This window comes from Vanellus vanellus (genome assembly GCF_965231255.1).
Source record: "Vanellus vanellus genome assembly, chromosome: Z".
Classification (NCBI taxonomy): domain Eukaryota; kingdom Metazoa; phylum Chordata; class Aves; order Charadriiformes; family Charadriidae; genus Vanellus; species Vanellus vanellus.
Genome location: NC_138908.1, coordinates 20,000,806 through 20,061,753, shown reverse-complemented (window position 1 = coordinate 20,061,753; position 60,948 = coordinate 20,000,806). Strand labels below are relative to the sequence as shown.

General features: G+C 38.7%; 1 protein-coding gene across 2 annotated transcripts; it reads right to left on the bottom strand.

Moving 5' to 3' along the window:
* Positions 1-3,996: 3,996 nt before the first annotated feature.
* SNX2 (sorting nexin 2) lies at positions 3,997-40,444 on the bottom strand. 2 transcript variants are annotated; one of them, XM_082497566.1, is made up of 15 exons: positions 40,306-40,444; positions 31,262-31,379; positions 22,070-22,233; positions 20,711-20,777; positions 20,464-20,507; positions 20,235-20,376; positions 16,837-16,915; positions 13,156-13,231; positions 11,764-11,877; positions 11,443-11,536; positions 9,446-9,651; positions 8,266-8,409; positions 5,469-5,549; positions 5,290-5,361; positions 3,997-4,471 (listed from the first exon to the last, which is right to left on the bottom strand). In XM_082497566.1, exons 1-15 carry the CDS (start codon positions 40,411-40,413, stop codon positions 4,421-4,423), a joined length of 1,560 nt encoding a protein of 519 aa, XP_082353692.1. In that variant the 5' UTR covers positions 40,414-40,444; the 3' UTR covers positions 3,997-4,420. The 2 variants fall into 2 exon arrangements, with proteins under 2 accessions (XP_082353692.1, XP_082353693.1); XM_082497567.1 differs by having other exon boundaries at positions 22,070-22,230.
* Positions 40,445-60,948: the final 20,504 nt, after the last annotated feature.

Sequence of the window (60,948 nt, the reverse complement as noted above, 5' to 3'; positions counted from 1 at the left end):
ACCATCTAAAAATGAAATATTTTTTTGAAAGCAAAACAAAACCACCCCTTTGTTCACCACTTCTGTTTTTTTGTGTGTTTTTTTTTTTTTTTTTTTTTTTCCCAAAGCTGTCACTGTGCATTTCCTCCTATAAGGGGGGATTCAGCATTCATCATGCTAGAATGATTCATGGGAGAGAAAAAGGAACGAACATAGGCAACTCAGAAAGATCAGTTTCCAATAATTCCCACGATTCAAGGACGTTCTGAATGGCTAGTTTCCAGGATAGAAGTAGGCAAAGACATGCGAATAAAAATTCTAATCGAAGTGATAAGTAAAGTACACATCAAAACAAGAGGCCAGATTAAACAGAGATAGTCCTTTATAAGATCACAGCCTCAGTTTGCCGATTTTTCAGTTGCTACCAGAAAGACTGGTTTTAAGTAAACTTGCACCTCCCTGTACTCCTACAAATACTAGTCTCTTAAGTAAATAGCAGCAAAATTCAACATACTTGATAAAACTTTGAGCAAAACAGTATTTGCTTTTGAAGGGGCTCATGTCTTCCTCACTCGTCTAAAGATTTAGTTGCATTTTTTTTTAAAGTGGTGTACTTGTTTCTAAAACATCACAAAGCACTTTCATCAGCCAGTGAGTACAAACAAGACCACCAGGAAAAAAGACAGGCAGAATCGTAACTCCAGAAAGGTCACTCAGTTTTCTACATGAGTTCACAGAATCAAATAAAAACCTCAGTTGCTTCTCCTAACAGCCACAATATCTGGAGCTGGTAAGGAGGTAGTTTTCTGAACACCTGGAGGGTGCGCACACGTGTGTGAGCATGTGGTTGGGTGGGTCAAGGGGGGAGGGGGAAATCAATGCAAGATAACTGCAGGTTTTCATATGGTGCAGTGCTCCTCTACCCTACTGAGACCTCCCCTGGAAGTTCCTCATCAGATGTGAGGCTAAGATAAAGCATTTTCTTTCTCATGATTTGTGCTATCTTCCTTCCTTGTGCTCTTCTTATCTTAATCTCTGTAAACCACAGATACAAGGTTTATCTCAAGGCTTCTCTTGCCCCTCCATTTTCATTGCATATTTCTTTTACTTTGGTTTTCATACAAATATCCTGCTAGAAGGATTTTGCTTAAGCTGCCTTGCATACTCTTCTGAGACCCTCTTTCTTAATGACAGATTTTCTTAATGATAGAAAACATATTTGTGTTATTTTATATCCCTTCCCTATGTTAGTAATTTCCTCACTGATCTGAAAAAAAAAAAGGTAGTGTTTTTGCAGTAAAGTCAAAAGTAATTTTACTTATTAGCAAGCTCACCACCCATTCAATTATGGAAGACAAGAATTTTTTTAAAAAAGGAAGAATCCTCTTAACAGATAACAAGTAACATTTTGAGCTACCTGAAACTTCAGCTCCTTACACGTTTTAGTACTTAATTTTTTTTTTCTCACAGTTATAATGGACTCATATTTTGCCAGAGATTCAAATTATTACACAGCCTGTTGTAATCTAAAGTAGAAGGACAGAAAAAAAAAAAGGTAAGTTTTCTTTTTGCATTTCTTTAAGATAATCATTTCACTATACACATAATTCTAGTGGATGTTGGCTGTTCACTTAAATGCACAGGATATACTAGCCAGCAGCTCATCTCCACCAGACTTTGAAAGAAACTGACATATCTGGGGCATGAACTCAAGAGGTGCTGAAACACAAGCTCCCATATAAGGCCTTCAGAGGGAAAGAGGTAAAAGAAGGAATAAGTGATAGGGAAGCAGAATATTCCATTTTAAAAAGGACAGTGACTAAAGAATTAGAGACTTATTGTAGACTGAATGTCAGTTTAAGAAAGAGGTAACAATGTCTTCAATTTGAGCCACATCATGTCATGTATTTTTAATTCAAAAAGCATCACGGACATGATGGATACAAAAATGGAGATAATTTAAATTTTTTTGTAAACATCTACAAAGTTTATCTTAACCTAAAAAGTATACAAGACAAGGTGCTACTGAAGTCTAGTTTAGAGTATTCCAAACGTAGTTCACCATTTTGCAAATATCAATTTTGTTCATGCTAGTGATTCTTCAGTAGTGTACATTGGGTTGGAGTTTCAGGGAAACAACACTTAAATTTAGCGCAAGATCCTATAGTGAGCTCCGCAGAGAAAATAGTTCAGCAACACCTCCATTCCCTTGGTTTGACAAATATCTGCTAATATGGATGTTTATTGTACTAGGAAAGATGATAAGCAAACCTTTAATCTTCATAATGTAGGGGAATATACGCAAAATGAATTAACAGATTCTTGAAACAAGAAGTTTTATGCTACCCAATTGTGACAGCTGATCTGGGTCTTCTGTTCAAATTACTCTTGTGATGCAAAAAGAGACTACAAATTTTTTTGTATTAAGCAACTGTCTGTGACACTGAACTCCAGAAATGCTATTATCCTTTTGTTCTCCAACAGGCTTCTGGCTTTAAGAAAAAAACCTACACAACTCATTCTCGTTTTCAGTTGTCTAGTATAGATATAGAAAGTCACACTAATGCCTGCTAGGAGACTAATGTGAAAGCCGTGTCTCATTCTCTCATCATGGAGAGAAGAAATCTGACCCATTATCAAAAGCTAAGAAAGTTAGATAAAACACTTAAACACTTTCATGATCTTTTTTTATTTGTTTACCCATTTTGAGCTCTGCTTGTCCAAATCGAGTCTTTAATTCTGGAAGTACCCACTTTCACTCTCACTGGAATAAATCTGAAGTTTAATGTTGAGCTGTTGGTCAATTTTCATTAGCACCGAGCAAGCCAAAGTCAAGTATATCATAGCACTTAGAGTTACACCTAGATCAATTTCTTCCTCTGAAACCTGTTGCATGCTTAAGCTTTTCAAAAAGCAGTTACTAGCTAAATGCCTTAACAAGCACTGATGCACAAGGTATTATAAGCTTAAGGTTTTAGCATTTCACCATTTAAAAAGATGCTTGATAAAGGCTTGATAAATGTTTTTTTTTAAAGTAAGTTTCTGTACTAGTGGCCTTAAAAATTCTGAGAAATACCAAATCAACAGAACTCTGTACAGAAACAATAGGAGACACTAATCTGGAAAGTTTCCACTAATTTCATTGCCTAAATCATTGTATGATCTTCCAGCTAAATTTAGGTTTCCATTCAGTTCAGAAATAATATTGGGTGTTTCTTTAAGCTTGACCAAAACCAAGAAAAATTCATGGACTTATCCTGTAGTCTTATGATTAGCTGAAAGCAACAGCTTCTCTTATATTTTGTATGATTAATATTTGTCTAATTTTTTTTAATATTAATACCTGCCATTAATATTAATACATGCCACTGACAAGCTCAGTATGTCATTAGAATGACAGGGCAGCACATCCTATGTTAATGTTGTGTATTTTAGAAAAATGTTTAGCTGCTCTGATTTCTTACACAAGATATAACCAGTCCCCATAAATATATTTTCTACTCAAGAAAATCCAAGTAGAATGCTAGCCCTTAAACTAGCTTGCACTCAGCTGAATTACCTACTTTTCTTCCTCCCTGATTACTAGAATTATTGCAAGATTTTTTCTTATTGTATGCTGAGACCACTGAAGACAACTGATGAAATTTAGCAGTCCAGTGGGACATCAGTATTTGACCATGCCGGTGATTTTAACCCTCCAGAAGCTTTCTAAAACACTTGGAAGATATTTCAGTTTTTGCCTGTCTGTTACCCAAGCATCAGTCTTTTGACCCTATGAGTATTAATGCATTACAGTTTATCAAGACAGTGATGACTTCAAGTGAAAAGAATACCTGTAACCAAGAGATTCAGAATTAAAAAACAGAATAGTTTACCAGAAATACTTGTTTGTGTATCTTTAATACCATCTCCAGCATTCTTTCCTAAATAGTGTTTCTGCCTATGATGTAATCTCAATTTGTTCTAAATGCTACTTCTAAGAACACAGACACAAAACCAGTGTGTTAATGTTTCACAAGGTACATCCCTTTATTATTGTAATCACAAAAACATGATTTTGTACAGGAATGTTTAAGTGAACATTAATCGATGCAATTAAATTTGTTTCATAAAGATCAGGTAAACGTACTACAGATCATTGTATTGTAAAGAACAAAAATATCAGCTTTCTGGCCTTGCAGTGCACATTTTAGTGCAAGTATTAAGACACAATAGTGTTCAATTCAGCAATGTATTGCAGAACATCATGCCACAGTCCACTTCAAAGAGGGTCAGGACATGCAGCTTATTAATAAAATGCTGTAGTATATAAAAAAAGCCACATGTTAATTCATAAAATATATAGTGGTTTATTTGGATGATTTAAAGTGATTTCACTGTGGAATTTAGCTTTATCCAGGACAAACATCCAGAGTGTCTTGTCATTTGGAATATTCTTCTTTTAGGCAATGGCTTTGGCTTCAGGTAGGAATGCCTCCCAGTATTTTATTAGCTTGAAGAGAAGGGAAAAACACTCATTATTAAGTCCTAAATGTTGGAAAAGAAAACACATATACCTTCCTTCCTCTTGTGGTAAACTTAGCTCCACTGGACAAAGTAAGAACATAGGTGCTTCATATTATCCATTCACATTATTACATAATGCAAGTAAAAATACAAGTAATAAATATACAAATCTGCTCAACAGCAACAGAGTTGTTACCACACATTGAAAACAATGCTATAGAATACAGTTACACAGAATTTATTTGCAAGCTCAGTTTGCTATTCTTACCTCTAAGGCTACCACTTTTTTTTTTTTTTTTATAATTAAAACAAGCCAGAAGGTTATATTCCTGGAATGAACAAAGGAAAGACTCTAGACACTCTTTTAGGAGCAACGTTACTTCTGAGTCACTGGAAACTGTTTTACTGCTTTACAATATTCAGTAATATTTTATACTTTTTAAAAAGAGCAATAAACATTTAAGTATTAAAGTTTCTTCAGTAAGTCTAAGTACATATCAATTACAATTTACTCCAATCTATAAGTGAAAGTATTACTTCAGCTTCAGAAGAAGACAAGACCTTCCTCTCGTGCATATATTCCTAAGGGAGCTTCTCCCTTGCTTCCCTGAATTAAAGCTGTGCAAGGAAGCATAGCAATCCTTGGGAAACTGCAATCACTATGTTATTCTTCAATACAGTACAGACTAGAAGTAGTTCTTTATGTTTTAGAAACTGTTATACTTAAAGCCTGTCTTATTTTTAATTAACCTAATATGGAACGTATTACATATTAACTTGTACAAAACTTAAAATTTATCTTACCTGCTGTTGTGTTTGCACTAACGACTCTAAGTACTTGATAATAACAGTTTTAAAGTCTTTCACTCGTTCCTTCTGTTAACAAATAAATTATGGCATATTAACCTCTTCACCAATTTTACTTGGAATGTCAGTATTATCTAAAGTAAAACTGTCATTTACTTGGACAAAATTATACGTGCCTCAAATCTTCCCACTTCCTTTCGAATGGTTTTGGAGATCTGTTCAAAATCTTTTTCCCCTTGCTGAACTTTTGTCTCCCACTGGCAAAGGAAAGACATGCAGAGATAAGACTTTGTGTTGTCCATTCAGTCTATCAGTATCTGAACTTTTTTTAGTATATTAGAGATAGTCACTCAAAAGCTGAAAGGGCCCTATTTGTTTTTTTTTGGCATACTTAAGAGGAAGTTTTACAATAACATTTTCAAAGTAACAATTTGTGTAATACGGTATCGTCAGATCGGTTAAAACAATGGTATCTCTAAGGTAATGCTATCTGTAGATGAAATGTGAAAATATCTTAGTATTACCATTAAGGAACACTTAGTAACATTTTTTTAAAGATTCTTTAGAAAAGAAAAAGGTTCTCTAAAGTTTTATCTGCTATTCCATTTACGAACACTGCTGAAAAAAGAATCTAAACCTGTAAGTTTTCTGTGACTACCTGTCCAATCAAGTGTGGAAGAGTCTCAAAAGTTAATTCCCTATACCTTCCTAATCCCGGAAGAGATGATTAAACCTTCATCTCTGCCTATGGTCAAGTGTATGATTATCTCTATCATACTTCTGTTGCAGATGACAAGCTATTAAGGACGTGTTTATTGGCTTTCCAGTCAGAATGCATGTTGCTTAAGCAACCCGCAGCACGTGCTTTCTTACTCCGTGGGAACTGTTTTCAGAGAAAGCAGGAGCAGAAAAGTTATTACAGGTAAGAAGAGCACAAAAGGAAAATTCTCAGAAAGTGATGTTACTTGTGGGGTTTTGCCATATTGGGAGTGTAGTGTTCATGTAACAATACATGACAGTAGGTTATGTTTCTCCTTAGTTTATGGGTAAAGACATCCAGCTACACAATAAGAGATCATCATCAACTACATTACCTTATAACTGCTTTTACACACCTCTTATATTGTAAAATTTAAGCTAGCTGTGTATACTCTGAAAAAAGCTATCGGCCTCACACTTCAGATGCATGCAGGCTATCAGATATTTAAAATGCAACTGTATCTGTTCATCTCAACATATTAACTGAGTCATGGGAGCCAATACATCCAGTAACACTTATCTTCCTCAGTAAAAGGCAGTAGGGAGGCAACATACTTCAATATAGCATATTCCTGTTAGCAATCCAGTCATGCTATTTATTCACAAAAGCATTTTGTGGTGCAGTGTCAAGTTACTATTGTAATACGAGATGAACATCATGTATCGTCCAATAAATATCTATGTATTTATATTTTTAGTTTATAATTATTCAGAGTCCTCTTATTGCCTTTTCAGATATACATTAGGAAGCTATGCAATAAGTTATAATAGGATATCCTTCACCAAAGAACAGCCTGAAGAGTTACCTAATAACCGAAACATTACAAAACTCAGCCAAGGAAAAGGTAGGTTAAGACTGCCTATGCCTTCCTACCACAGCAAACAGAGGTGCCTGAGACTTCAGTGAAAGCCTCTGTAGGCCTAATGGATCCAACATCCCAGTTTCACCATGCCCAAATGCCAGGTCCTATATGAATTATCACTGGATAATAGACTGCCATCTTATAGCTTCTGACAAGGAGAAGTTTCTCCTTATTCAATAAGGTATTTCTAGGACCATTCTTTGGCCTTTTATCTGCAAAAAGCAACTGAGCCATAGATGAAGCTTAAGCTACGTAGGCTTCCACTTTGCTATTTCTCTGCCAGAAAGACTACTGTTACAGAATTCAGCAACTCTGAACATATTTCAATGGCAGCATTTTGATCAGCACATTCAAATTGTGGGTTTACTAACAACCTCTAATCATCCAATAAAGGAGGAAAAATAAATCCTTCAGGAACAACATCGTTAATTCTTTTAATACTGGGACTGAGAAAGGATCACTGAGTATTTCCTACTACTTCCAATGCTCAGGAATTATTTTTGACAAGGTGTTCCAGCTCACTTGTATTGTGGATGGATGGGTGACATCAAGAGAGGCAACCAGCAAGAGTGTGGTCACACAAGAGCGACACTAAGTTTTCCCAGTAAACAAAGGCCTTTTTTAAGAAAAAGAAAGCCAAATTAATGAGTAACTTCAACACCAGATGCAAAATGTATTGAAGGGCAGAAAGAACAAAGCAGCATGAGGTTAGTGACCAATGAGGAAGCCAAACAAAGTAACTGCGTAAGATAGCTTGAAATCTGCAATGACGTACTCCCATTATTTAATGGGAGAATAGTGGTGCATAATTAGAACGCAGTAATGTTAAATAATTAAGTTGTCCTACCTCTTCAATTTCCTTAGTGAAGCATGACAGAAAAAGTGTATAAATTATGACACTTCAACATGTTAGATTTATTTTTACTGAAATTACACCATATATACATACATGTATATATGGGTAGATATGCTGCATAATCAAGCAAAACATGGGAACAATTCTCCATTAGTCGTCTTAGCTGGATTTTAGCTTTAGAAGCCAAGAGATGCTCCTCTGCCTACCCAAGTGATCTGTTAACAGTTAAAAGCATTATTTAACTTGTCCATGTTCCCCTCCTCCCACCTCCCAGACTCTGTAGAGACAGTATTAACTGCCTTACAGATCTTACAATAAGTAACAATTGCACACAGTTAATATTTTAAATAAATTTCTTTTAACAATTTCAGTAAATCTGGAAAACAGAAAAATGACTGATTTGTAAATAAAAATGATATAAAGTAGTGCATTAATGTAGAATGAATGAGTTAATGCAGAAAGACTGACCTCCAAAATAATGTTTGATAACATTACCTCTTTTATCTCATCTTTAGCTTGCTGCAATTTATCAGGTTTGTTGGCAAGTTGGAGCTTTGCTTCAGCTTCACGTTTTTTTTGTAAAGTGACCTGAGCATCTTGCCACTTCTGCCAGCATTTCATTCGATGATCAAACACACCCTGAAAGGACAGACAAATTTATTTAACAACTGGAATTGTTAGAGCTATCTAAATTCCTTGTAGGAAAAGGTAATTCTGGATAAAACTGGAACAAGTATACTCAAGGAAACCTCAGTGTGACTACCACGTCTTCTTGCATTTCATTTAACAGCATGCTTGCACAGTTCAATACCTTCCACAAATAACAGGATATTCAAAAAGCCTTTTCAAAGCAGACACCTTAGTGCCCCAAACCATTTTACATTCCTCATTCCATCAAAAGACCGCCAAAAGAACCACTACAAAGTGCTCTATTAAGCAAATACCTCTCTAAATGCAGATTCTAGTGAACTTTTCATGCATATGGATTACCTGCTTATCCAGCAATACATTTTTGCCAGCAATGGACTAAGGTAGCAGAATCAAAGTATACATATTAAAAAAAAAAAAAAAGAAAGAAAGAAAATAAAAAGAAAAATATATACTCCCAACAACCTGGCAAGTTCAAAGATATTGCTGGATAAAATTTGTAGACAACCCTACCCATAGCAAAAACTAATTATGCCGTAGAGCATGACTTACACCAAAATTTAATATTTTCTTTAATGAGACGTAGATCCACAAACTGTATTTGTTTCTTATTTACAGAAACTATTGGCTATCTACCAAATGTGGCTAAATTATGTTCTCGAAAATTTATGAGCATACTGTAAAAAGTAGTAACCTGAAAGAAACAAGTACAGTATGCTTAGACACAGTAGTGCATGGTGTCCCCAAATACTGTGCACAACTAGTACTGTTCAAAGTAGATGATGTTCACCATTTACATTTTGTCTGGATCTTATTAATCCATTCCCATCTTTGATCACAACCATTTGTATCATTGGAATAAATGATCATAGATGCATGAGTTTTACTCAGCTAGAACTTCAAGCAGAAACTTAGTCTTAACTGTGTTACAACATGTGCAAATGCACTCATTCATTTACCCTAAATCTACAAGTTGAGTAATGTGACTTTAAACACCAAAATCAGTGGTTTTCCTAGTAGTACTTACTTTTACTGCAGCAATGAGACGAATGTAATCACCGAGCAGTTCTGAGAACACGTAGAAATCAGCAAAAGCTTGTTCTTGATGCAATTGATCTATCTTCTCCTCAACTTCTGCAAGCTGAGACAAAGCTCTAGACAGAGCAGTGTGGTCCTCAGAGTTACCTAACATGGCAGCACTTTTAGCAAAGGCAGCTGTGTTAGCTGAAAGTTCTGAAATACAGGAGTAATGTTCAGTACAATGTAATTGATTTGTTATATTACTCTGCAGCATACATCAGTGGAGCAGAGACCTCTGCCCTATTTCAAACCTAACTTCACCAACTAAAAAATATAAGCTGTATTTCCTAAAGCTCATGATAAAATACACAAAGAGATCACAATGAAACCACATTTAGGAGAAAAAATCCTGCACAAAAAACCCCTCTCAATCAGTAAGTATTTTGTTGAGCCTGTTAACGTCATGCCTACTCTGTCTAGCAAAATACATGGAAAAAACTTTCACTTTGCTATTATCTAATTGCCTAGTTCAGAGAAAATGCAAGCCCACAAAACAAAAGCCAAGTCACCTACAGAGCATATTCAAAACAATTTTAACAAGTCTATAGCACAGTTGTTCCATGCAGTTGAGACTGGGAAAAAACCCCAACTGTTTCACAAAACCACCACCCCTATGAGTGGAATTTATTTCTGTTGGACTACTTTATTGACTAAAATACCTTTAATTGTGCATACTGTAATGTATTTCCACATTCTGACAAGCCTTCAAAGAAAAAAAAAAAAACCAACAACAACAAAACCCATATACCAGCATGGCTAGCATCTACGAAGGTAAAGTTTTAAGCTTACTTATTAACAAATACTAGGACAATTGACTCATCAAATCCCATGTAAGTCATCCTGTATGAAGTTAAGTCCCATGAAGGACCTTTGAACAAATGTTAATCCAAATTACTTCAGGATTAAAAGAGCAGGTTTGTTTGCAACTCTGCTGCTTCTGAACACCACAAATATTTGTAGAAGCAAAATGTCTTCAGATATTTAAAACCCTTAAAATTTAAAAACAACTCTCAAAAAAATAAACACTTCTTCAAATCTATGAGCAGGTGTCAAATCAACAGTAAACAAATACTTTGATTTTCTGTTACTTCTTAAATTACTCTTTAGTCTTAAGGACATCTGGCCAAAGATTTTTTACTACAAAGAGTAATTCCTGATAGAGTTATGAGAAAGCAACTTAGGACATTTTCACGTACTTTTGAAAGTGTAGAGCTGAAAGGTGACCTCATGTTTTAACATAACACAGTAGTGCCAGAAGGCACATTTATGGTCTTCCTTAACTACAAATCAAAGTTTTGGTGTATTTTTTAAAATAATCTGATGGAAAGCGATCTTTGACATAAGAGTTGCACAGGTGATGAAAATTTAAACTTACAGGCTTTGCTTCTCTCTAAAATAAGTAAACCAAAGTCTGATATTCTGAAACTGCTTATCTTTCCAGAAAAGTTTACCTTAAAAGTAGCTTGGTGATGTTATCATTATGTGAACAAAATTAAGAATAGTAAATTCCTGTTTAAGATCTTAAATTCAATTAACAGAGCAATACTGAACCAAAAGATGTTTAAATGGATTTATGCAGCCACTTTTTGTTCAGAAGCAAATGACTCTTGCCATGAGACCTAGATATTTATGGATGTCTACCGTAGTAGAATCACTGTCTAGGTATGGTACTGAATCTCTGCAAGAAAAAAAATTATGCTAAATCAATATCGTAACTTCAGGAATGATAGATATTTTGGTTAAAATTAAGATTAAAAAAGGTATACAAAAATGCTACAGCAGTTTAAACTAAAAGGTAAAATTAGAAGATTTCTGCATTGAAATGTACTGTATAACTCAATTAGTTAATTAGTTAAGAGCTCTGACATACTAAGCTCTTGTTTCATAACTATATCCTACAGTTCTAAGCACTTCAGTTCATGGACCGCATAAAAGTAAAGTTACCTTTTCTGTGGCAGACTAGTGCTTCAACACTGGTATGAAGTTTCCTAAGTTGCTGATCCAGATTCTCAAATTGCTGCTGTTTTTCTTCAAACCACTGACAAAAGATGAAAGAATCAAGCATTACAAATTAGATTACCAACAACATTTCTGGTTTTAAAGAAGCAAATTATCCACGTACTGCCAGGGTGGTCAACTGATACAGCTAAGAATTCAAGCCAATAGCCAAATTAATAACCCATTTTCTACTTCTACAGCTTTAAAATGCAATTGTTGAGGCTCATTAATTCGTCTCATTATTCAAGCCGAAAAATCAGCTCTTACTGCATCCGATTCATTCATCTTGATTGTCATTTTGTTGACAGCGTCGGCAGCCTTGTTCACCATCCTCAATATTCCTGCTCCACTCAGAGCCTGGGTGTTAACCGCTCTAGGCAGCTGGAATTGAATGACAAATAAGGGCAAACAGACTGGTTAAAAGGATGGAGGTTTAACTGGGCACAAGGGGGAAAGAAAAGGATATAGTGTTTTCTTTACTCCTATGTGTTTCAATATAGTGGAATCTAATTCCTCAGATTTACTACTTTTACATTCTCAAGAGGAAAACTTAAAAATATAGACTATTTACTTTTCTTCTACATCTTTACATTTAAATGGAACAAACAACCCACTTGTCCAAAGTTATTATGAACTAGCCAAAGGTCCTAACTAGCCACCTATACACACTACAGAGAACAAACTGCCACTACAGGAACAGAAAAGCTTGGACTTACAACAAATTAGACAGAAGAAATTCTGTAAAACATGTGATTGTAATGCAAGATTTTCACTCTGTGCTGATCATAAAAAGGTTGATGTCTTTTTGCTTTTCAGTATAGGCCAGATTTCAAAACCTACCTCAAGCATATCAACAGAACTGTGTATTTGCTTACTTAGAAATCCTCAGGGCTAAGTTAACAAACTTCAAATTTAATTGATATTATTCAGGCTAGACTGAATATGTCATACAAGGTGGCCCCTATGTCAGACTATTTACCCTTCATGTGATGTTTTGTCTGTCAGCAGCATTGACAAATCCACTGTAAGTTATCTGTCAATGATGCTTTTGTCAGTAGTGAGTTCTCTGTGACTTATTACTATAACTAAGATATTGACATTGACCAAAAGACAGTTCAATATTACAGGGTATCCACAATGCACATTTATAAAGACATATTATGCACCTTTAACGATATATTTAATACTGTGAAAGGTGCTAGATTGATAGCACGGGTGACTGAAGTCCTCTATTCATGCAATATCTAGCCTGGCCAGCAACACTGCTAGCATTTTCACATTATCCTACCAATACACCTCAAGTTGGACTCCTAGAGGCAAGAGAGCTGCTTGCAAGACAGTTTAATTCTTGATCTTATGTAACAATCAGTAACATTAATTACAAAATTTCACCATGTATGACAAGTTTCACTCAGAACTTGACAGACCAACATGCTTAAGAAGTTGCTGAACAGCAAATAGCTTTTGGTCACTATCACACAGTTTTATCAGAGGCAGAAGCACACCATTACCTAAGTAGCCATTCTGTCCCATTAAGGGTACAATCCAAAGTAATTTCATATGAATTTAGCAGATTAGGTCTCAATACAAAAACAATATATTGCTTTGTAGGTTACCATATCTAGAAACAAATAGGAGAACTTGAAAGAACTTAAATACCTCAGAACTTTCCAAGAACTGTCTTAAATCTGGATCCTGTAACAAGGTTGGGTGTTTTACTGTTCGTTGTAGATACCTATGATTTTAAAAATTAAAATATTAGATAACAAAACAGATTTAATGTGCCTGACAGCATTGAAAAGTGTCCTTCATCTAAAGAATGGGTACAATGCAGCACATAATCTCCCTCATTATCTAATGGGGCTTGAACACTCTACAAAAGTCACCTCTAAAGGGTCAGACGATAGTACAGTCTCCATGCCCCTTCAATCCTTTGCCTCTCTGCTAACTGTTCAAACCAACTGGGGTTGTTTAGCCTGGAGAAAACGAGGCTGAGGGGAGACCTTATCACTCTCTACAACTACCTGAAAGGAGGCTGTAGTGAGGTGGGAGTCGATCTCTTCTCCCAAGGAACAAGTGATAGGACAAGAGCAAATGGCATCAAGTTGTGCCAGGGGAGGTTTAAATTGGATATTAGGAAAAATTTCTCCACAGAAAAAGTTGTCAAGCATTGAAACAGGCTGCCCAGGGCAGTGGTTGAGTCGCCATCCCTGGAGTATTTAAAAGATGGGTAGACGTGGTGCTTAGAGACATGGTTTAGTGGTGGTTTTCGGCAGTGTTGGGTTGATGGTTGAACTTGATGATCTTAAAGGTCCCTTCCAACCGAGGCAATTCTGTATTTGTCCATTCTGTCACCTTCCGCCAACAAACACTTAGGCTAAGTCCGATGCAGAGTTGCAAGCTAGGACCACTAAGCTGTTGAAACATTCACTTACTCCAGAAAGGCTGCCACAAAACCTGGAACTTCTGACCAAAAGTAACTGCAGCCCCATGCACTCCGTATACACCAAAGGTGTGGGCAGTGGTTTCTAACATAGCTTGTTTACACCAGAAACTCCTTAGGGTGGCACCTGCCATAACTGTATGTTACAGAGTGGTAAAATATTATGCTTCATATTTTCAACTGCTGAGTGAAGTCCTCCTCCTGTAATAACAGCAAATTTACGCCAGAAGAAAACAGATGAGCTTGTTTCAACATTCTTGTACAGTGTTGATCAGGCTTTTTGTTACAGATGATTCTGGCTGACTTATTTTAGAATTACAGGAAATCTTGGAAAGCAAGCTGATTATGCTTTAAGTATGAATTATTTATTTGCTAGCTAGACTAAAGCCTTCAACCCATATTAGTTTTAAAGGACTTATCCACACACCCCAGTCCCCCCCAAAAAAAACCCAAACCAACTCAATGCAACTCCTTCCCTTTGCATTTTCTTGTGTTTCTGCTTAGATCTAAAAACTGTTGATTTAACAAATATGGGTTGAAGACAGACATTTCAACAGTATTCTTCCCCTAAAACCAGCTGCCAAGTTTGTCTTCCACTAAAACATGCCGCAAGATTGTCATAATTGATTTTAACACTGCGTATTAACATAAAATGTGATGTTTACATGAGTGGTTTGTAAAAATCTACTACCTCAAAAGATCACAGGAATATATGAAAGCATGTGATATTGCCAATTAAGATGCAGTGACAATGCTGTCAATGGCACACACTACTTTTTGCAAAGCTTTAGTTTTGCTCAAGCCTCAGTTGCGAAGTATTGGTACAGGCCCAGTTACATTCATGAATTGCTTAGAAAATGTCCTAGAAAGTGATGTGAGCAGAGACTTTTAAGTGAAGGTCTGAGTATGTTGATATTTTAAATGTAATTTATTTTTTCCACCCTCTATGGACACCAGATCCTTATTTTTCTTCCTAAAGAAGCAAAGGGTTGCAATGAAACTATTTTATACGTTAGATTGCTCAACTTTTCCTTGCTTGTTCTACACTCAGTAGCATGTACAATCTGAATTTAATGTGGCAAGCTGCCAAAGATATTTTCCTTTAGAAACTTGCTGCTGGAGAACAGCTTTTACTCCAAGGGAGACTTCCAACACTTTCACTGGAGAGAACTGCCAATGTGCTCGAGGACACTTGGCAGGCAAACTTGTAGTAAGCAAGTTCAGTATTCTGTATTTCAGTGAACTCAACTAACAAAGTATATTGCTTTTCTGTCCACTTTACCCATAGTTCTCAGTTCAAAAACGCAAATTTCTTTGGTCTGACTTTCTGGGCAACATTAATATTTTTTCGACAGGTTTAGGCAAGAGCAAATATCTATGCCTCTAAAAATCATTTGAACACCTTGGTAGGTAGGTAACTTTTTGATTCTGAAAGGCAGACAGCTAAAGTTGGCATGACAAAAATGTTGCCCCTTGCCAGATAAGATATTCATAGTCTTTCTGAAAAAAAAAAAAAACAAATGAAATATACTGTGAAGTGTTCCCAAAGTTGTCAAAAGTGCTGAGGAGTGCGTTCCCCAGTGTGGAAGAAGTGCTCAACATCCACTAGAAGTGGTACACTAGAGTAACTCCTTTAACAAATAAATGAAAAAGCAGCCCTTAAAGTATGCACACAAGCTTGTGAATTGAACCTTTTCTAATCCTACTTCCATTGTTCAAGTAAACAACCAAGAGGGAAACTAATCATCTCTATTACAGATACCGGAAATTGTGCAGAAGCACGTGTTCAGTTATCTAAGACCAATTACTCTAATCCCAGCTGTTATTCCAAGTCTTCATATCTCACCACCACCTTTAGTATTAGACTTCTTGTATAACTAGAACACTTTTTACAGTTCCAGTCCAAGTGACAGAAGAATTTCAGTCACTTCTAGGTGCAATTTTAAGTGGCAAATATTAAGCTATATGCCAATTTTCAGTAACAGATAACTAAGACAGAACAACCTACCAGTATTTTGAGGTTCAGTATCATTTCAGATATTCTTCTGTTACTTAGGAAATTGAAAGATATTAGCAATGGGATTCTGAAGAGATTTTTTTGTTTAAGATTGGCTCTGGAGCTCTAGAAGGTCAAAAGCTTCCTACATTATCTGTTAGATAGGTCTTTCAACATACAACCCAAAACCTTTGACTTTTGCTAATTTTCTAGTTTAACTGAAACTGTTATATGGTGTAGTGTTCTCATATCATGCATCACAGCAATGGGCATATTATAAAATCACACCAAAATTAAGGCTGTATACTTGTGTAAATTCTACTAGTTACTTTCTAAAGGCTTTACTGGCCGTGTCAACAGGGGGAAATGATGTAGTTTATCAGTGACAGTACCCTTCCGCAGCAAAGATACTTGAACAATTTTAGCTGTATACCAGTGCTGGGTGACAGAGATCTGATATCTCTTATGCCGAAATTCATCTAGCCACATCAACATATTGTAAGTCATCACAAGGCTATTTTACTTTCAAATAACTGAAGGTCTCTTTCACCCATCTCCCTGCCCAAGAAGTGATTTTCTATGTAACAGATACACTGCTGAAGTGCCTTAATTCTTTAAACCCAAAATGCCTAAGTAAACTGATACAGTTTTACTTAATGTCTGCATTCTCAATTTTAAGCACCAACCAGTTTGGAAAGAGTTAGCTATAATCCTCCTATGAGTAAGGCTACATTTCCCATTATTAATGGTAATTATTACATTTCTACACAAAAATTTGGCAGCTGCATACAGCCTCCAGAATCCATCTAAATATAGATGGCCTAGACACCAGCTAGAGCCCACATAGTATATTACAAGTAATTCTGAGGCTAAACACATTTTAGTTAGATGCATACATTACCTTTCTAGAGCTGCTCTTCTTTTCTCTACAAATTCAGTAGATGAAGAATCTTCCTTGCCTACTTTAACCTTGGTCATGCCTTTAAAGAAAATGGCATCATATTGATTTTATTTTATCATAAATAAATCATTAACATAACTGTGTGATTAGAAGATAAAGCTCACCTAAGTTTATGTATTTAAGTCAAATTACAACGAAAAACGCAACACAGGAACAGAAAAAAACCCACATCAATACTGCATGCTGCATGGTTTTGTGGAAGCAGCTCCATGAAGTATGTAATTTCCTGTAATATATCGTGACTAAAGTTATACAAAACTCATTTAATTTGCATATATGATGACAATATAAATGAAGATCAGAGTCTTACTGGTCACTCATGTTCAGAAGAAGAAAACGGTTACCCAAATAAAGCAGAACAGGAAAGTAAATCTCAGGTTATAAGTCTATTAATTGGTAAGCTTATTACCAATATTTTCATTCTATTATTTTTTTAAGCTCTACAACTAAGAGTTTTTTAGCCAACTAAGGTAAACTAACCAGCTTTGAAAATTCTGAAGCATATCAACAGCTACAAACTGAATGGAGGATAAAATTAGCAGAATAAAATGTATGCAGCTTTACATCACTTCCTCTGCCCAAGTCAAAAGTGGCCAAAAAAATCTGACAGGGGAGCCAGTTATTGATGTATCATGGTATGGGAAAAACATCCAACCTCAGCAACAGAAGAACTCCAAAACTTTCAGACTGAGGTCAGTATTTTTCATGCTAAAGACTCAAACTCAGACAGTTTAGGAACCTGAGTCCTATCAAAAGCACCATGAAACACTGAACTTTCATAATTATTCTTATTTCCTAAAACACAGCTAAGGTATGTTATGATACATTCCAAACATCTTATTTCTACCTCTAGCATATTGCTGCTCTGTTAGTTCTGTGCTCCTCCAGCTAAAAGGTCTAAGTCTGAGATTCTGAATATGTACTCTGTGACCTGCCATGTCAACAGTTCCCAAAGTTGTTCCTCACCCCACCTCCCTTCTGGCTTTAGAATTTTCACACAGTAACCCATGGAGGGCACAGACAGCATCCTAACAGGAACAAGGAGGGACCCTTAACCTCTCATGAAGTCTTAGTTTTTCCCTTCTCTGTAACACGATGAAAATATATCCGATCAGCATTTTTTTCAAAGGTATACTACATAGCGTGACATAACTGTAAATCCACAAATTTATCTGTAAAATTGAATAGGTCTTTAAGTACAAGGATTAAAGTATTCAAACAAAGGTGAGGTAATTCACATACCCCATCTTTTGGCTAATATTAGAGTATTACTATTCATTAATATTTCACTGCAGAAAGCACAAAATGCTGCAGTTTAATATAAAAGATCCTTCACATTTGATAACAACAGAAGTTCATAGGGAAAAAACTGAATATGTAATTAAATGACCAATATGAGGAATTCCTAACTTGTGATATTCACAGTTAGTTCTAGATATCATGACAGGTTTCTTTCTCTGCTAATATAAACCTACTTAAATGCAAGTGTAAAGGCAGTCTCTGTAGCCCAAGCACTCTAATCCTTCACAGGAAAGGATCCATGACTTAATAGATTATTTTCTTAAGTAGTGAGGCAGTTTGGATGAATGACCAACTCTAGCTCACTACTGACTCGGTTTCATCCTGTTGTTCCACAGCCGGTAATTGACCACTTGAATTTGTGGCTAAGGTCTGAAATGACAGCCCCTCCCACCCGTCACCAAAATAAAGTTGGATTTTATAACTCCAGCCATTATCAACAGTGAAACACAATGAACAGACTAAGGAGTTTTGTACAATACACACTGCATGTATGATATTTTGTATTAAGACTTTAAAAATAAACATGTCATGTAAACATAGTATGCCATCTTATTTTCAGCTGTTTTGCCAGCTCTCTGCTTTGAGATGCCTCATTTTGAATCAGTCTAGTATCCCTTCTTTTCTCCAGAATTAGAAATGTATGGACTGCATATTTTTGGACAGAACTAAATACGACCTGTGCACTGAAGTTCAAGTCTAAAGTGGGAATTTCATGCTCTTTGGAAAATGTCCTACAGAGTCTGTGAGTTTTCCGAGCTTATCTGTAGCTTAACAAAGTCTCTATACAAGGATCTGAAGTGACAGCCAGTGCTTGCTTACACTGTGGTTAGTCCCAACATTTTACACGCTTCCTGGTGTATCAGTATTTATGCTGGTTTTGTTCAAGTGGTGCCTCTAATCCAGTCCAAGCTTTATCTTACAGATCAATTTGACTGTGATGCAAGCAATAGATTTTCATGTAATTGCACACTGTCATAAATGCCTTAAATGTTGTATCACCCAAAGGTGTAATGAGGCTTCTAGTCATGTCCTTTATAAGCCCTACTAGAATTTGTAATTAAACTTATTTTTGTTACTTGAAAAATTGGTTATTACAGAATCATACATTACTTTCATGAACTATGAAAAATTCAGATCAAATTTTCAATCCTAGACTGAAAAATGCAGTGCTTTTCGACAGAATTAAATGCATGATTTTCCCAAGCTTTCTGCTGCTTATATCTACTCAGTCTGCCTATTTCTACTTCTAAGAAAAGTTTCTGCTTTGATTAACTTTACAGACTAAAGTACTGAAAAAAAAAAGGTCCTACCTACATATCAAAGAGCATTCTACAGTCCAGTCAAATTATTTATAGGGGTAAGCAAAAAGACTTCAACAAGTTTTACTGCTTTAAATGTTTAGTTAATTTGAAAGAACCTTTACTACTCATAGTTCATAAAACTGAAGGTGCTTCAATGCATCAGGCATGCTTCTTCGTTTATGGAGAAAGGATCTGACCCTTCAAGGCATTCATGAAGACTAGCATCACTTGAAAGTGCTTTCTTAATTAGAACTTTGAAGAATTAACTAGCGGTTTTAGCATTCACCATGACCAAAAGAAACAAACTGAAGTATTAGAGAGGTGGAATACATATGAAGCTCTGTATATTGCAGGCAACTGATAACAGCACAAGTTAAAAATAAACTTTCATTTAACATCTTTGTTTTGATAGACTAATCAGCTCTTGAAGAGCAACAGTGAAGAAAGAATGATAGATAAGAAAGAGAAGGCCACGTATTAAGACAAATGTCCTTCTTATTATCAATGCTGGTCTGAGTTAGGAAGAGACATGTATATATCTTTCCAGTTTAACCTGAACTTTTTAAAAATACAGAACAGGAAGACTATTTCATAGTTTGAACCACCTGATAAGCAGTAAATAATATTTGTGCAGAAAAGTATTTATTTTACAAGCCCAACAGATATTGAAATGCTTTGTTTGTATTACAGTACTTAAATGACACTTAAATTCAACCTTACAGGAATTATACTTACCTACGATACTTTTTTCTGGAGCTGGAGGCACAATGTAACCAATATGCATGTACTTTGTTGCTAATTTGCTGTGCAAGCCAAGGAAATCACTGAATCTTCTTTTAACAGAGAATTCATTTTTGTGGAACATGGAAAGTGATGTCTTAAAAAAAAATAATATTATGAATTACTGATCCATTTACTCCGATATGATACAAAGTTATCTACAAATATTTGTTGCACCAGTTACCTTTGTTGTTACTCTGTATGCCATATAAGCATTCATGCCATCTCCTGTAAGAAAATTAAGATACTTATGCTAGGGCAAGTTATTTTAATTCCTCCACACACTTTTTGTTCTAAAATATACATTAAATAGCTTTCCATTTAAATACTAAAAACTTCCAAAAGATAACTGAATAAGAAATCATGCTAAAAGCTCAGAATAGTCTTCAAGGGATAAGACAATCTACGCTTACTAGGCTCAAGGAACTTACCAACTTTCTCCGGGTCTGATACATTGATTTCTATATCAAACAAATCTCCATTTGCTTCCTCTTCAATCTAGGAAAAAGATATGTCATATTTAACAAGGTAATGTGCATTCATATTACGTATGGTTACAAGGATAAGGGTACAGAGGAAGGAGGAGGAAAAGGCAGTATGTTTGTATAATTAAAAATCCCTTCCAGACCCACCATCCAATGCTAAGTGAGCATAATTTTTAACATTGATTGTCACTGCAACAAAGTTCAAGTGGTTGATTTGGCAGTGTTACATTTACGGTTGGATTTGATGATCTTAAAGGTCTTTTCCAACCTAAATGATTCTATACTTCTATCATTTTACATTTAAGCCTTCCTGCAAAAGGTTTTATTATGGCAGCCTTTTCTCAGGACTTGTTGGCCTCAAAACTTTTAGTAAATACTTATCTCAGGGGTGTGTTCATTATACCTCCTACAATGCCAGCAGATACTACAAAAACCAGTCATTTGCAATGTTTCTAAATGCCTCTAATCAAAGGACAGATACTCCTTTTTATTAACGGTACCTGTGGCAGAAGAACTTGGGAAGGGAAAAGTAACAGAGAAATTTCTGAGACTTGCCTGAGCTCTAATCATGCAGAATTTTGTAATCTTTCATGAAATATACATAAGTTTGATAAAAACAGAGATCTTAAGAAACACCATGGCAGAAGGGACCATGTACTAGGGCCAAAGGGGGGGAAATCAGACTAAAATGCTATCTTGTGGTATCTGGGGAACCAGCCATCGTCAAGTTACAGGCAAGTCTTGCAAATGCATTTAGCAGAGGCACTGTCTAGTAAGAGAACACTCCAGAACAAACAGCATTTCGCAATGCCCAGGCTTTGAATGGAACGCCAAATGTAAATAGCAATGTTAAAAGTACCATTAACAGTACTCAGCTGTTTGTTAGCATGCAGGATAACCCTAACAACTGCTTCCTCCATTTCCCCATTAACAGGTTCAGAAACCCAAGTTGAAACCTGTAACATCATAGTGAGATGTATCATTAACATTTCTCCTGTACCAAGCTGAGGGCTTGCTCCTACATACACTTTTATAACAGCTACTCTGACGGAATGGAGCTTTTTACTCCTCACACTACAGATGTCCAATATAATCACCTAAGTAATGAATTTTCATGGTATTTTCCTAAGTCAAATTCACAATAAACTTTACATGCAAAATAAACAGAGTAGGTTTTCTTTTACATACTTACCCTTAGTAAAGGATGATCCTGTGAGTCAACACTTAGGAACTATCATTGTCAAAGAAGAAAAAACTTCAAAAAACAAACAAGACATTTCCATAATTTAGAATTTTACTGCGTACCTCTTCTCTGGATCTATCAAAAATCACAGGGGCTGTTACGCTTTTTGTTTCCATTCTGGGAGCTACTAATGTAGTAGGTGTTACAGGAGTGATTGCAGGAGTAGGTTCTGGTGAAAGTATTGGATCCCTCTCTGGACTGTCCAATGAAACTTCTTCTGTTGCTTCTAGACAAACATTTTGAGTTAGCAAAGAAGTTTTTGTGCACTAGAGACAGATATGCATCACAAAGAGAACAAACAAACGCACTAAAAAAACGACAATTTACAAGTTTAATAAGATCATCTGTAAATAGCATCCATTTGAGCCAGATAATTTATTTCAATACATTGCTAAAACTAGATGTGATACTTGAGCTTGTAGTGCATAATGGGTTAAATAAGATTAATATTGCAATTACTTTTTTGTAACATACTGTTGGGTAAAGAGTCTTTTAAAGTAGTCACAAGTGATGTTTCTGTAACCTTATCACAAGCAATAAGATTTATTTCTGCATGAGATATTGTGAAAACTAATGAAGTTTTTTTTAACCACACAAGCAGCTCCTTTTTAGCACCTGTACCAATTTTAATTTTTGCTCTCTGACCAACAGCTGATTTAGTCATATAGGCTGATAACTGAGCAGACCAAGCCATGTGATAAATGAAGTTACCCAATCATAATACACCCTCGCCCCTGCCAAAAGCCCACAACCTGTAAAATAGAAATATTAGCAGGTGAGACATTGACTAGTAAAACTATCTTTAGTCTCTATCTATCTATCTTGAGTCTCTTTGCGGCTTAAAACAGTTCACTAGAAACTAAATACTTTCTTCAGACTGTAGACGGTTCATCTATCTTTAAAGGGGATGTAAATCTCTGCTCTACAAATCCCACATGCTTTCCACTACTAACTGGTTTTGACCACTGGCAAACTACACACTTCCTGGGTATAGAGAAGTTCCTGTTCTGGTTCAAATAACTAATGATGTGGTTCTTGCTAAATGTACATTTTCAAGAATTCTAGTTCCTTAAAAGATAACATTGACCACAAAATAGTAATTTGATACCAAAATTGACTTGTTACAAACTAGATTTCCTGTGCCAAGTACTTTACCAAGCAGGTAAAAAGACGCTAAAACAGATCCACTCTGAGTTATACAAAGTTACCAAAAACGTTTACTATGTAATTTGGAAAAAAACTGTGCTTCCAACTTCTGTCTATATGAACTCCTGAATTTTCAAAAGAAAATACACCATCTCTCTTCCAAACTTTTTAACACCTGGTGCATATGATGAATATAACTAGTCCTTACTCAATGGTTAACAAAAGAGGAGTTTTAAAGATCAGCTCTACTTTAAAATTTGTAATATTGTGTGTAAAAAAAGTCTCATTTTTGTCCCGTGTAGAATTGTTTGCTTCTCTAGAACAGCCTGTAATCTGCTAGCAACGTAAAACAGAACTGGAAATAGCATCCAATGAACCATTATTATTTACTGCTGCAAAAAGTAGTATTATGATCTTTTATAATCACTATATCAAAACCACTCAGCTTTATCCCTGCTGCCACTTAGAGATATTCTGTTAGTAAACTGTTTCCCATTCTTCTGTAACCCCTTTTTTGCCAATCCTTGATGTTTTGCCTAAATTAACAAAACCACACTTCTCTTATTTCAGGGACAAAAATGACTGTGTGCCTAAATTTTATTTTATACTGAAGCTGAAAATATATTGAAAAACAAACTTCAAGGTCACTACAGCTTAACCTGGTTTGAAGCAGACGCCCATTCTGGCTTGAGACTGACAAAGTTTGCTGTCATCACTTTGTTTTGGAGTGCATCACTGAATTACTGAGCCTGGAAAGGACCTCTGCAGATCATCTAGTCTAACCCCTCTGCTCAAGCAGGGTCAGCTAGAGCAGGCTGCTCTGGACCACATCCAGATGGGTTTTGAGCCTTTCCAGGGATGGAATCCACCTCCTCCTTGGACAACCTATGCCAGTGCTTGACCACCCTCACTACTGAAAAAACAAAGACACAAACAAAAAAAAAAAAACAAAAACACCCAAACCCAAAGTTTTTTTCTTACGTATTATCTGTATTTCAATTTGTGCCCACTGCCTTTTGTCCTGTCAGTGGGCAGCACTGAAGTCTGGCTCCCTCTTCTCCACCCCTCCCACCAGGTATTTATACACAAAGTAGGATTCCTCCTGAGTCTCCTCTTCTCCAGGCTGAACAGCCCCAGCTCTCTCAGTCTCTACTCATATGTTGTACACGTCATGCCCTTAATCATCTTCACGGCCCTGCACTGGACTTATTCCAGTCTGTCCATATGTCTCCTGTATTGGGTAGCTTAGACCTGGACTCAGCACTCCAGGTGTGGCCTCAGTAGGGCTGAGCAGAGGGGAATGATCACTTCCCTCAACCTGCTGGCAATGCTCTACCTAATTTCAAATTACATAGTTCCATAGTATTTTCAAACTAAACTTAAAAGCAAGCACCTTTTTATGTCCTCCATTTTTAATATTGTCATGGTTTGGGCCAGATTGGCCACTCAGATGGAATGACAGATGCTCTCCACTACCTCTCTTCAGAGAGAGGCAGGAGAAAGAGACTTACGAGTTTAGAATAACTAAAGTACTTTAATGAAATATTAATAATAACATAAAAAGAAAATAATGAAATATATGCAAAACCATATCAAGCTCCCAGGATGACAATCACGACACCAGCTGGCACTGGGGAAGTCCCAGGCTGGACACAGTGACAGATGGGAACTGGATTCCGGATCGGGATCAAAGGCAGATGAACAGAGTCCTCGGACGCCAGCCATCGAAGAAAGAGGGCTGACCCTTTGATCCCTCAGCTTTTCTACTGCGCGTGAGGCAGATGGGATGGAATACCCTGTGGGTCAGTTTTGGGTCACCTGTCCTGTCCACTCCTCCCCACAGGTGCAACCCCTCTACGTTTTTCTGCTTCCCACCCTCCAACGGGGCAAATAACCACGTTATCTGCCCTTGGGTATTATAGCAGTAAGTATAAGCAAGAGCCTCTGCATACCATGCCTTGGTGTCAACTATAAACATAGGTCTTGTCACTCTGAGAGTGAACAGTTTCTGCACAATATGCTGTTAATTTCAGTACTTAGAAGAGGCCCAGCTAAAAAATAAAGTTAGTGAGCAAAATTGGTCTTGTTTTACCTCAAACCAGGAAAAATATGAACAAAGATTACTGAAAAGCTTTATTTGAAAAGACTTATTTTCCTACCATTGCTTTATTCTTACTGCTAAATCTTTCCTAAGAATCCTGCTGATGCTTCCTGCCCTCAAATGCCATAGGAAGGGTACTGCATCTTAATCCAATAAAGAACTTTAATTCAAAACCTCATCTCAGGTGGGAAGTCTTGCTGAGGCAATTACAAAAAAAGCTTTTAGATTGGTCAAACAACATTCAAACATGGAAAAGGGGTAGTTTGGTGGCTCACAGCCTTCAACATATATGTTATACAGATGACTATTTCACAGAAACATTTCTAAGAAAAATTATGTTATATATATAATATATATAAAATAGGATATAATATAAAATATATAAAAAAATAAATAAGGCCATTCCACTTCAATTCTTCCTTTTCCTACCACCAGCTATATTCCAGCACGTGTGTTTGGGAAACAAACCATTAATCACAACGAAGTACTTCCCTGTACCTTCAAATTTTAGACAGGCTTATAAAACAAGTCATGAAAAAATTCAAAGGACACAGATTTCTCACTTTCATCAGATGAGAAAACATTCTTGTTGCTGTAAAAGTATGACTAAATGAAAAAAGTGTGAATTCAGTGTAACAAACCAGCACTGCTATCAGATGCAACAGAAGCACACTCCTTCCCAGCACTTCTTTTTTTCAGACTTGGATCCACACACCCATTAGTATAATGAATAACCTAGCTTGTGTACCACATGAACTCCAACCAGGATTAGACCCCTGCTACTGTTCAGCAGATAGCTGAAGATACTGCTAAGCTGGTGCATTATTTCTGTAAAAGAGAAAGCAGCAAGAACAAGCAGCTGGAAAGGCAAGGAGGTTTCCTTTCAGCAAGACCAGCGACATTAGACTTCGTTCATACCAGTATTTCTAAAGCTGTGTAACCCTAGGTTGGTTGGGCATGAGCAGATTTTTAGAGTTGCTATGTACTAGCCCTTCTTTGCTATTTTCCTGGAGGAACTTACCCAGAAAAAACAGTATGTTTGTTTGATAGCTGCAGGTCAGTTCTTTTAGGAAGAAAAAAGGAGAATTTATGCCATCCTCCCTCCCGTTACCCCTCATTCCCCAGTCTGCATGCATCCCAGACATTATGTAAATCTAGAAGAGCGAAATGGAAAAGACAGTGGAAGGGGATGATGGTACAGAGCAGGACAGAGAAAAGGCTGTTATACTTTTTGATTCAAACAAAAGTATTGAGAGATTCTGAAGGGAAAAAGTATTAAGTTCATATAGAAACAGCAGGCTCTCACACTTCCCAGCTATTTTTTCCCCTCAGAAAAGCAGTCTTTGAGTCAGCTAAAGATCTATATCCCAAGAAATAGATTTATTCTGATGAACTCTGTCATTTAATGCTTCTTTCATACATTCAAAGAATGTACAAGCAATCAGATGACATGGTCTAAATTAAAAAGTTTCATTGGCAATTCTTCTGTTTGTGGGCTGCTTTTTTTCACGGAAAGATGCATTTGGTAGGTTTCAGAGTAGCAACTATGGCACTTTCAGAAACACTTGCTTGATTTATTCATTTTAGGTTTTCCCCTGAAAACTTAGGAATTAGGTTGTGGTTTGGGGTGGGATGGTGGTGTTTTGTTTTTTTTAAATATTCTGTATTAGTATTTGCATGAAAAATTAAATCTATGTGTCCTGCTTTCCTGGGAAGTTCTCAAAAGCATAAGCTCTTCTTGCATAGAGGCAACTGCTCTGCCCAACTTTTAGGAGGAAAATAAGGAGATCCAACGTTCACATCAGCTATGGTAGGTATCAGCACATATTAAGCACTTCCACGAATCTAATCCTGTAAGACTTCTACTCATAAATACTCCCTTTACAATCCATTAACAGTCTTTGTTATGATCACTGTCAAGAGGATTACCTCCAAAAGAACGTGAACACATCTCATCCTGCTGCAGAAGACAACTATTTATGCTTAATTAACATTCTACAGCCAACTACATCAAGTTTCTATCTGTAGTGAAGCATGGGGCTCAATCTCAGCATTAGACAGCTCTTGTCTCTTTACTTTTCATCATCAGTATTTGTCAAACACCAGCTTAGAAACTGCAAGTTTGCAATTCCTCACTAGCAGCTCACTTCAGCTGAGTAATTTACTTTTACTGGTCACACTTCTAAATGTCAGACCTCTAACACTCTGACATGGCTTGAGTGTTGAAATTGGCCTATTATCTTTGAAAGTTTACTCAGGTGGTTACATAAATGTGGAAGTAAACTGAATGAAAGACTGTTGTCCAGAACCGAGGAAAAGTTATTGAAAAAAGGCTTCTCCAGGTGTAGCAATATTTATTTCAGAAACAGATATCCTAACAAAACTGACTGTGAGAACTACTACACCTGAGTCACGGCCCATGACCCTTACTGTTATATCAGGAGTACTAAAATAATCTTAATGAGAACAGAAATAGTTTTAACAGAACAGTCAGCCACTAATAAGGCCACTTTCTGACTTCAAAACTGTAGGTTCACATGTTTTCATGCATTTGTTTCTTGCAGAAAAGACCTAGAACTGAACAACCACCTTCTCAAAAGCAGCAAGGCATCCGCACTGAACTCTTCTGATCAGACGCACCGCATGACAACAGCATGACAGACGCCAGCAGCTAGAAGCTTTTGCTGTTCACCTGGGCCTAAAGCAAGTCTTCTCTGTTTCGCAGAACTAGCATCTCCTTTTCTGTATCAACTCTCAGGAAAAAAGCCTAAGACAAACCTATCACAACCTGAAGAAAAACAAAATAAAAACCCAATAAAAACAAACATCAGCCCCGTCCCCAAAGCATTGACTTTCCCTCAGGACACAGTACCTAGATACTTGCATAAGATGATCCATTCCCAAACACCTTTCAGAGCTGAAAAAAAAACCAACAAACCAAACCCAAAAGAAAATAAAAAGTAATCTTTTACCAGACTGGAGAGAGGAAAATTTATAACTTTTAATTTTTCCAAAAATGGTGGCAGAACACTGATACAACTTCACAGACCTCCTCATCATCTATGACTACTAGAGGCAGAAGACACAGACAGCTATGTCCTGGCACAGACAGTCCACAGCATGTTTCTGCAGCTATACACAGATCTTTAGGTCTACATTTTGGAAGACTAATTCAATATCTAATTCTTCACTCTACAGCAGAAGCTTATGGACAGCCAGGTTTTAAGATACACCCCAAAGCCCCTCAAGATACTCTCAATACTACCCGATTGCAGCACTGATCATTATGGTCTCCACATGCAAGAGCTCTACAAGGTAAGATAAAGTAATTCTGTTTTGGCCAAATAATCAACACACTGACTTTTATTCTAAGGGTGAAAGTGCTTAAGTGGGTTTAGCAAGACAGTTTGCTTCTTTACAGAACCAAGAACCACAATACTAATGAATGCAGCAGCGAAATTTACTGGTCTCCAATGACAGCTGGAAAACTCATTTTCTTCCACCTTTGAAACCCAGTTTTAATAGTTCAGCCAAAGCACTTATGACTCACCAGAGACAAGGTAATGAATATCTAAAACATTTTATTGCACATACTATCCTGTAGCTGCTGCAGAAACACAATAGCAAAGAGGTTTTAAGTATAGCCAAAAAAGCCTAAAAAAATCCCAGGTTCTGAACTGCATTAAAACAGTACAGGAAATCATATAATTTGTTCTCCCTCACCTCCTTTTTTATTAGGTTGCGTTATTAGACAGAATAATGAAAAAGATTTATCAAGCCTACAATAGCTAGAGAGGCATACTATCTTTTTTTTTTTTTTTTTTTACAAATAAGTTTGCAAAACTATAATTGTTTATGCCCCCAAAGCATCAAAGTCCCTCCTTTCAGGAACCACTCGTAGGATTTAATTTACCTGGATTTTATAGTGTCTAATAATTCAATATGAAGGAACAACATAAGTTAGAAAGCTGTGGAACTTCATACTCTTCCTCTCCAGTTACACATTCCAATAAGCTGTGCCACAATAGGGTTCTTTGGAATTTCAACATGTTGAAGAAAAAAACCCAGTCACACTTACTTGTAAATTAAGTCCTGCTTTCATAGAAAGCCAGGCTTAGGCAATCATGCTGGAAGTAAGAAAATAGATATCTTGTGTGGACTTCTCACATTGTTCCTATTCATTGCAAATCAGTATCAGAAAGTTAATCAGACAGATTAACATCATTGTCTAGCAAAACAGTACTAAGAAAGAAACAGTTATACTTGTGAGTGCACAGCACTGGAACACAAATTACAGGTTGTTTTTGAGAACGCCTATGCTGACAGTGATACAAAGACAGAAGTTCATCACTAGGGTAGAACTGTATTACGCAAAGTTCCTGCTTAGAACCGGATACTGTGAAAGATATATTCTGTCTTAGGTTCCATAAATCGCTCTTGTTTTTTTCCCCTGTTTGAAAGTTTGTACTAGCCTCAGTCTGTACATAAATTGACCTTTTAAAGACCAGTCTTAGTTGTGTTAGACATGCAGTATGCCAGATGATTTCAGTTCAGTGCTGCATGCATTTAAGAGAACGTATTCCATAGCAAAACTCAAACTCATTAAATCAGTTCTGTGTGTTTTCCTCACAGCATTTATTTCAGTTGAAACAATCTGGCTGCTAACATTTGTTCCTTCTGTCTGGTTCTCCTCAATATTTACTCCAGCCACCTTTTTTCTTAATATCGTCCAAAGGAGAACTGGCTTTCCTAAAATATCCATTCCAGATGGCTCTACGGTTATAAAAAGCTGGCTTTATATACTGAAGCTAAATAACTAAATTACTAGTACTAGAAAGCTTCATTGCTAAAGCACTACTGGTCTTTATAAATCATAAGATCAGGTAATACAAATACAAAAGAAGTAAGATTAGCCCTCTATTCTCTTTTTCTCTTAAAACACTTTCAGAGAGTTAGTAAACTAGTCAATACATTCTAAGTGTCATGAGCAAATATAAGTTCAAATAGCTGCAAATACAAATTTAGTAAGTTCAGAAAAAAATGTAACAGGCATGCATATGCATGTGTCTGTACAAAACAGCCTAGAACTAAAGGCTATAAAGTTTCTTTGTGAATGATTACATTGGAGAATCAATGAAGATGAGATGAGGATTGTTTTCAAAGCAGACTGCCAACTAACTCACTCAACATATAGTGATAGGAAAAGTGTTAGCAGTTAGTATTGAGAAGCAGCATTCTGTCATCTCTGATGACATAATATACATAATACATACATAATGTACTCCACATACTCCTACATAATATACTCCAAATATTACATCTCCTTTCTCGAAAAGTTAATGCTCCTACACCTGTAATTGACAGCAACCACAACCCAGGCTAGGGCACTCGAAAACCAACACCGATGTGACCAATTAGTGAAACATTAGAAATGTGTTGTCTATTAACTGATTACTTATCAGAACTTTCACACATCTTTCTCCAAAACTTGCAGTACTGTCAAGTATCAGAGACGGATCACGTGCTAGTGAAATGACAGGACTGGTCCCATATGCCAGTTTGTCACCCTTTCATTATAACACAAAAGTCTTAAGAAAAAGGATATCCCTCCAGCTTGATATGATCTGAATCATCTTTCTTTATAATTGGAAAAAAGGCTGGGACAGCTTATGCATGGTTATTAAGTAGAAAACCAGGATGCAACTTAAGTCATGTTTTTACAGAAAACCAGATGTGAATATTGTCGATTACATAATGATAAATACTATTATTACTGTCAGCAGAACTAACCAGCTAACACTGCCACACTATGCCCTGACAGTACACACCACTGACAATCTCATATTTAGTAAACAAACTTAACCAATGTTACAAAGTACACAAGATAAAACCTGTACATGACTGTCAAACTTAAAAGGTTTTAACCCTCCTTTCCAGAAAAGCAAGTTTTTTTCAGTCCAAGAGCAAAAGAGTTTGTGAAGACACATTAGGAGAAAAGAGCAATTACCAGCAAAGAGGTCTTCTCTGTCATCATCTAGCATGATTTCTGCTGGCTTTGGACCATTGGAGTTTGTGCTGAGGTCTTCTGCCGGAAGACTTGCTGGCTCTGGAGATGAAGGACTTGACTGTTTAAAATAATAATAATAATAAAAAAAAAGTAGTTAAATAATTAGCAGAGAACCAGTTGCCATGTATCAGTATATAAGAATTACTGCAATGAACATTCTTTCATTGCAAAGAAACAAGGGAAGACGTACAAAAAGGAAACCCTGTCAGCTATTTCCATTTCCTACTCCAAGCATGGTAACAATAAATAAAGGATATGAGCTAGTCAACAGCTCTTTTCATTTCTTTGTCAGAGAGAAAAAAAGTCACCCATTTCCTCAGGTTTAATTAACATGAAACAAAAGCTGCTACAGAAATATCTAGAATAAGTTTATCAGTAATGCTGAATGTAATTTGATTATGACGTTGCTTTTGGAAAGTCTTGGATTTAAATTTGGAGTTGTACAGAGAAAAAAATTAATAAAGAATTCTCCAAGTGCTCTATACCAGTTTTTCAGAGACTAAAAGAATGTGTTAAGACCATCCAAATGATTCAAGGCTCCTTGTGGCCACAAGAAATTTTGATAGCTTTGCAACAGGTTTAATTTGGGAATTATTGCCACAGAGAGCCACATCGTACTGTACATGCAAGCTGGGCTTGCCAATAGATACAGTTCTTTCAATTCACTGAAAACTAGAACTTGCCCAGTGAAAAAAAGAAATATTTGAATGAAGACACTCAGGAAAATTAAAGCAATACTGAAGCTGGGCTACCAAACGTATAGCTTACTCACAAAATAAATACACACCTAACTGAAGACCAGTGCTTCAGTTAGAAAATACTTATTGAATAAGTATCAACTTGGTTTAGTGCCACAGTACTAGGAAATTTGCAAGACTTACTTCTCACAACTTCATCCAAGACAGCTAGCTAAGGAGTTTTCAACAACAGCATATTTACTCATAGATGCATGCACTTTAAAAGGAGCACCTGTAAATTGTGTCACTACAGGCTTCCTAGTTTTTGCATAGAGTTGTCATAATTTAAGTTCAGAACCACAATTCAAAACAGAAAGTAAATGTTTCAGGCTACACTTCAGCAAATGCCACAGGCTGCAAAAGATTAAAAAAGCCTGAAAAATACTGAAAAGCCACTGAAAAAGTCTGTCCAGATTGTATTTTCACATTCACAAATGTAGCAGAGGCAACAGTTCTAAGGGAGAGGGCTCTCCAAGAACAGCTCCAAGAACAGCGTACATCCTGACTTGGAGTGTGGCACTGCTGCTTTACTTCAAGCAGCAGAGAGGAGGATTCTGGCTCCCCACCTCTATCCAGTTTTCAGCCACCCGAAATTCTCGTATGGAAGAAGTAAGCAAGAAATGTTTTCCTCAATGTTTTCCCTGCTGAAGGCAAAAGGAAGATGAAAGCAAATACAAGAATACCAGAAAATTTATATTCCTCTAAACCAGATTATGGTTGCAACAAGGAACCGCTCCTTTCAAATGACATAAGAGGTTACATTCCCTTCCCTTTGCCAAAGGCTACCACTCCCTGAAAAGCCCATAGATAATGTGGGGGAAACCAATAAACAAAACAAAATGATGAGCAATGAAAGGATCAGCCTCTCGAACTGTTTGATTTTACCCTAGAGCCTGCAAAGAAAGCCAAAGCAAAACTACTCAGCAACTTATGTAGGTAGTAGAGTTTATAACCTTACAAGAAACCAATCAATTAGTCACATGTACACTTCTCATCCCTAAACCAATGCCAAAATGATCCCACAGCAAATAGACTGCTCTGGGGTAATAAAGGTGCATTTGTTCACTCTGTGAAGCATGATTCTTAAGTTGTATCACAAGACTTGCAACTAATTTAGACAAAATTAATTAGGAAATTTAAGAAAACCTCACCTCTTGCCATGCTTCACTATTCTACAAATGATAGTATAGATAGTATGTGTCAGATGCAATAGTCAACAGTTTTAAGTGATTTCAAAACTCAGAATTAGCCTATTTCAGAAGAAACAGTCTGTCTCTCCAGGCAGCGCTGCATAGAGCTGCGAGTTCAAGATCTCGTACTTCAGCTAGAACAGCAGAGCATGAAAATGCTTGATTTCCCTGTGAAGTTCAAGCAGTTGAGAGTTTTATCAGTAAAAGCAATTCTTCACGAAAACATTACAGATACTCATTCCAAACCAGTTTTGCTGCTACTCAACTTTGAAGAGCAACCCACTTACATTTTGACAGATGTGAGGTTCAGGACATAGTGGGGACCCCACACTACCACAGATGCAGAATGGCACGTAGTTTATGCTTGACGATTCACCTCCATGAAAAGCAGCTGTAATACAGCCAGGCACAGGGAACAAAAGTCTTCCTGAACACTTGCTGGACATAGCAGAGGACTTTCTGCTTTATTCCTTAATTGTGCTCTTGATTAATGAACGGTGAAAAAGAAGCCCTTGGAGAATACTCACATATCCAAGCTATTCCCTTAGCCTATCTTTTCAGTTATACCTGAAGTAGCTATTTTGGTTACCGATAGTCACTTTTGACTATACCTGGCTTCTAATCTCAAAAACCCTCTACCACACACAAAATTCACCTTGAACACTTAAACAGGATCAATGTATGGCGTAATATAAACCCCAAATATTTACATGCCTAAAGCAACAAGTTAACCAGAGGCCAATACAAAGCTATTCCCACTTTGAAGAACGGAACAGATTCTTCCAAGGAACAGCTATAAATACATGTCACCAAGTGCTGGTATGATTATGGATCTCTTTCTGTTACTGAGCTGGAAAAGATCCTGTCCATCAGCACTGCTAAAGAAACCAAATAATTCTTACTGGATAACAGGCTTCACAGCTACAGTTAGCATACCAGTTACAGATGGCTTTCTCCAAATTTCATATACCCTGCTTTCCACAAACCACAACTGAAGAATACTTGCAAAAGGAGAGGACTCAAACAGACCTTAGGGGCAGCTCAGAAAGCACAAGAAGCAAAGCTTATTTGTGCAGCTGGTATAATTTGTATACAAGACACAAAGTCTAGAAGTGACTCTTACAGGAAGATTTCCAGTGAAACAGAAGTTCTGCCTGTGTATTATTTGTTTTATAAAGATAAAATAAATTTATATTTGTCACAAATCTCAAATTCCACTTTTAAGAACAGCAGATATTAAAGTTTAGTTTTGTGGATAACTTACAGGTAAAATGACTTTCCTTTATTTTAAAGGGTATTATTTTAAACACCCTTTCAGCTGTGTACTGGTTTTGGCTGGGATAATTTTCTTCATAATGGCTTGTATGGTTCCATGGTTTGGATTTGTGACTAAAACAGTGTTGACAACACAGGAACGTTTCACTTATTGATGAACAGTGCGTACACAGCATGAAGGCCTTCTCTGTTTCTCACTGCCCTGACAGCAAGTAGGCTGGAGGTACATAAGAACCTGGAAGGGGACACAGCGGGGAGAGCTGACCCCAACTGACCAAAGGGGATATCCCATACCACGTAACACCATGCTCAGCAATAAAAGCTGAAGGAAGGAGGAGGATAGAGAGCATGTTTGGAGTTATGGCATTTGTCTTTCTAAGTAACAGTTACACATGATGAAACCCTGCTTTCCTGGAGATGGCTGAACACCTGCCTGCTGATGGGAAGGAATGAATGAATTCATTATATATTGCTTGCGCGCGCAGCTTTTGCTTTATCTATTAAATTGTCTTTATCTTGACCCACAAGTTTTCTTACTTTTACCCTTCTAATTTTCTCCCACATCCTGCTGGGGAAAGTGAGCAAGCGGCTCTGTGGGGCTCAGCTGCCAGTTGGAGTTAAACCACAACAAGCTGACAGCTGAATAAGGTTATTTCCTGGTCTATTAATCTTTCAGTGGCTCTTTGGTATTTTTAAACAGCTGTCATTCTCAGACAAGATAAATTAAGGATGGGGTTAAATATCTTCACGAACAGTTGGGACTTTATATGAAAGAGATAAAGTTTAGAAACTTCTTAAAAATGATTCACAGTCTGAACACAGCATCGGCTTTTTTTTTTTTTTTTTTTTTTTTTTTTTAAGAGTTTTGCAACAAACTTCAGTTTGTTATCTTCAAAAGTTATCTTCAAAACAGACATAGTCCTCAGGGAACTATGAAAACTCAGAAAGCCACAGCCCTGAATATATCAGAAACTAGTCAATAATTCCTAATAATCTGGTTATTTTACACAGTCAGTGGACCAGAGAGTGCTATTCAGCCTCTCAAAAAAAGTACCCACGCATCCAAAGAACTATTAACATATTAAGCTATTCCAGTTACACCCTACTGCAGGTGCAAGCTAAAAGACAGGACCCCAATTTTGCTTTTTTATCTCTATGAAGTACAGCTAAAACGGCGATTAAAATGGCTGTCAGAGGAGTTAGTAGTTAGCGCAAGGAAAATCTGAGTATCAGACAAGAAATGGAAGATGAAACTAACAAAAAAAACTCATGGCCCAGAAACACAGGGACAGCATAGCTGTTTAGAAATTTTAAACTTGATGCCAACAATTGACAAAATGTCACAAACATGCCATTTCCTGAAAGGTACATGCCTGTGAAATTTCTTGCTTTACAAATTTCTGCTAAGTGGCCTATGGACCCATTCCAATTTGCAATGGCAATAAGCTCAATTTTATTCTCTTTTATTGTGCATTACGTTCGGTAGCAATAACTATGTATTTCATAGCTTTGATTTATGAAGAAACAAGAACAAGTTGTCACTTTTTCTGTTGGCTGAAGTTATAGCCCCAGATGTTTGGACATCCCCCCTTCTCTTAATAGTAGGGTCACCCCCAAACCAGTTCAACTATTTGTCTGAACCCCGCCTAGCCTCCTTCAGTCAGAGCACAGTAGGCTGACAAAAGCTGACCATTATACTATCCTGGTTGTTCAAGTTAACCTGGCCCATTGTCCGAAACAGGGTTACAGAAGCTCAGAAATCACAGCAAGGGCAGAGGGAATAGACTCAACAGTAGGATGGTAACATTTTCAGCAGAAAGAGGACACAAGCAATCACACTGGAACGAACGCCTACATGCTTCCATTACAGCCTGGATGTAACACCAAGGAACAAGACACACATTTCCAGTAGAATTATACCAATTAATCTTGGATACAGACTTAGTTTGCCGTAGAGTGTTGAAGGACTTAATATTTTCCTCTCAGATATTCCAATGGGGTCTTTACTTCTTCCTCTATAATTGACACTGTTAAATTCAATGGATATCATTAAAGACATCTGGACTTCTGTGCTTATCTAATGTTTTGCCTTCTGTGCAAAAACCAAACGCATATTGCAGATCTTTGACATAAACTGATAAATGGGCAATGAGATTATATACACACCCTGCCCCAAATGACAGTCGTTCACAGATTAACACATCTACTGCTTACTCATTGTTTTCAAGTGCTTCTATGTATTCTTCCATTTCTAAAAAACACCAGGAATATAAATACCATTTTAAATGAGTCGGTGGCATCTTAGCTACATGTTCACATGGCACCTGCTTTACAAAAGACAGAGACAGGCAATACAGAAATGAGTGAGAATATTAAGGGAAATTAAGTAAGTGGTGCAACAGACAAACAAGGGAGGTGGCAGAGAAACAGTTGGGCAAGAAGGAAGGAGGAAATTATGAAATCAGAGTAACACTAAACATACAGTTTTTCAGAAAATCTAACATAAGCTTTTTTCATATGCTCATGTCGTCAAAAGTGACTTTCATGCTGTCATTGCAGTCTCTCCTAGTAGTGACAGAGGACACAGACTGCGAATTAGCAACTTGTTGATGACAAACTTATAATGGGGGATGATTCTTCTTATAATGCACAGTTAATTTCCAGAACCTCTTGTTGTGCATATCATGGACAACTTTATTTTTTTTTTTTAAAAACAAAACAAAAAAACATGCACTTGAAAATTTACCAAGCAGGTAAATCCATGGAAGATTATTAATACCGTAATGCTACCTTAGGAAGTCCTTGAGCTACAAAAACCTGGTAGCTGGGAGAGCACTGCAGGTGACTACCAGCACACACATATAATCAACAGCAATACTCTTCATACGGTATCCACCACTGAGTATCGTTGTAAATGCAATCTTGGCTTAGACCATTTGTGTGATTCAGTCTGGCTGTTCTCACTGATGAAAGCAATCCTGGCAGCTGAAGGGAGACCCCTCAGTGACCACGAATTTAATGGAGGCAGTCCTCCAGACATTTGGCACAATGAAATACAAATAATCATTCCACTACTCTTGGGCACTGTGGATATCTGATGAGGAAATGAGCACCCCACCAGCTCAGACAAGCTGCTGCTCAGCCCAGTGTCTGGAGCTCATAGGTGCCCTATGCTCACATAAAGCATTCTCATTCTCTGCCATCCAGTAAGTTTTTAAGTCCTAGAACATGCTCCCACTGCACCTCAGAAAAGCCAGGTGCTACAGTTCAGTGTGATCTTTTAACATTTTACATTCTAGAATTAAGAGGGTTTAACTCAAGACATTAACTTTTAGTATGCGCACAAAGAAAGTAAGAACGCCAGCTTCTTTTTCTTTGTATTAGAGAATTCAACTTGAAATAAACAACATTCTCCATTTGATTATACAGATAAGCCACTGTATTTAAATAAGTAAGCCTTCCTGTATTTAAATATTTCATATTTGCTGTTCACAATATACATTGAATTTATAGTTTGTCAGAAGAAACTTAGACGAGTTAGCATGCGTTTTCTAATTTGAGACTTTGCTAACATGGAAGCTATTTGGAAAACCTATTAGAAATCTTACAGCTTCCCCACTGCAAAACCAAATCATAGACAAGAAAGAAACAGTGTGCCTTTTGTGAGCTGCAAAGAGAATGAAAGCAAGAAAAAATAGGGGTGAGGTGGGGTGTGAAATTAATCATGCAAAAAAGCAAATGGACAGCTCCAAGATAAACCAGTTGGGAACCCTTTCAAAGTACCATAGCCTTCATATAAGTTGACTTTGGACCTCGACGTCCCCTGCTATGCTCTTTCCTCTGGTATCAGCAAACAAATATATGACCAACTATGAAAAGCATGACACCATTCTGTTGTGACTATAGAACTTCCTTTGCCATTTAGAAAAGCTACTTCAGGATTAAAACAACACTCAAGACAGAAGTTTAACTAGGTCCACACCATAAGATAATTGTTCTCTGGACTAAGATGTCCTATACACTTGAGTTAAACAACCTGTGTTCAAGCTAGTGAGAAGTTCAAAGTCAATTGTCATGATTTCTTCCTTCCAAAGTTGCAGGAAAGTCACAAGACTACGGCTTTTTCCTAAATGCTGTAGCTGATCAGATGTCAAAAAAAGCTTTACTGACAAAGCTTTTCAAAACTTCTCTTTAAGCAGAGGCTTCCCTTTTCTACTTAGCTACCTTCTTCCAAATAGACCATCTACAAAAACAAAGCGGCACAACAGAACTGTCAGCCAAATCACCCAATACAGCGTGCATTTCTCTGCCAGTTTTTGCAGTTAGAGAAGTTTTTAGTAACTATTTTTAATCATTAAGATGAGGACTTCTCATTGCAACAGTGATTTAGATGCTAAATCTATCATCTCTTGCAGCTTTAATCCTAGACCATACCAGTAAAGATGTTATGTTACACTGCAGTCTTTCTTAGTACACACAAGAAGACTCCAGTAATACGCACTGTATCACAGACATGCACAGAAGTCTATTGATACAATTCTTGTCAAGTGCAGGTTCACATCATTTGCTATTCCTTCACAGCATTTTTCCACAGATCTTTTTCTACCAATGCACAGATTACACATCTATAAAAAGAAAAAAAATAAAGTGACTTGACAGAAGGCAAGTGACTTCAAAATACATTTAAGAGCCTCTTTGTATTCTGCCCTTTTTTGTTAAGGACAGGCAGCAGCCAGAGAAAAACAAAGAAACATGCACTGATCCTATTACTGTAAAGGTCAGGGACAGGAAACTCTTCAGGAAAAGAGGAACAGGAACAATTTTCTTTTTAAACGGCCCACTGTGTATAGGAAAAACAAAGTTCTTCCAGAAGATACTGGCAAAACACACAGGTGAAACACGACCACAACAACTCAGCAAGAAAAGCTCCCACCACAACAAATGAACACATAAGCATTTTTCAGAACGAGGACCTATTTATGCATTGAGTTGTTCTGCTGGTTTGGGGGTTTTTTTTTTGTTTGTTTGTTTTGGTTGGTTGGTTGTTTTTTTTTGTACTAGACTCCTGACATGGAAAGCAACCACGGTTTCGAGATGTATCACTACAAGTTTTCAGCTCTTCCAGGCTCCGATTTCTCCGAACAGCCGCCTCGCGTGCAGGTCGGTGCCCGCTGGCAGCCCAGGCTGCCCGGCGGCGAGGGGCCCGGGGACGCCGGTGCCCCTCGGTCCACCGGAGTAAGGATAAGAGAGGAGTAAGTTTCTACAAGTTTTTGCAAACTGGAAAGGGGGGAAGCCTCGGAAAGCGGCCAAACAAAGAAAAAGTGGGTGGTTATTCATCTATGCCAAGTCTAAGGGGGTGGAGGGAGAACCAGAGAAACTGGCGTCGTGTGAAGAGGAAAGGAGCAAATATTTATTACCCCGGCAGTACAACAAGGGGGTAAGACGAGGGAAGGCGGCGACCTGGCACAGCGGCACTTGGAGAAAGAGTTTTCGGTTTCTTTTGGCAGGAGGATAACCTGAGGGGAACCACCGAGCCTCCGCGGGGCCGAGGCCACTCGCCCGCCGGCAGTGAAGCGCCGAGGAGCCGCCGCCGCTCCCGGAACTGAGGCAGGCGGCGGGGCCGCACCTGGGGACCGGACCGGTAAGGGCCGGCGGCCGGGTGAGGGGCCGACGGCCCCGGTCAGGAGCGCGGCACCGGCGGCCTGGCAGGGAGGGGAGAGGGCCCGGCGGGTGTCGGCCCGGCCGCGGGGCTCGGGGCCCGCGGAGGCAGGCGGGCTCTCACCTCCAGGGTGGACACGGTGCTGGTGAAGAGGTCTTCGCCGTCTTCCAGCTCCTCGAAGTCGGCGGGCCGCGCCTCCCCCAGCGGCGGGGGCTCCCTTTCCGCCGCCATCTTCCCCTGCAGCCCGGCCGCCAGCCCCGGCCCCCCGTGCTCACGTGATGGCCGCTCCGCCCCCCCTCCCTCCCGCCACGTGACTGGAGGGGGCCGGCAGGGCAGCGGGAGCGCGCGCCGCCCCGAGCGCGCGCGCCGGGACAGGGATCGGGGTCGGGATCGGGATCGGGATCGGGCGGGGCAGCGGGGGCCGGCAGCGTCGCTTTCCCGTGGCCAACCGGGAGGCCGGGCCTGTGCCGCCGTCGTCTCCGCGAAAATAGTTCAGTGAAGTCGGTCGCTGTTGGCGGAGCCCCGCCAAGTGTTCGTCCCGCGAAGGCAGCGCCCACGCGTCTCCCGGCCAGCGTCGTGGATGCGGAGCGTCTGCTGGGAATGACGCCCGGGAAGGGTCCCTCCGTCCCGCCGGAGGAGAGGCTCCTTTCCCTCCCCGGTCCTCGCCCCGGCGTCTCCCCCCGAAGCACTTCCCGCTGTGTTCCTCGGTCGGGGGAGTCCGTACCATTGCGCCATTGCGGCCCTCCGGCGCCGGCCTCGCGCCGCGGAGTTGGGGGGAAACTTCAGGAAACCGCATTTTCCGTTGCATGTTGGTCGTTGAAGTAGGAGGTGGTTGTCTGTGAGGAGACGCCACTCATGACACTGTTTGAGACGAGATCTTCCTCAGGGAGTGGGGGGCCCGAAGTGTTAGCCCCACTCTGGCGGAGCAGCTGTTCGGTGGAGTGTGGCAGTGGGCGCAAGCGCTAACGCAACGCGTCTGGTGCAAATAAAAGTGTTTGCGGGCCCCTTCCTTAAGTTACTACTTCTAAACTGCTTTTCTTCCCTCCTTCCCTTTGTCAGTTAGCTCACAAAAATAACTTAAAATTTTAATTATAAAATTTTAATTGTAATTTTTTTATTACACATTTTATATTTAAGCATATTATTTAATTATAACATTATTATAATTATATAATTCATAAATCATTATATGATTTCATTATAAAATTTAATTACAAAATTTTAATTATAAATTGCAACTTAAAATTTTCAAAGCATTTATCTAATTTGTGAGCTAACTCACAAATGGTATAAATTATTCCAAAATTTTAAGTTCTAATACTCATTTTTTAAAAAAACGATGAAGTCAGATGTCAACAGTGTCTATATAGTAAGCATTACCTAGGATACTTATCACTTGCTTTGAGCTGCTATTTTTGCTTCTGCTATATTGAAAAGAAGTTCCCAAAAAGTATCTTGGTTTTCCATATTGATTAAGTACAGGTTTCATCCACTCAGCATGCTCGTGCTTTGTGAGGACTTTGTTAATGTTTGTTGTGTTGAAGTTAATTTCTAAACTGTGTGCAATGGAGCTCTTCACATAGAAACGATGAGTCTGTTTCTACAGGCTGTAAGCTCTTTGGGGCAAGGGTGGCACCTCTCTGGTGTTTGCAGAGTGCCTAGTAAAGACTGAGCGGAAAGAATACGGTCTTACACATTGCTTCCTTTGGCCTCTTCCCAATTACATCGTGAGAAAGTTGTAAATATGCAAACAGAAATACATGTTATCTCGGGAACATGTAAGTGCCATGCATAATTTTATCTGTACTGCTCAAGCTCGAGACGTCAGAAATTGTGGAGATCTCTCTCCTTGGAAGTATGGACTGCTGAGTTAAGAGAGAATGTCCCTCGTCCCTGCCAACGTCTGAGGACATTTCGTGCCTCAGTGCTTTCAGTAAGACCTTGTAAATCTCTCACTCAGGAGAGCTAAATTTGTGTTGACGCTCAGGAACTCCAAGCTTCTGATTGCAAATAACAAAGACGTTATCCAATAGAGGAGATGTATGAACAAAAACTTCAATGAAAGTGACAATATATCTTCTTAGACATATAAAAGTAGATGGAAAAGGAACAGTCAAGCTTTCCCATTTTCCTACTCTATTGAAAGATATACTTTGAGACCAACACAACTTCAATATCACTGTTACTAGAAGCTCTAATAACTTGCTTGTCATTTACCAAGTTGGACAGCATTTTTAAGTTTCATGGGAATGGGACATTTTCCAGCGTATCCATGTTCCCCTTTTCTGTACAAAACAAGAATAGTAGCGATGCTTTGGTTGTTTGCAGTGCTTATGAGATGAAGTCACATTTTTACTCCGTTCCTAAACTCAGCCCATTGGTGTTCAGTATACTTCTAAATAATATTCAGAAATCTTTTTAAGATTTAAAAATGCAGACTAAGAAACTGAAAAAAATCTATTCAAAATATGCAAACATTTTCTGTCCAGAAGTACAGTTCTCTGGCATCTACATTGTTGTCCATGGCACTATCATTACATCCTTACTGCCTTTCTAATTTCTTCTGGTATCCCTGTTTTGCTATGCTCTTTCTGGAAGTTCTTCAAAATAATGGCATGTGCACGCTTTATCTAGAAATTATGATTCAATCACCTCAGTAATAATTTTGTGTCCTTTGACATTATCTGTTGAGATATCTCACCATAATTTTATTTGCTGTGATTAGAAAGGTCATACAATATGTATTAATTTTTTTAGATTTCTGGCAAGTGTATTAGTATAGCGTAGTACTTAGGTGTTTAATAGTTTTCCACTAGATTGACTGCTTTTCTGACTTCATCAAGATTCACACCCATGACTTTAACGCTCATGTGACTAGACTATCAATCCGCTCTCTGAAATACCTTGAAGTAGTCCTCTATCACACCAATTGGGTATGCTACAGAAACAGAATAAAATGAAGAGCAAACATTATGTCATCTGTGGGTTTTGGTTTTGTTGTTTTGTTTGCTTGGGGTTTTTTTGTCACTCATTAAAAAAGGTATGTAAGGAGTTTAGCTTCTGTGATTCAAAGTGACATTGTATTTATAGGTTGGAGATTTTTTTACTTACTTTTCCAATGCTTCTGATATCTGTGGCCACAGAAATCTAGTACAGATATTTTTGTGGCAGAGGGGTCAAGGGGTAACACAAAGGTAACTACAGGACCTGGATTTTTAACTAATTGAGATTTTAGTTTGAAAAACTCTGGGTTAGTAAATCTGGGTGGAAAAATAATCCAAAATAAAATAAATAAAAAAAACCACAAACCAACAATCACAGAAATAAATTGGAAAAACAGTAATGCTGCAGGAAAGCTTAGGATGATTGCAAAAAGCTAATCACGTTTGGATGCCCAACATAGGACAGCTAGGATTTTTGTTTTGGTTTGGGTTTGTTTGTTTGTTTCTAGAATACCTAATATTTCAACAGTTTCTTCACCTAGGCTGCAATTCTCAATATCACAGTTCTAGTCTTACCTAGACTTATTTTTAGGGGTGGACTTTCATTTCTTTCCTTCACTATTCTGTCCCTTTGCTTTTGTCAGCCCTTAAACCTCCAAAAATGGTCCTTTCTAGTTTTAGCCCACCAGCCAGCAGTTCCTCCAAGTCAATACATCTGCTCCACAAAACTTTCACCGTACCTTTCCTGCTTCTGCTCACAGCAGCTGCAGGCTCTGCAAGCCTTTACTGTTCAGCCTTTCAGAGGAGATATGGAAATCAAAAATGTCTCCTGCATAAACACTTTTGAGAGTTGTTGTGCAATAAAAAACTTCCTTTTATCATGCAAAACCAGGTTTCACTGAGGAGTATAATCTTGTTGATTTAAAACGGCTTTTTAAAGGAGCAATAAGACAGTGTTAGGGCTCTGTGTCATTTCCCTAGTTCAGGCCACAGAAGTGCTGAAGTGTTGAAATAATTACAAGAAGTGATTTGGGTATGGGCAATATACCATTTATTACTTTGCTTGGATATACTTCTGTCCATCTGTCCAAAACCAGTTAAATTAGATGCAAAATAAAATGACAAAGTTCTAAGCAATGTGAATCAAGGTTTGGTATCTAAATATGTCAGATTTTTGTGACTTCTTACATGTATCAGACTTTGCTGACTATCTTAGTATTGTACTAATGTAATAGTCACTGCAATATCGTGGCATTTTGACAATTGAAATATCAATGAAACTGAAAGAAACTCAAGACTAAGAGGAAGCTATTTTGGAAGAGAAAGTGATAGTGAGTTATACAAGCTTGAGGTCAGCCCCTGTGGTTTGGATCTGCAAGGAGCCACAGGCGATTATCTGTCCATTTCATGGAATCACAGAATCATGGAGTTTTCAGAGTTGGAAAGGACCTCTAGAGATCATCTAGTCCAACTCCCCTGCCAAAGCAGGATTGCCCAGAGCACATTACTCAGGACTGCATCCAGGCGCGTCTTGAAAATCTCCAGAGAAGGGGACTCCACAACCTCCCTGGGCAGCCTGTGCCAGTGCTCTGTCACCCTCACCGTAAAGAAGTGTTTCCGTGTATTTGAACGGAACTTCCTGTGTTCTAACTTGTGCCCATTACCCCTCGTCCTGTCACTGGGAAATTTGCTGGAAAATATTTGTCAAACCTTCTCTTAAACAGCTTCAGTGATTAAGACCCCAAAAACTCTGCAGGCAAGCTGCTTTCATGCTTTGCTGTCTAGCACCAGAGAAGTTATTCCTCATGCCTAACTTAAAAACCCATCGCTCTGCTGCCAGTTCTCCCTCCTCATAGAGAGTATGACTTTGTAGCAGGATGTCTACGTGATGATGAAGCGCTGGAGGGAAGAAGGACCCAAGAAAGTTGGTTAATATTCAAGGATCACCTCCTCCAAGCTCAGGAGTGATGCATCCCTACAAAGAGGAGGGCAGGCAGAAAAGCCAGGAGGTCTGCATGGATGAACAAGGAGCTCCTGGACAGGATCAAAAGCAAAAAGGAGGCCTATAGGGGGTGGAAACGGGGGCAGGTAGCCTGGAAGGAATACAGAGGAATAGTTCGAGCAGCCAGGGATCAGGATAGACAAGCTAAAGCCCAGATAGAACTAAATCTGGCCAGGGACATTAAGACAAACAAAAAATCCTTCTTTAAGTATGTGAGTGAGAAAAGAAAGACTAGGGAAGAGGTGGGCCCTCTCCGGAAGGAAACACAAGAACTGGTTACCCGGGACAGAGACAGAGCTGAGGTACTCAATGACTTTTTTGCCTCAGTCTTCACTGGCAAGGACTGGAGCCACACTGCCCATGATGCGGAATGCAAAGGTGAGGATTGGGAAAATGGAGAACCGCCTACTGTAGGTGAAGACCAAGTACAAGACCACCTGAGGAACCTGAAGGTGCACAAGTCCATGGGACCTGATGAGACACATCCGCAGGTCCTGAGGGAACTGGCAGATGAAGTTGCTAAGCCACTAGCCATCATATTTGAGAAGTCATGGTGGTCTGGTGAGGTTCCTGCCGAATGGAAAAGGGGAAACATAACCCCTATTTTCAAAAAGGGAAATACGGAAAACGTGGGGACCTACAGGCCAGTCAGTCTCACCTCTGTGCCTGGCAAGATCATGGAGCAGATCCTCATGGAAAGTCTGCTAAGGCACATAGAAAATAATGAGGTGATTGGTGACAGCCAGCATGGCTTCACCAAGGGCAAGTTATGCCTAACAAATTTGGTGGCCTTCTACGAAGGGGTTACAGCATCAGTGGATAAGGAAAGATCAACTGATGTCATCTGCCCAGACTTGTGCAAAGCGTTTGACACTGTCCCACACGATATCCTGGTCTCTAAATTGGAGAGACATGGATTCAACAAATGGACCACTCAGTGGATAAAGAACTGGCTGGATGGTCACACTCAAAGAGTTAGGGTCAACAACTTGATGTCCAGGTGGAGACCAGTGATGAGTGGTGTTTCTCAGGGGTTGGTACTGGGACCTCTATTGTTCAACATCTTTGTCGGTGACATGGACAGTGGGGTCAAGTGCACCATCAGCAAGTTTGCCGATGATACCAAGCTGTTTGGCAAGGTAGACACGCTGGAAGGTAGGGATGCCATCCAGAGGGACCTGGACAGGCTGGAGAGGTGGGCCCAAGCCAACCTCATGAAGTTCAACAAGGCCAAGTGCAAGGTCCTACATCTGGGTCAGGGCAATCCCAAGCACAAATACAGGCGTGGCAGGGAATGGCTGGAGAGCAGCACTGAGGAGAAGGACCTGGGGGTGCTGATTGATGAGAAACTCAACGTGAGCCAGCAATGTGCGATTGCAGCCCAGAACACCAACCATATCCTGGGTTGCATCAGAAGGGTGGCCAGCAGCTCAAAGGAGGTGATTCTGCCCCTCTACTCCGCTCTCGTGAGACCCCACCTGGAGTACTGCATCCAGCTCTGGAGTCCCAAACACAAGAAGGATGTGGACCTGTTGGAGCGCCTCCAGAGGAGAGCCACAAGGATGATCCAAGGGCTGGAGCACCTCTCCTATGAGGAGAGGCTGAAAGAGTTGGGGCTGTTCAGCCTGGAGAAGAGAAGGCTCTGGGGAGATCTTATTGCGGCCTTCCAGTACCTAAAGGGGGCCTACAGGAGAGCTGGGGAAGGACTTGTTACTAGGGCATGTAGCGATAGGACGAGGAGGAATGGCTTTAAACTGGAAGAGGGAAGGTTCAGATTAAACATTAGGAAGAAGTTTTTCACTTTGAGGGTGGTAAGGCAGTGGAACAGGTTGCCCAGAGAGGTTGTTGAGGCCCCATCCCTGGAGGTGTTCAAGGCCAGGCTGGACGTGGTCTTGGGCAACCTGGTCTAGTGGGAAGTGTCCCTGCCTATGGCAGGGGGGGTGGAACTTAATGACCTTCAAGGTCCTTTCCAACCTAAACCATTCTATGATTCTATGTTACTGTTGGGGCTCATTTAGTTTGTGAACATATTCAGAATGTATACTGGCCTCATTTTATATCTGTGAAGTGGTTTGGTCAGACTTTGGAGTAAAATCTCACATTCCCTGCTGAATTCTGTCTTTCTTTTTACCAACATTTACTCGAGTCCGTTTTGACCATGTTGAATTCTTTTGCTATGCTACAGCTGTTTGGTATCACTTGTAAATATAATATGCATTCTCTCTGTTGCATCACTGATGAAAATATAAAATCATGTCAGGCACTATGGTAGACCACTCTCATCTTTCATTCAATGCATCCCTCCATAAAAATGGTAATCACTGAAAAATAGTCTTTGACTTTGTTTTCTAGCCTGTTTTGTACCTACTCTATATTATATTAACATATAATGTTTCATTAGCTTCCTTATGAAAATGTCATAAAAGATAAATGTTCAAGAAATACTGAAGGAATATTTCCTCACTAAGAGATATTCTAAGAAAATGGCTAAGTGCGGTGAGAGAACAACAACCACCAGAGTGCTTAGAATTAGAGTAGATGACTGTAGAGATTTGATTTTTCCCATTTATAAAATATTAAAAAGGGAATAATTTGCTATTGTTTGGTGCCTGCCCTTGCACACAGCAGTAAAGCTCTGTGGTGAGTCAGCCTTCCTAAGAAAAAATACAAAACACATATATTTACAAAATCTGTGCATTTGACACATGTACCCGCTCATCCAGTCAGCCAAATGAACATTACACTTCAGATCATGACTGTTCTTCTGTGAAACATATGCCATCTTTCCATCTGGGTATTTAATTGCATATTTTACAAAAAGTTAATTTGTTCTGTCACCTTTGTTTTATTCTTTGCCAGTGAGTGGTCAGTGTTTTCATTTATTACAGAAAAATTATTTTTATGTACATGAAAGAGGCCGGTTATTTTACCAGTTGGATACTTCATTCACCTTTGGAGTAGTGACAGGTACGGCCCTCAATCAATTAGTGGAATAGGAATTTCTGTTGCCTAGTTTATCTAATGTTGCAGTATACTAAAATATAAAGCTCTAGTAACATTAGCTGGGTACATTTACCCCGTTACGATAGTAAGATGGTGTAGAAGAATAGTATTTTTTTCCATCTTCATAAGCTCTAACGGCAGGTGAGAACTAAGCAAGAAACGTTGGTTACTGTGATGTGCATTTGTCTGCTATTGGGATTGTCCTCCACTGCTTATGCTTTACAAGAGAGAGAATGCCTTCCAGCAAAGCTCTGTTTGTATTTTGGCATTACTAGCCTTAAATCTAAGCCAGGCCATTGCAACTTGATGAGAGACACACAGCAACCTCTGAGATATCCTGATTTGCTTTGGGCTTCAGTCCCTTTCTCATTGACCACTGTCTCTCAAAGCTTATAAGGAGTTATGTTCCAATACAAGAGTCATGCTGAAAACAAATATAAGGATGTTGTTAGCAGGCAGTAGACCTGAGGCATCCCTTGTCAAAGTGGAAACCATGCATCTAAAAAGCCCCAGAATGGTTGCAGGTGGGACCATTCTTGGAAGAAGCATCATATGCACTTGCCTGAAGCTAACCCTTCTACAAGTATCTGCTAATGGCCCCAGAGAGAAACATAGTCTTAATCACATTAAAGAGAGCTAAAGGTTCCTAAATAACGAGTAATTATTTGTTCTGCTACAGTCCAGCAAAATTTTTGTGTCATGTAACTGCAACCCCATGGTACATGACTAAGTCAATTTCATACATTTCTATAAATACAAAGCTGTCTTGACCTGCTTTCCTACTTTCAGAGAATATAAGGAAATCACGTAAGGCGGGCAGCTGGTCACATATAAGATACGAAAGTTTGCGGCACTTTATTAATCGATTTTAACTCATTTTATGAGGAATAAATTGCTGCAAGATATTTGACAACAAATCAATAAAGTCTACATCCATTTTTTACTTTTCTCTAACTTGCCAGGACTTTCAGTTAGAGGTGGGAGAACTAGAAGCAGTCAGTCTGCTTAAAGATTCGTATGTGATCTTAGCTGCCGCCTGAGTCATATTCGTAGCAATTCATTCCAGCGCATATACTTTGACTCCTTTTTTTTTAGTTGCTTATATTGCTATTTTGAGTTGTCTTCATTCTTTCATCCAAAAGCAGATGATACAAGGGTACATAGAAAAGCAGAACAGTGGGGGGAAGGAGGCTGGACCTTTGGCGCAGTCAGAGACAAGTAAGTGCACAGACTTGGTTGGTACCACCCATGTGTGGCACATCAAGAGTTACCATGTGAAAATTCCCCCAGTCAGAGAAAAGGTTTCATGTAGCTACTAAGCATTATATTTTTTAATGGATTCCAAATTTCTTCGACTGTGGATCATTTTCTTTTCCTCAGTTGGGAGACAGGGTCAGAGGTGATCCTCTTTTTCTGCAGCTAGTTTCTGGTACTGCATTAGGAGCTGCTCAGAAATGCCTCCTAACTCTTACCATCACTGCTTCGCCAGGGGAGACTTTAATATTACCATTTAGTTTTATCTAATTTCTCCAGGGAAAATTTAATCTAGGGAGAACATTAGGGTCAGAATCATAATGAAAACAGTTTTTGGGGAAAAAAACAGCAATCCACTTCCAAGTGTCTGTTTTTAGAAGAAAAACCAAAATCACCCACTGAAAGCACACACTTTGTTAAAAAAATCCTGTAACCGGGGCTGCACCTCAGTGTATGTCTTTCAGTCAGCAGTACTATCTCCATCTAGTGTAGGACTTAGTAAGATGAGAGCTCAAAATAGTTTTGTGTTATTACTTGGTAGGTGAAGAAAGTTTATATTGTCTTTCAAAGAGTTACAATTCTTGAGCTAATCTTAGTTCAGAATATTTGAGGAGGGAGCAGAGGAGAATGTGAATGAAGAGAAAGCTTTCTGCATATGTCAGGCAAAAGCCTGAAGGTGGAGAACCATGGCAGGATGGAAGAAAATGGAAGTGACATGCAGCCAAAATAGGTGTAATCGCTTCTCCAGTGGGCCACCATAAGCCTAGACCTTGGGAGCACTGCATTGTTCTCCCAAGCCTTGCGCCTATGGGAAGGAAGGTTGTTTTCCTACTTGCTTGGCACAAAGCAGCGGCTGTGATACTCACACACAGCAGCCCACTCCCGTGCTGTGGGATCCCAGTGCGGGGGGGCAGCATTGCTGTGTCCTAAGGCGGCTGAGAGTTTTCAATTGTTAGCATGGCACAAAAGCAGGTTTTACTGGTCACAGGATTTTTTTGAAAGGAGATTTGCATTCTTAAAACGTTAAAATATAGCGCTGGCTAATTCATCAATTTGTAAAGCATACATAGAAAGGCAAGGGCAACATTGCTACTAGTGCGACTTTGGGATAGATAAAGAACAATATTTGTTATTTATATTCCAGACACCGGAGACGATGCATTTTGTGTGTTCTCATGACTTTGAAGCCATTGCTAGGGAGTTGCCAAGAGGGTTTCCGAAGAGCTTGTGGAGGGTCAAGGTTTCGGGTTTCAGCGGTTCCTCTGCTGCCATTACAGTTGTGCAAAAGGAGGGAGGTGTTGTGTCTGCTCTTATGTAGGTGTTCAGTGCTTTAAAACAGTTTGACCCTCTCAGCTCGCTGTGTGTGGCTGATTTAAGGTAATTCACTTTGATTTTAAAGCAGAAAGTAAGAGAACGGAAATCTGCTTTCCGAGACCGGTGTTGAAATTTTAAGAACGCGCGTATCCAACACATAGCTCCAAAACCCTGCGCTTCAGTTCTCCCTTAGCATTTTCGCATGCATTTTGGGTACAGTTTATCCCTTGCAACTTTAGCTGGCTAAAAGGCAGGCATCTAGTCTAAGCAATTCAGTTTAATTTGTAGGTTACAGGAGGAGACAGTCAAAGGAAAAGATGATTTCTCTAGAATCCTACCTGTCTAACTCTTGTGCTAGGATGGATTGCCTAATGAGTGTCTACTTCCACTACCTAGAGAGGATGCTTGCACAAACACATAGAGAGATGCTTGACTCTAGGACAACTGCGGTTAGGTGAGAAAATCTCATTCAGCAAAGCATACACGTATATCCTAAATTGTAAACTCTCTAAGTTATTAAGCCTTAATCTTAAATGTGGCTTGTTGGCTGATTATGGTATTTATCTTCATAAAAAGTATAAAGTGGCTGTAGAATTAACCTGACTCAAAATACTATCAATAATACTCAATCCAAAATTAGTCTGAGAAAAAATTACTTCCCTCCCCTCCAGACGCACTGGCACAAGCACTGCTGCTGCTTTAAAAAAAAAGCCCAGAGCCCTAAAATTAAAGAAAACAAAAACCACACTCAAACTTAAAAATATCTCTCAAAATGTTTGCATTTGCATGGATTAAGAGAGCTAGGCGCCAGAAAAAGTTGTTTTAAATGTCTCCAGTAATGTTTTTCAGAGCATAATCTACAATCCACTGAGATTTTTTTCCCACTTTGTGAACATATAAGATAAGGGCATGTGAAAGCAATTTTTCATTGAAAATTGCACAGTGAGTATGCATGAACCAGTGTTTGCTTTATTTCAGAGTTCCACAGCCCAAATGCAGCTGTAATTTGCATCATTTACAATTTTGCTGTAAACTGACTTGGGGCATCTGTCTACATTATAGCCAGACCAGGCAAAAGATAAGTAGGAAAAATGAAAAACTTCTAACATAATTGATTTCCACCAAATAGCACTGTCTCTGGCTGTTATAACAATTAGTTTATCAATTTAATGTTGATTACAGCTTTCCCAATAAGTAACAGGAAAGCTTGCAAACATCCACTGAATAACAGTGCAAAAGAAGAGTCTGGCACTGTTGCCGCTAGAGCTAATACAGTGTCTAATACATGTATTTGTTTTTCTTTAAGATGTTTTCAGACATGTTAAGCCAAAATCTGGCTTTACAACATTGTCCTTCTTTGACAAATTTTATTTCACTATGCTTCAGCTAGGTTTATCCTGTGGGGGTGTAAGGTTGATCTTGGAAAATCTATTTCCTTCAAATTCGTGCTTCAAGTGACAACAGATGCTAAACACAGAGTAAGAAAAAAAGATTAATCTCTCAAAAGCATTGAGAAAGCAGTCAACATATTTTCTAAACAAGTTAATAATCACGTTTCCAAATTTCTTCCTAGGAAAACAGCTTCAAGAGCTCAGGGAGGTCTTAGAGGAGCATGCAGTCATAAGATAGGGAGCAATCCATCGATAAAGATGTGGGGGCTTCAGAAACAAACTGTTGAGATTCACTTGATGTCTTAGAAGGGATTTTTTAAGTGCTTGACCTGCATAAACTAGAAATTTAGCTACAGAAAAGTGCATGCTGTTTTCTAATCTGTTTATCTAGTTTATGTTGTCTCCTACAATATATTTTCTGTGCTTTGATTAACCTAGTGTTGTGTATGTCAAAAAACAGAGCATCAAGATCTCATTTCAATACTATAGGTCACAAGTACGATTCTGCCATGAGGTTAATTAGTGAAATCACTGAACTTGTTCAGGATGAATTTAGTATGAACTTAAAGTGATACTAATGAAATTCTGCATGAGCGTTCCAGAGCGGCACATGGTGGGATTGTCTTAACTTCACTTAACCAGTCCTCCTTAAAAAAAACTAGCACCACCATAAGAAGGGACTATCTATCCTAGGCACGTTTCCCCTTTCAGATAAAGACAGATTGTAAAGGCCTTTGTCTTACCTAATTTTAACCATGATATTAAATTGCCTGTAATGTAAGCATCCTCATTTCTACATTCCCTTTTTAGCTGGCAGGAGGTACAGGCCTTCAGAGAGCAATTCCAATTTACTCTAGATCGCCCTAACTTGTCTCCCTTATCTCTTTCTATTGACGCCACAGGAAACCTATAGCAAGTCTTACCTTACTTTTGGCCCTTACTCTGTGCAACTCAGGTGGATATCCTCTTTGACACGAGCTATCTTTTAGCTTTTGTAGCTTTGATCTTTTAGATTCAAAATATATAGATCCACACAGAGGAAGCCACTATGAAACAATACATCGAGAGCGTAAGGGTGGGGAGATAGAATATGTATTTGTCTCTCCATGTATATAGATATATTATTTATATATATACATATATAGTGTATATAGAGACTATACATATACTGTATATACTCTATATACAGTATATGTACTCTCTCTATATATTCTATCTATACTCTCTATATGGACTATATATATCTATCAATGTATATGTATCTGTCAGCGTCTATATATATATCAGTCAAATGTTTGAGAAGCAAACTTTTGGAGTGTATAACAAAAAAAGTTTGTTTGTCTTAGAGATCACTAAATTCTCTTCCTATGACTGCTAGTATACTGGCACATTAATATAAGGACAGTGGACTGATATCTCAGTTCCTCCTTCTTGTTTGCAGTTCTACAGATTAAAATGGAAGAAGGAAGGGCAGCCTCCCACTTCCTGACTGATGCTTGCAATCTAGACCATAAACAGCTGACAAGCTGATTTATCCAGAGCAACAAACTCAACCAGTCCATGGAATGAATTATTTCAAGACACTTGAGCTCTTTGAATTATTTTGAACAATTTCCTCCAACAGACATACCCACCTTCCTCTTCCAATTCAATTTCTACAAAATATCTGCTGTTTTGGAGCATTTGTTTTCAAAAGATGTTCAGATTTTTGGTGTTTCAAAGCTACATTTTCCCAGCTGCTCACCTGGCTGTCCACAGTCGCTGACTGCTCACTGCAGTGGACCTGCCTGCAGTGCTGGTGGGTGCTGTTGGAAGCCATCAGGTGAATGGCTAAACCAGTAAGATCAACACGCTGGGATCTGTTTTGTTGCAAGAGGCAGTTTAAGGTGCAGGTTGGGCACAGTACCTGCCCTGTGTGGATGGGTCGCCTGGCTCTGCCCAAAAATCTGGTGCGGTTCCCTCTGTGTTAGCAGAGGATGTGATTGTGCTCTGTTTTTTGTTGCCCTGACCTATGGGAGGTTATTGCTGCGCCGATCCTCCAACCCACCAACTGACATGAGCAGTCAGAAGTGATTTTGCCAGCCTAGGCAGGATCCAGCTGGGTTTGCAGTCTGAACGAGCCTGGCTGATTTTGTCCCAGGTGGCCTGGAAACAATGCCCACGTACTTGGTGACACAAACACAGAATTAAAAATAATAAATAGGTCTTGCATGGCAAATAAGTAATGAATAGCACATATGAGAAGTGGTGAAGAACATGATGGTTTTGGAACAATAGTTAAGAATTAAGTTCCATGTTTAGAGAATATTTATTTTGTCATACCCAATGATTGAACTATTATTCAGTTGCAGTACTTTTTGATCTATAAAAATTAAATAAATCTGGTTCAGTACAAAAATCTGAATGTAGACATGGTAGTTGAAATCTCGAGAAAGGCTTAGACATTCATATGGTGTAGTGTCACCCATAGTTAAACTAAGTTAAATATTTATAAGGTTAATTAGTCTTCATGTTTTAAAATATAAATTATCTGCTTCTTGACATTTGGAAGATTTACCCTATATTCATTTTATTATGTGGGAGAAGAATTTTTTTAGTGGTTGGGGTAGGACCGTAGTTCTACTTTGTTGTGGTGATTCCTCTGTTCCTACATTTGGCTAAGTTTAGTCAGCATCATAGATTGAAAGGCAGTGCATACAACCCTGATTTGCACAGGCATGCAGTGAGACTGGCAACAGTCTGCATACTTTTAGTTATCTAAAAAGTTACCTTACATCCCCAAGATCATTCAGGTACCTTTTTCCTAATGAGATCAAAGTGTTTGGGCACTCTTACACCTGTGTGGATTGAGTTTTAGTTATTCGTTGACTTTTACCTAAGCGCTCCAGAGACCTCCTAAATGTACACACTTCCGTGCTAGCAATAGGCACCTGCTGGGAAGGTACCTGCTTCCATCAGGGTAAAAATCCTCTTGGGGCTCTCAGTGCAGTAGGAGCCATGACCAGAATGAGCAGCTGCCTCATCTATGCTGTCTGGAGCACAGGATATGTCCTATCCCCTCCCGAGATGACAGAGCTGGTTAGATGGAGCAGGAAAGGATGGAGCATAGCCTGTGCAGCAACAGCACACTGGCTGCCCCCGCAGGAGAGGGTGCTGGTGCCTGCGGGTGGGTGGTCCAGAAACAGACTTTGGGGCAGTCTGTGTGGTCCTCACCATTATTGCTGTCCCTGACAGCACGTTAACAGCAGCATGCGTCTGGCAGCTACTGTTAATTCATTTTGTGACCCTGGTATGTGCCCCAGCATTCACGGTCATTGAGCCAGTCCGTGTGCCAGGCTGACTTCTGTGTACCTATTCATCATGGAAGGGCTGAAAAAATTATGCTGGCACATCATTTGTGTGGAGCAGGCTGCTCATGTAGCAGGGGTTGTCCCAGAGGCAACATTATCCAAAGAACTGGTGAAGACTGGGAGGACTGGGAGAAATGCAAGCACAGTGCTGGCACCAATGCTTTTGCGCAGGCGTTTAGGCAGCAGGAGCCTGTGAAGACAGATGTTTGCAGTGTGTCTGACACAGGTCGCCAGGTCCAGGCACCAGCTGGTCATGGAGGAAGGATGAGGAAGGCTGAGCATCTCTCAGAGAACTGGATCTGATCCCTGCTCAGCACTCTCCCCCCTCCAGGCTCCAAGAAACGGTCTAGCAGTCGTCCTTACATCCTTTCACTGGGTACAGGAGAGTGCATGGTCATTGGGGGAGGGTGGCATGTCTTGAGGCACTGTGTATCCTCTCCCCTGTATTTGTGGCATACTGAGGACACAGCTGGAGCATTCAGGAGGTACCTTCAAAGCCGGCAATGAGAACACAGGCAGGTATATAAAGATATTGCCATTTGCTGAGTTTTTCTGTATGCCCTAAGACGGTGTGGGACTCAGGGTAGAATTAAAAGTATTTGATACTTATCCTCATCTTTCAGTGTGGTCTAAGCGATTTATGCATACTGAGTCAAGATCATGATTAGTGTAACCTGTTTGAGTATTACTGGCATAAATTCCTTTGTATTTTTTTCAGGGGCTTATACATTTTTGCTTAAGCTTTTTAAAACATAGAAGAAATAAGAGTCTTCTCTGAGGTTCTGATGGATGAAAAACTTAAATGCTGACATTGTACTGCTTTTTAGCTCCAAGCATTAGAATATCCAAATTAAATCAAATGAAAAACATTAGTGGATTTGTAATTATGACTTCAGTATGACAGGAATGCATTGTGGGTTTTCTGGTTTAGAGAGTAAATGTTATTTAGAAGCCACTTCTCTTAAAAAATCATTAACATAAACCATCAGCCTTAGGAAATTCCCATACAGTTATTTAACCAGAAGTATAAAAAATGAAGCAAATGCTATTTTGGACTAGTGAGCTTTTTGTTCTCTTATAACAGCTCTAAGCTATTGCCAAGAATATATTTCTCTCTGCGAAGTCAGTATGCTGACATGGAACCTATTATTTTAGATGAGCATGTTACTTCTGGAAAAATTCATTGGTCTCAGTCAAAGGATTTTGTATTTTTTCTTCCTCAAAGAAAAACAGTGCATTGGGTTTCATTTTTCGCAGATATTTATGTCAAACCTGGCATAAACAGGATGTTATTTTACGAATTCAGTAAATGAAGAGACTTCCTTTTTCTAACAGGTATTTAAACTACACTTGGAAACACAGTTTATACCCAGAATGTACTTCAAGGTTGCCACTCATGTCCTCATAATCTTCATTCTCAGACTTTCTTTTAGAATTTATGATCTGAAATGGTCCTTTTTCCTGTGAGATCACAGGGTATTTTGTGTTACGTTTGGACCTAGGTAGAGTCTCTGTGGTGGCTAACTTCAAACCTCCACTGTCCAGGGACTACCTGGGTTGATTAAGTAATTACCTTGGTAGACAACTATGTGCATCAAAACTCACTGTGAAAGTAATGTGACTGGAACCTGTCTTCATGCTTCTTTACAAAGTAGATACCAAATTCAGTCACAAAAGTCACAGAGCTGTACACCAGAAAAACATCATAAAACCTGTGCATCAGTTAGCTGGATAAAAAATACTCCACACATTGTCCATCCAAGAAGATGAGGAATATATGAATGAACAAAGAAGTAAGAAATGGCTGCAATATTGAAAAACGCAAATCTACTGAATCAAAGCCATTGCACATCACTGACAGGAAACCCGAAGTAGTTTGTAGTCTTTAGAAAAAACATTTCACTTGATAGCTTTGAGTAATTACTGTAATAGGCATTTTCAAAGACACACCTGCTTCCCAGAGAAGCTATCTGAAACTGATGGGAAGTGGCAGCAAGTTGTTGTCTCATCTATCTGCTACAACAGGGAGTTGAGAAGCCATATCAGAAAGGAATAGTCAATGCTTCACAGCCAAAATGCAAAGACATTGTAAGCTGATACCACAGATATCTATTCTGGGTCAGTCTTTCAATTGTGATTTAGTTGATGAAAAATGTTCAGACTTAATAAATCTGTAGATACTTTATTGATTAGTGAGAGGAGCTGAAAGAGGATTAAATTCTGAAAGTAAAAAACTTGAGGATTATCTATTAGGATTTAAAAAAATAAGTATCAGAGTCAGAAAACAAATATGGAATGCACAAATACAAAACAAGAACTAGTGAGGAAACAAAACTGCGTCAGGAAATTGAGAGTGTAGAGTAGACCACAAGCTGACCCGGAGGACATCACCTGCAAAGGCAATTCTCGTTCTCGGAATATTAACAGGAGAATTTTATATAAAGCAGAGAGACAGATTGGGGTGTTTTTACTCAACTCGATGGTCAGGCTCCAGACCAAGAATATTGTGTCTGCAGAGTGCAGTAAGAAAGATGTAGACAAACTAAAAGGACTTCAAGGGACAACAACAAGAAGGATAAGAGGTTAATTAACATGATCTATAAGGAGAAGTTGGGAAAACTACGTGGGACATGGTACTAATCTAATATATGAGAAGTTGTATAGAATGGTTGAAAGAAAAGTGATGGTGAAGTATTCTGCATTTCCCTCATAATGTGGCAAGAAATGAAGGCTTATTTGCATATGGGAAAGTTTTTGCAGATAATAAGAAAACTTTCTAATATGTGTGGAGTTGATCACGTGTGGATCAACTCTTTCATGAGACACTGCACAGTAGTCTGAACCATGTCTTTCAAGAATGGTCTATTTATACGTGATCTTAGGCAGAATAGGGAGCATACTGGGTCACTTCCTTTCTTCTAGGTCACGGGGTGGCATCTGTTTCCTCTGGACCTCCACAACTTCTGCAGGCTGATTCCTTTTGCTCAGTTTTAGTCTGGAGCCATAAATGCAAGAACAAGCAGTGGATTCTCTAATTGCATTGGAGATACCCACATTTTATGGATTGTTGAAAAGGGCTTATCAAGAGGCACAGAATTAAACTCTCATTTTTTCTTGCCTTAGAGTTTTCTTGAATAAGGTGACTAGTGCGTAAAGCTTGTTGTAAAACTTATTTGTTATATTTGGCATCTGCTGCCACTGAATGGTACCAGGGAGTCTGGATCTGGTGTTTTTCCTCCCTCATCCACACTTCACATATTTTTTTCAACTTTATTTATATCTGAAAAAGAAGCCACAGGGGATTTTTTAAAAGGGAAGCATCCAACACAAACAAGTGTTCCAATTCACGTGAAGCAAGAGAGTAATCCTGAAACATAAACCAAAATCACTTAGATCATTCTGTCACAATATAAATCCTGTATACAGTATTTTCTTAAGAATTCTTTAAAAAAAATGATCTTGTCTCTCACATTTGTTCAACCCGATCTGGTATTTGTGTCAGTTACGTATCTGACTGTGATAATGTTCTGTGTTATCATGGGATTGTAGGAGACGGAATTGGAATGGACCTCAAGAAATTTCTGGTTCATCCCATTGCCTTATGCTCATCTGTCTCCTATCTGACAAAATGTATAGATCCATTTTTAGAACATACAATCTTTTGTTTTTCATTCTAATTTTTGGAACAAACTGAGATGAAAATTTCAAGATAGAGGGAAAAATACTGCTTGCCTAAACAGAACCTCGGACAAATACGGTAATCCTCCCTGCCTGCCTTCCAACATTTTGTCCCATTAACAATGTGTTTTGTTTTCCTTTTCCTCCTTACACTATTTTACAGCTTATTTTTCTGAATTGTTGCTTTCTAGCTTCTGTCTTTCCTTTGCCCTTATTTCCTGTTGCCTTCACAGGTGACAGTGCAAAGACAACGCAATGAATGACTTGCTATGCAAGAGCCATCGGCAGCAGGGTATATTTCCACTGAAGAAAATGGAAATGCAATAAGCACAGAAATGATGCTGGTAATTGTTCATAATCATCTCAAGACTTTCCGAGTCCATTTTTCCCTACTCTGATTGCATTTATGTTGTGGTCTGGACATGCCACATAAGTGCACAATGATTACTCTGTGTTGCATCCAAGCAGCTCTTTCCTGCCCTCGATTCTCTGGCAGCTGCTTGTTGTTTTCCCTGGACATCAGATTCCCTTCTCCTCTCTTTCAGCATGGACCTGTTGCCAGCAGCATGACTGAAAGCCAGGCCAAAAGTCATGGCTGACTTCCCACCTGGGTACTTCTTTTGGGAATCTGATCTGTTGGAAAAAAACCTCCCAGTGAAAAATCCATCCTGCTTCTTGGAAGGTGCTGACACACCCAATGTAAAACTGAAGGCAGGAAATAACTGTGTAAAACAGAATGTTTTTTAAAATTAATGAAACTGCCTGGAGAATAGAATCCCATTTTTCTAACCTCCGTGATGATGCAGTACAGGCTACCCACGTGTTACCAAATCTGTTTAGGTATGCTAAAGTCTGATGTCAATAATATAAACCTTTGCAGAGTTTTTTGTAGTCAATTTTAAACTTCATTCATTCTGATTTTTTTTCTCTCTTACTCTCACTCAGTAACTGTCACTTCATCTGTGTCATTCTGCAGCTAGTGCCATCGTCAGGTTAGGGACCAGCTGGAAGAACCGATGACAGCTGCTACTCCAGATGACCAGTGCCGTTCTGGAATAGATCCCCAGGGCTAGCAGCTGGATTATGAAACTCCAGTTCATGAATCATGATTTAAAATGGAAACAAAGAAGAAAAAAGTTTATACATAAAGAAGAAATGTCAAGCAGTGGATTATTTATAACATAACTCATTAGACTTGGACCTTTATATTTAATTTTATACTCTATTTGCAAGAAAAAGAATTAAAATAGTTGCAAAGCATGTTGTATTTCTGAATGTCTGATAGCAAAGATTCATTTGCCCTGTAAATAGGGAACAAGAGAGAGCTTAGTGCACGTATAGATACTTGCAGTGTGATATTTGCTTGTATAAATGGAAGATCTATGTTGATCTGCTCTAAGCAGCTGTCTGGGTGACACTTTCAGTGAGGATCCTGGGAAATCCCTCCAAAATGTTGGGACTTATGCAAGGCACCTTTCTTTTCCGTAGGCAAAAAAAAGTGAGCTGCAGTAACAGGGAACTCCAATAGTTACCAGAAAGAAAGCATGTATGTCCTTGAAGAAGACAAATTGGAAAAAAAAAAAAAAAACCAAACCAAAATGTTTTGGGTTTCCCTGATTTAAAAAATTCACAGGAATTCTCTTTATATGCAGGGGCTCCAATCATTCCTAGCAGGTGAATCTGGTTCAGGGCTGTTAGCCAGGTTTGGTGATAGGAAAGGATTCTCACCAGTCTTACACTGTCTCCACAACATCCATCCTAAAAGGTCTATTAATGTATGTGCTAAAACAGAGATGAAGATGAGTAGAGGAGTCTAAGGCTCCACTGATGAA

Coding starts and splice junctions, on each gene's coding strand:
- SNX2 (XM_082497566.1), bottom strand. CDS start 40,413: ATGGCGGCGGAAAGGGAGCCCCCGCCGCTGGGGGAGGCGCGGCCCGCC. Junction 20,778..22,069: donor TTGATAGATCCAGAGAAGAG/GTACGCAGTAAA, acceptor TCTTTTTCCTAG/ATTGAAGAGGAAGCAAATGG. Junction 11,878..13,155: donor AGTTCTTGGAAAGTTCTGAG/GTATTTAAGTTC, acceptor ATTCAATTCCAG/CTGCCTAGAGCGGTTAACAC.